The sequence below is a fragment of the Rana temporaria genome, chromosome 12 (genome assembly GCF_905171775.1).
Source record: "Rana temporaria chromosome 12, aRanTem1.1, whole genome shotgun sequence".
NCBI classification, from domain to species: Eukaryota; Metazoa; Chordata; class Amphibia; order Anura; family Ranidae; genus Rana; species Rana temporaria.
Window position 1 is genome coordinate 123,500,095 of NC_053500.1, and position 60,114 is coordinate 123,560,208.

General features: G+C 45.3%; 2 protein-coding genes across 2 annotated transcripts; one reads left to right on the forward strand and one right to left on the reverse strand.

Moving 5' to 3' along the window:
• Positions 1 to 1,475: 1,475 nt before the first annotated feature.
• MYBL2 (MYB proto-oncogene like 2) lies at positions 1,476 to 48,422 on the reverse strand. Its single transcript, XM_040330479.1, has 14 exons — positions 48,283 to 48,422; positions 36,261 to 36,354; positions 34,617 to 34,688; positions 33,699 to 33,791; positions 33,317 to 33,537; positions 31,832 to 31,976; positions 31,430 to 31,666; positions 25,608 to 25,979; positions 22,802 to 22,941; positions 20,493 to 20,589; positions 18,723 to 18,836; positions 16,963 to 17,073; positions 13,344 to 13,739; positions 1,476 to 2,359 (listed from the first exon to the last, which is right to left on the reverse strand). The coding sequence occupies exons 1-14, from the start codon at positions 48,300 to 48,302 to the stop codon at positions 2,231 to 2,233; spliced, it is 2,241 nt and encodes a 746-aa protein (XP_040186413.1). The 5' UTR covers positions 48,303 to 48,422; the 3' UTR covers positions 1,476 to 2,230.
• A 2,096-nt stretch (positions 48,423 to 50,518) lies between these two features.
• On the forward strand, positions 50,519 to 58,679 carry LOC120918743. Its single transcript, XM_040330480.1, has 2 exons — positions 50,519 to 50,605; positions 57,631 to 58,679. Exon 2 carries the CDS (start codon positions 57,644 to 57,646, stop codon positions 58,487 to 58,489), a length of 846 nt encoding a protein of 281 aa, XP_040186414.1. The 5' UTR covers positions 50,519 to 50,605; positions 57,631 to 57,643; the 3' UTR covers positions 58,490 to 58,679.
• The last annotated feature ends 1,435 nt before the right edge of the window (positions 58,680 to 60,114 follow it).

Sequence of the window (60,114 nt, forward strand, 5' to 3'; positions counted from 1 at the left end):
TCCTCTTAAATATGAGATCTGGGGTCAAAAAGACCTCAGATCTCATATTTAGACTTAAATGCAAAAAAATAAAAAAAAATTGAAAATGTCATTTTTTCAAATGACAAAAAAAAAAAATGTTTCTTTAAGAGGCTGGGCGGGACTGACGTTTTGACGTCACTTCCGCCCAGCAGAGCTATGGGGACGGGCGAAGGAGATTTTTCCTTCACTCGCAACCCCGCACAGCTGCCGAACGGTCGCGATCTCCTCCGCCGCTACCAACGGCTCCGGTAAGCGGCGGAGGGCGCGGGAGAGCGGCGGGAAGGGGGGGCCCTCTCCCGCCGCCGATAACGGCGAATCCGCCGTTATCATGTACCGGACCGCTGACACTAAAGATAGATACCTCGGTTGTGGCAGCAGCTGCTGCCATTACCGAGATATCTATCTTTAAAGTTAGGCCGTATAAAGACGTACAGCGGTCTGGAAGTGGTTAAACAAAGTCCATATTCAATCCTGGATGATTGAAGTCAGATGTGTGCTCAGGAAAATCAGTGTTATTCCACCTTCACCAGTTATACTGATTTGCACCCCAAGTGAATATTTTTAGATGATTCCTTACCAGATGGTAATGCTCCTTATTTTGATACCAAAAAAGGAGTCATTTAACGTTTATACAGGTAAACCTGTGTAATCGGATGCGTCCTGGCACTTAGAAGTCTTGCAGTCATATGGATTCCAGTATGTGCATGAAAAAATAGGATAATGCCAACATAGTGTAACTTGTTTATTAAAAAGGGATAATACAAAAAAGAGCCAAATTGCCGCTTACCGTTTGGTGTGCCCCAAACCCGGCACTGAGGCTTGCTCGCGTGGGTTGTTTAGGATCGCAGATCCTGGGTGTGCGCTCCACCTCGTTGATAGTCTAAACCAGCGGGACAGGAAGTGACGAAATAGCGTGCGTGGCTGAGTACCGCCTCATCCACGCACGCTAGTTTGTCACTTCCTGTCCCGCTGGTTTAGACTTTGTTTATAGCGCAAAAAATAAAAACCGCAGAGGTGATCAAATACCACCAAAAGTGGAGGTTTGACAGAGGCGTACTTGGCCCCCCTCCACTGGTGTCAATGCCGGCAGGCCATACCTTAGAGGGACAAATGCACTGTTTTAGGTCTGAGGTCACAATACTATGCTCACCATGCAACACTGCAAGGCTGCTGATTGTACTGTTGTACTATCGATGTTTTCTTTGTTTTGTATTTGTCTTCAAACAAATAAATACAGATTTTGCTAAAAAAAAAAAAAAAAAAGGACGCCAATTTTGTTTGGGAGCCACTTCGCAAGACTGCGTAATTGTCAGTTAAAGCAACGCAGTGCCGAATCGCATAAACTGTCCGGGTCCTTTACCTGCCTAAAGATCCGGGTCTTAAGTGGTTAAACACCCCACGATTAAAAAAATAAAAATAAATCAGGAAACAAAAACTACACCATACAGGTTACCAATAGTTAATTACTTAATTTATCAATTCTTGGCTCAAGGTCAACAAAGTAACAAGGCAAAACATTCTTCTAGAGAAACCATCGAGAAATCCGACGTTCCATGTCTGCATTTCACTTATTAGATCCAATAATAAACAGGTTCTTCTCTACATATTCACTTAATAAAGTCAATGATATTCAGATGTCGTCTTAAGAATTCTCACTTATTAAATTAGATTATTCTTCCTTGCAATACTGTGCAGTTGGAAACCTTGATCTGAAAAGTTGCGTTGGGGTAGAAAGCGCGCTGCTGGCTTGTTCGGAGAGGAGTTTTGCTTGAAGGTATAATAAAAATAGAATTATGTGCATCTGAATGCTATACAAGATAAGCAAATGTCAGGAAGGTATTGCCTCTCACACAAACAGAAAGGGTGTGCAATTATCTTACAACTTGAGGTCAAGTTAAATGTTTATAAAAACTAAACCAGAGGTGCTTGATATGTGTAGGCCATTTTCACACTTTGCTCCAAGGAGCTGAAACCAGTAAACAAAAAACTGAAAGGCCAAATGGTCACAAGACAATACCAAAAAGGTACGCAACCTGGCCGCAATCCACGTTCATTTTCAACTTTTATGCAATGTCATCTCTTGCGAATGTACAAATGCAGTCAAGTCAACTGCGGCAACCGCATGACGGCAATCCTGTGGAATTTCTCAGCCTATCTAGGGTAAGGATGGACACGTCCTCTATAGCACACATAATGTTTAATGGAAATATCAAGACAGGATGAGGGTCCGAGAAGCAGCGCTGGGCCTGTACACGTTCAGGATTGCTCGCGCTTTTTCTTGCATGAGCAGCTGGTCCTTGGAGCCACCAAAAGCAATGATCTTCCAAGCATGACTCATCTGGAAGAAAGAGAACGGGTCATTAGGAAACAGACACAAGGCAGATCTTAAAAGGGGTTGTACAGGTTTGTTTTTTAATATTCTAAATGGGTTCCTTTTACGCAGTGTTTCTCAATTCCAGTCCTCAAGGCGCCCCAACAGGTCATGTTTTCAGGATTTTTCTCAGCTCAAACAGCTGTGGTAATTACTAAGGCAGTGAAACTGATCAAATCACCTGTGCAAAATATCGGAAAGCCTGAAAACCTGACCTGTTGGTGCCCCTTGAGGACTGGAATTGAGAAACGCTGCTTTAACCACTTCAGCCCCGGACCATATTGCTGGTCAAAGACCAGGCCACTTTTTGCAATTCGGCACTGCGTCGTTTTAATTGACAATTGCGCAGTCGTGTGACGTGGCTCCCAAACAAAATTGGCATCCTTTTTTCCCCACAAATAGAGCTTTCTTTTGGTGGTATTTGATCACTTCTGCGGTTTTTAGTTTTTGCGCTATAAACAAAAATAGAGCGACAATTTTGAAAAAAATGAATATTTTTTGCTGTAATAAATATGCCCCAAAAATATATAAAAAAAAATATTTTTTTTCTCAGTTTAGGCCGATACGTATTCTACATATTTTTCATAAATAAAAAAAAAACGCAATAAGCGTTGATTGTTTGCGCAAAAGTTATAGAGTTTACAAAATAGGGGGTAGTGCTATGGCATTTTTATTATTTTTTTTTTTTTACTAGTAATGGCGGTGGTCAGCGATTTTTATCGGTACTGTGACCTTATGGCGGACACTTCGGACACTTTTGACACATTTTTGGGACCATTGGCATTTTTATAGCGATCAGTGCTATAAAAATGCATTGATTACTATGAAAATGCACTGGCAGGGAAGGGGTTAACACTAGGGGGGCGAGGAAGGGGTTAAGTGTGTTCTAACTGAAGGGGGGGTGGGACTGACTGGGGGAAATGACTGATCGCTGTTCATACATTGAATGAACAGACAATCAGGCATTTCTCCCCGGTGATCACGCTCGCCCCCGCGCCCCTATTGGCTGCCCGACGAGATGACGTATAGCTACGTGATCTCGCCCAGCAGAGCCGACCTGCCGCCGTAAAACTGCGGCGGCTGGTCGGCAAGCGGTTAAGCTAGTGCATTGTTGGTTCACTTACCTTTTCCCTTTGACTTCCCTTCTAAATTTATTAATTTTTGTGTCTGAATTTCTCACTTCCTGGTTCTCCTCAGTAAGCTTGCCTCCATCTGGCTGGGGGTTAGTCAGCCAGAACAGCTTACCGAGGAGGAACAGGAAGTGAGAAATTCAGACAAAGAAAACTAGACATGATTGTAGCCGTATTCGTGCAATTGTATATTAGTGCAAATAAAAAATAAAAAAGTATCACTGACAGTACTCAATTTTCTCAGACAAAGAAAAAAAAAAAACATTTAGAAGGGAAATCGAAAGAAAAGGGTAAGCGAACCAACAATGCACTAGCTTAACCCCTCTAAAAGCAAACCTCAAAGCCATCTAATGCCCCATACACGTGATCAGAATTTCCGATGGAATTTTTCGGAATTCCGTTCAAGCCGTCTTGCATACACACTGTCAGATCAAATTCCGACCATCCTAAACGCGGTGACTTAAAACACTAAGACGAGCCGAGAAAAATTAAGTTCAATGCTTCCGAGCATGCACGGATTTTTCTCCGTCGAAGTTGCACACAGACGATAGTAAATTCCTATCAGTTTTTTTCCCCATCGGAAAAAAATAAAACGTGTTCCATTTCTAAACACAGACGAAAAAAGTCAGATGGGGCCAGACATGATCAGCATAAGACTTCTCAAAAGTTAAGGTCCTGCCCAAAGCCAACTATACAATGTACAATCCATTACTTCTACCCAACACTATGTACTTCAAGTACAATTATGGTCAAAACTTGTTTTTCATCCATTTTGGATAGAGCAGAGTAAAGGGAAGACTGGTATTGAAAGGGTTAATATCCCTAACTGGATATTATTAAAAAGGATCCCTTGGGTATGACCTCATACATAGGTTTGGCAAATCTGAAAAACTGTAAAAAACTTGATTGACCTTACAAATATATTACATACACACACACACACACACACACAGTATCTCACAAAAATGAATACACATCTCACATTTGTGTAAACATTTTATTCTATCTTTTCATGTGACAACCCTGAAGAAATAACACTTTGCTACAATGTTGTGTAGTGAGTGTACAGCTTGTATAACAGTGTAAGTTTGCTGTCCCCTCAAAATAACTCAACACACAGCCATTAAAAAGGAGAAGTCCAGGCTGAGCTTTTTAGGCTGGGCTTCTCCTCTGGGTCACAGGAGTGCAATTTGTTTTGCACTTCTGTGACGCGTTTTCAGCGGGGGGAACAGTCTGAAGTCCGCTCTCCGCTGACGTAACTGCCATCAGACAAGGCCAAGTTGGGATCCACCAACTGCCCTGATTGATGGCAGTCGCAGCGAGCTGCCGAGACGGCCACTCACCGCCCCTCCACGGCTCAGTGTGGAGAAGTAGAGCAGAAGCATCGCTCTGCTCAGGGAGGAGTGAGAACCGAGCCATCAGCGATGTTCGGTGGCTCGGTTCTCAGCGAAGGGACGCTGGGGGACAGATGCGGCAAGTACGACTAGCAAAAAAAAAAAAAAAACACACTTCTCTTGTAATGTCTAAACCGCTCGCAACAAAAAGTACACCCCTAAGGCTCCTTTCACACTGGGAGCTGCCGAGCGTTAGCGCTAAAGCATCGCTCGCTTTAGGGGGCGCTTTTCACCCAGCTAGTGGCCAAATGGGTTAAAAAGTTTTGCGGCGCTTCCGATGCGCTGCCCATTCATTTCAAAGGGCAGGGCATTCTGGAAGCGCTAAGTACAGCCCTCCCAACCCGCCCCAGGTGGGTTGGGAACGCTGTAAAATGGCACTCCCAAAATATCCCTACCCATTAAAATGAATAGGCAACGCTTCCAAGCGCTGCAAAACTTGTATTTTTTTCCCCCCTTAGCACCGGAAAAGCGGCAAAAAACAGCCGGCGCTTTTAGAGCCGCTGTAGTGTGAAAGGGGTCCAAGTGATGACGGCAGAAGTCCTAGGGAGCACATGCATGGACCAACTTCTGTAACATTAACCAGTTTCTGCCCGGTCAATAGTGGATTGACAGCTGGTTGGTGCCTTCCCATCCTGACTGGACATCATTTGGCGTCCTGTCATGATGCGCCAAACTGTGGGGCCGCATAGCGGCGCAATCCGTCATCAGCTGTGTCCATGGGACACTGACTGATCAGAGTACCGGTTCGCTGCCAGTACCATGTAACTGCCGTGACTCACAGCAGGTCACATGACAGTTGTACAAAGCCATCCAAATGTGTAAAAACATGTTGCTAGCTGTGATTGGTACCATCGTTTGCTCTCACGGCGAATGTTTGTTTTTGAAAAATGGGTTTGAACGATTTTTTGTATAGTGTATGGCCAGCATTATTCTTTTGTACTCCATCACACTACACTTTCCTCTTATTTTCCCTATTCTTATATTTGAGGCTGAAGCCCGGTCCAAGGGCATTTTTGTTGACCTGCGGTTAGTGCTGCCATATCCATCCATTTGAGTTTGTTTTTCCCTGGGCAGTTTTATTGGATAAGCTCCCTTCTCCGCTTCTAGTTATCTATTCTGACCCTCCGTTGGGGGTGTCCAGTAGACCTATACGTACGTACCTTTCCTCTTTCACCCGACTTACCAGCTCCCCTTGTTGGTCCTCGGGCCCAGGCGTCACAAGTGGACCTGCGGCTTGTACCCCTAGGTTGCCCAGTGGACAATCATTCCCCAAAAGATTAACTCTTCAACTGTTTTTTTGCCCATGTCTTGACGTTATGTACGTATCCTCAGGGGGTCGACAATATCCGGGCGCCAGGTCGAAATTGCGACAAGAAGTTGTGACCTGGCGCCCGCCAGTAATTGTGTATCCGTGCGCCCCCACCTCCCCCACTGCGCGATCGTGGCAGGCCGGTAATTGAGGCCGCTGCTTTGCGGCCTTGTGAAGTCCCAAGCTCTTCCTTCTGTCAGCTGGCGCCATCTGGTGGTGGCCGTTGGCATTACAAGTTAAACAGCAATTCTAATATGTAATTTTTCACTATTTTCACTGCCATCCCCTTACCTCTAATTAGAACCACCAAACATTATATATATATATATATATATATATATATATATATATATATATATATATATATATATATATATATATATATATATATATATATATATATATATATATATTTTTTTTTATTCTAACACCCTAGAGAATAAAATTGCGATCGTTGCAATACTTTGTCACGCCGTATTTGCGCAGCAGTCTTACAAGCGCACTTTTTTGGGGAAAAATTAAAACATTTTTAATTAAAAATTAAGACAACAGTAAAGTTATCCCAATTTTTTTTTTTTAATAATATGAAAGATAATGTTACACCGAGTAAATTGATACCCAACATGTCACGCTTCAAAATTGCGTCCGCTCGTGGAATGCCGACAAAAACTTTTACCCTTTAAAATCTCCATAGGCGACGTTTAAAAAAAAACTACAGGTTGCATGTTTTGAGTTACAGAGGAGATCTAGGGCTAGAATTATTGCTCTTGCTTTAACGATACCTCACATGTGTGGTTTGAATACCGTTTACATATGCGGGCGCTACTCACGTATGTGTTCGCTTCTGTGTGCAAGCTCGTTGGGATGGGGCGTGTTTTCTGGCTCCTAACTTTTTTAGCTTGCTCCTAGATTCCAAGCAAATTTGCCAAATCCTGCGATACCTTATACCCCTGCGTGGGTGAACGGTTGTTTTACTGTTTTTTTTCCTTTACAATGAAAAATGATTCTACCAGAAGAATGCACCCCAATCCTCTCGCCATAACGACAGTAATCACGGCACCCTCTACTGCTGGGACTGAAATAATGATCTGTACACCGAGCAAAGAGCCCCATCTTTCAGAAATACTTTTTTAGAACTAGTAAACAGCGCGCCGAATCACCATTTGCCGTAAAATTTAATGTGGTGCCTTTAACTTGGTTGTACATGTTCGAAATGAGAGGGCATAATTATTTAAATTCCTCTAATTATGAATCTGTGTGGGAGCCATGGGTGGCATAGTAATAGCGAGATGGATGTTGTTTGCTGTGAGAACACCTGCAGTCAATTCTTCTCCAGCTTTATAATCCATGCGAAATCAGCGTGAACAATTTAACCTTTTTGTAGCCTTTCTTCCACTTAAACTTTCAGATGTATCAACTTAAAAAAAAAAAGGCTTCCAAACAGAAAAAAAACAAAAACCTTTAGTTGCTGCGACATTTAATAAAAAAAACTATTGTCAAAGGGATAGAGATTTTTCAGCTTTGCACTAAGTGGGAGAACGCAGCGATATTATCTTTGCAGGATAATGAGAAAGTTAAAGGAAAAGACACGCTGAAGTATACAAATGCCATTGTGTGTCAGACGCCATCTTGTCCCCGTGAAACAAAAGCGATTACTGATTGCATGTCAGGTAGCTCTGTACATCTCCATACATGTTCTCTCCTCATCTCCTATACAAATACTTTCATTCTAAGCGAGTACGCTCATTTGAAATGCATATTTGTCTTTTTTTTTTTTTAAGAACATTTTAACCACTTAAGCCCCGGACCTTTATGCAGCCAAATGCCCAGGCCAGGTTTTGCGATTCGGCACTGCGTCGCTTTAACAGACAATTGCGCGGTCGTGCGACGTGGCTCCCAAACAAAATTGGCGTCCTTTTTCCCCCACAAATAGAGCTTTCTTTTGGTGGTATTTGATCACCTTTATTTTTTGCGCTATAAACAAAAATAGAGCGACAATTTTGAAAAAAAATGCAATATTTTTTACTTTTTGCTGTAATAAATATCCCCCAAAAACATATATAACATTTTTTTTTTCCTCAGTTTAGGCCGATACGTATTCTTCTACCTATTTTTGGTAAAAAAAAAAATCGCAATAATCGTTCATCGGTTGGTTTGCGCAAAATTTATAGCGTTTACAAAAAAGGGGATAGTTTTATTGCATTTTTTTTTTTTTTTACTACTAATGGCGGCGATCAGCGATTTTTTTCGTGACTGCGACATTATTCCGACCGCCGCATTTACCGGGGGGGTCCCGATCGGACCCCCGACCCGCGGAAAGGCGGGGACATACATGTACGCCCATATGCCTGTACGTGCCATTCTGTGGACGTATATGTACATGCGGCGGGCGTTAACCGGTTAACCACCTCAATACTGGGCCTATTCTGGCACTTCTCTCCTACATGTACAAATCATCATTATTTTTCTAGAAAATTACGCAGAACCCCCAAACGTTATATATGTTTTTTTAGCAGACACCCTAGGCAGGGATATGCAATTAGCGGACCTCCAGCTGTTGCCAAACTACAAGTCCCATGAGGCATAGCGAGACTCTGACAGCATCAAGCATGACACCCAGAGGCAGAGGCATGATGGGACTTGTAGTTTTGCAACATCTGGAGGTCCGCTAATTGCATATCCCTGCCCTAGGGAATAAAACTATGGTCTTTGCACCGTTTTATCTTGCACGGTATTTACACAATAATTTTTCAAACGCTTTTTTTGGAAAAAAATTGTTCCATGAATAAAAAAAAAAAAAAAACAGTAAAGTTAGCCCCAATGTTTTTGTAAAATATGAAAGATTATGTTAAACCGAGTAAATAGATAGCCAACATGTCACGCTTTAAAATTGTGCACACTCATGGAATGGCGCCAAACTTCGGTACTTAAAAATCTCCATAGGCAACGCTTTGAAAATGTTTACAGGTTACCAGTTTAGATTTACAGAGATCTAGTGCTAGAATTGTTGCTGGCACTCTAACGCACGCGGCGCATATGTGGTTTAAATTGCGTTTAAATATGTCGGCGGGACTTGTGTGTGCGTTCGCTTCTGCGCGCAAGCTACCGGGGACAGGGGCGTTTTTTTTTTTTACACTTTAAAAAAAAAAAACACATTTATTCCTATTACAAGGAATGTAAACATCCCTTGTAATAAGAATAGTGTGTGACAGGTCCTCTTTATGAAGAGATGTGGGGTCAATAAGACCCCACATCTCTCCTCCAGGCTGGAAAGCATGAGATCGGTGAAAAAAATGTCACAGATCTCATGATTAGTGTTGCTTACTAATTAACTAATGTTTACTTACGGGTACCCGGGCGTGACGTCATCACAACGCGCCCGGGCCTCCAACGGTTATAGAGATGACTGGTGACCATCTGGTCACCAGTCATCTCTATGCTTCCTGCCTGCGCCGGACGATTCTTTCTCCGGGCCCCTGATGGCACGGGAGATCCTGAAGGAGCACCGGATGGCGGGGGGGAGATGTCCCCTCCCGCCACCTATAAGAACGATCAAGCGGCGCTATGATCGTTCTTATGTTGCACAGAATCGCCGGCACCAACGAATGACATCTGAATGATGCCTCTAGCTGCAGGCATCATTCAGATATCCCCCCACAAGCAAAATCGGACACCTGAGACTTTTTTGGGGACCAGTGGCATGAATACAGTGATCAGTGGTAAAAATATGCTGTACCAATGACCACGGCAAGGAACGGGTTAACACCAGGGGCGTTTGAAAGGGTTAAATGAGTCCCTAGGAGGCGCTGTGTGGGGGTGCGCTCTGACTGAGTGAAGACAGATTGGTGTTCCGGCTGAGAAGAAACACAAGATTACCATCTTCTCCCCTGTCAGAACAGCGATCTGCCTTGTTTACATAGGCAGATCGCCATTTTGCCTCTCCCGGGAACGATCGTGGGTGGCAGGCAGACATCGGGTCTGCCGGAGCCACTGATTGGCATCTCCAGTGTCTCGTCAACACACAAAAGCGCCTCCGGTGGTGCGAATTGGCTATTGCAAGAAATGACGTACAGAAATAGAGTTGGGGAAAGGTCAGTTCAGATAGAGGGGGAGTTTAAGGATTAATCATGCAGCTCTAGTATGCCTGTGTATGCGGGGATAGGGAGTCTCAGTTTTATTTACTTCCGATTTTATTGCTATCACATAGGGGACTAACAGTCTTTTGCTGGTGTGCTCGTCCCCAAATAGAATGCATGGAGGTGAAAAACCTTGAGGGTTTACAACCCCTTTAATAGCGCCGAGAAGGAGCCGTCATTCGGGACGCCACTAAATTAACCACTTCCCGCCCCGTCAATAGCAAATTGACGTCCGAGAAGTGGTTCTGTTATCCTGACTGGACGTCTATTGACGTACAGCAGGATAACATGCCGGCGCGAGGATCGGTGATGCGGGGTGTCCGGGGGAGGCGCTTTACCACGTGATCAGTCGTGTCCAATCACAGCTGATCACAATGTAAACAGGAAGAGCCGTTGATCGGCTCTTCCTCACTCCGACAGACGCAAGTAGATGAGAGCCGATCGGCGGCTCTCCTGACAGGGGGTATACTCTGACTTTTTTATCCGCGTAGCCCCCCCGTGGATGCCCACACTGGAGCACCAGGGAAGCGGACAACATGTGGATGGCCAGGTATGTACCCCATGGCCATGCACGTTAAAAAATATTCACTATAGATGCCAATCGGTGCCCACAAATGGGCACAGACTGGCAAAAATATAAAACAAGTGATGCCCAGCAATGCCATCATCAGTGCTACCTCTCAGTTTCCATCCATGTCCAGAGCCCACCAGTGTCCATCTGTGCCACCCATGAGTGCCAGCCATATCAGTGCCCGTCAGTGCAGCCATATCAGTGCAGCCATATCAGTGCCCGTCAGTGCAGCCATATCAGTGCCCATAATTGAAGAAATTTTGGGTACCTGGAGTCGGCAAACAATGCACCGACTCCTACTAAATTTAGATTGGAATAAAAAAAAAAAAAGCAAGTTTAAATGTCCCAATTCACAAAAAGTTATAATTAATGACTTCTCTACTGTAAGAATAAAGACCAATGCATGCAGTGCCTCACGTAACCGCAAAACGAACACGTTAAGTGACCGTGAAGAAGCATGCTTTTCATGTGCTTCACTATATGGCACGCAACGCACAATTAGGAGCTGCAATACTTATACTTTCCATAGTGTTGTGTTCTGCTTTTACAGGGAACGCATGTTAGAGAACCAGTAAGTGTCCAAATAAAAAAATTCCAACAGGAGTTTTATAAAGCACTAAAAGAAGTTGAAAAGTATGATCGCTCATCAAAACTTACTGTTGAAGAAGCCATCCTTGTTTATCCAGAGATCGTTAGTGATGTGGCCAGAATAGTTACTGCAATGCCACCCACCCAAGTCAGTGTCGAAAGATTATTTTCAGCCCTAAAAATAATAAAGTCTGACTTAAGAGCCTCTATGAAAGAGGATCTGGCAGAGGCAATTCTCTTCCTTAGAACTCTACATTGAATTGATTTGCATTTGCTAAGCCTAGAACTACATTTCAAGATTAATATAAACCATTTCTAGGTTTTGCAGATTTTGTTTTATTATAGATAAGCTTTGTTTTTGTTCTAAAACAACCAAATAATGTGGTTTGTATTTTTGAACTGGTAAAGATCCTGTTCCTGATGTTTATGCCTGCTGCTACTATCCAGCCACTTGATTGATTAATAAAAAAAAATTAATAAAACTGTTTTCATTGTGTTTGTCTTTTGCTTAAACTGTGCAATACAGTAGACTGTTGGCTTCAGAGCCAGTAGTCCTGTGGTAGGTTGCGTTTCTTTCCCTCAAGGAATGTATAAAATACATTTGCATATTAATACAGAGGAGTCGGAGTCGGGGAGTCGGAACAGTAAAACTGAGGAGTCGGAACAGTTATCTACCGACTCCACAGCCCTGGTTGCCACCACACACGCTTGACACCATCTGAACCAAATAAGTTTATCTTGGTCTCATCAGACCACAGGACATGCTTCCAGTAATCCATGTCCTTAGTCTGCTTGTCTCAAGCCAACTGTTTGCGAGCTCTATTGTGTATCATCTTTAGAGGAGGCTTCCTTCTGGGACGACAGCCATGCAGGCCAATTTAATGCAGTATGTGGTGTATGGTCTGAGCACTGACAGGCTGACCCTCAACCCTTCAACCTCTGCAGAAAAGCTGGCAGCACTCATACGTCTATTTCCCAAAGACAACCTCTGGAAATGACGCTGAGCACATGCACTCAACTTCATTGGTCGACCATGGCGAGGCCTGTTCTGACTGGAACCTGTCCTATTGAACTGCTGTATGGTCTTGGCCACCGTGCTGCAGCTCTTGGCAATCTTCTTATAGCCTAGGCCAGCTTTATGTAGAGCAAAAAAAAAATTTTTTTGGATCCTCAGTTTTGCCATGAGGTGCTATGTTGAACTTCCCGCGACCAGTAGGATAGTGAGAGCGATAACACCAAATTTAACACACCTGCTCCCTTGTAACACTAATGAATCACATGGCTCCGGGGAGGGAAAATGACCAATTGGGACATTTTCACTTAGGGGTGCACTCACTTTTGCCAGTGGTTTAGACATTAATGGCTGTGTGTTGAGTTATTTTGAGGGGACAGCAAATTTACACTGTTATACAAGCTGTACACTCACTACCCTACATTGTAGCAAAGTGTCATTTCTTCAGTGTTGTCACATAAGATATAAAATATTTACAAAAATGTGAGGGGTGTATGTGAATATATATATATAAATATATATATATATAAATATAAAAAACATACACAGTGGAACCTCGAATTGCGAGTAACACGGTTAACGGCGGTTCCCCCACCAGCATGTGGTATTGCATGCCATTGAAGTCAATGCGGAACAAATTATTTTTGTTTCCAATGACTTCAATGGGGAAACATACTTTGATATACGAGTACTTTGGATTACGAGCATTCTACTGGAATGGATTATGCTCGTAATCCGAGGTTCCACTGTATATATCACATACACACACACACACACAATAACCCTTTTTACGTTCCACTAATGAACTTACCGGTTCTGGAATCCTGAGTTTCTCCATCTTCGCCACCGTCTCCTTTTCGGTCTTTACTGTTACATCTGTATCAGCGTTCAGACTTGCAGCTTTGCTTTTATTAAGTGATGTTCTCACTACTTTGTCCATGTCCACCAACATACAGGAAGAAGCGTCTATGGCTACATGAGCAGCAGGCTCAGTCTTTATTGGCATGGCTGTGCCAGCTCTGTGAAAAGCAGACTCGTGCGTTTTAACCAGCTCTCCAATGTCAGTGTGTGAGGTGTCCCCAAGCATATAAGATCCTTTTCCCGACTTGACCTGGACAAATCCCTGGTTCAGTAGACTGTTTTCCTCCTTGCTGCTGCATGAAGACTCATTCAGAGATATGGACAGGAAGCTCTCGCAGCTCTGCGTCTGAGAATAAAACATATGACAGTTAGCGCAGCCCTAACCAGCAGAGGAATATAGAACTCACAATTGTAGGTGGGAAACTTTTACTTGTCTAATGGATTTAGCAAGTAGTCTGTGGCTTGCTCTTACACTTCCCAGTACATTGAAAATATGCCCATCGTGACACACTTGCCAATGCAGGCCTACTGTTGGTGTGAATGGCCTGGTTTTGGTGTTCGATACACAGACTTAGAACAAGCATGCAGCAAAGTGTGAAATCCATATATTTATTCAGTGGTTGCTTGTCCGCTATATATCTCATCTGGGAGACAATGGGGTGCGGGGGATGCCTGTATAGTACTTCACTCACAGGAGACTGAAAGGCTGGCAGATAAGAGGTCACAACGGAGAGAACATGCAGCTTATATTTGCAATAAAATTAAAAAGTGCACAAGAGGCACCTATTCTATTTACAGGACACCGGTGCATATTATTTAAACCCACTCTCATCCGTTCTAAACTACTGCCATAGTGCTGATCTATAAGGATATAGATGCCTCCTGCATGTATCCTTACCTGTCAAATGTCGCCTCTGTCTGTTATAAGAACTGAAAAACTGCAGATTCTATGGGTGGATCGGTTGTCTGGAGCTCTGTGGGTGGAGTCGTGATGTCAGTAGACTCTCCGCCCACCTCTACACTCCCCTTGTCAACATGCATTTTATCCAGTGTATTCCTTACACTAAATTCTGCTATGATCACTAACATCCAGTCAAAATCCAGAAAAGTAACCACACGACTTCAAAATAGTGGGGTGGGAATTAAAAAATGCTGCCTGTCGCAAGCTAGTGCATGAGATATGTAAATAACCTGTCACTCACAGCAAGGGGGAAGAACGGATTAAAGTTTTCTCCTGTTTGTCCGTTTATCTCACTGAGAAAAAAAAAAAAAAAAAAAAAGATTGCTCAGAGCTGGATTAACTCTTTGTGGCAAGACTGGGCACAGATGATAGGAAATCGTATACTCTGCATCAGGGATATGCAATTAGCGGACCTCCAGCTGTTGCAAAACTACAAGTCCCATCATGCCTCTGGGTGTCATGCTTGTGGCTGTCAGAGTGTTGCTAAGCCTCATGGGACTTGTAGTTCCGCAACAGCTGGAGGTCCGCTAATTGCTTACCCCTGCTCTACATTGTGACAGCAAAAAAAAAAAAAGAAGGTGGGTTTACATCCACTTTAAGGAAGTAAAAAAAAAACTAGCAAATTTGCCAAGTTTCCTGCCTGTGTAAGTTTATGTCCCTTTGGAGAGTCACAAATACACCCTTTCTAAATTAAATTCTGCACCCTTGCCTTTACCTATGATGCCAAGCATAGCCCTTTAATACAGAAGTTCAGCATACTTTTCAGATATTTTATGGCCAAGCCTGCAGATCACAGACTACAGCGGCTCAGCTGAACTGACCTCAATACAAAAAAAAATAAAAAATAAACCAATAAATTGTTACCTAGCAACAAATGGACACCTGCATGCCGGTACAGATAGAGGCCATTACAATACAAGAGAGCAAACAAGAATGTTTGCTATATGGAGAGAACAAAAAAGGTACAGAGGTCTGCATTAGACATGCATGCAATTATAAAGTGCAGTGAAAATTCTACTTTGGTTTAATAAAAAAATAAAAAAAAAAAGTTATTAGTACAGAAAGAAAGTCTGTTTAGAAGTACACAGGGAACTTTCATTACAATATGCAATCCACAAGAGCCGCGGGTACAATTAAAATGAAGACAGTTTCAGAGTAAAGGGAAACACGGGGGCTCATAAAAGCAAACCAAGTAACCAATTGCAATGTTAAGGAGACCTGTAGACTTCATTACCACCCACAGAGCTAAACCCACACTGCAGTAGTTCCGCCTAGGCTATGCAGCATGTGAATACACTCTTCTTCCCTCAAAGCAGTGATTGGTGGGATAAGGGCCAGCTTTGTGTGCCGTCACATCCATGCCTAGCAGACAACACGTACTATACTATAGGGCAGGGGTACTGAATTAAAATTCACGAAGGTCCAGTCAGTAAAATTGTCTTCCAGCAGACGTCCGAATCAAATGTTTGACTCTTAAGACACCTCTGCACAATGGCAAACGTGGTGCATTTTTTGGAGTGCCACGTGCCGGTACCATGCAGCTCGGTACAGTGCAATATATAAAAACAAAAAAAAAACAAAAGGGGGGGGGGGGGGCTTGGCAAGGGACTTCTTTTTCTGCGTTTCCACTTATAAGGCGGCCCACCGAAATAAATGGACCACCTACACCCAGAATAATGATGATTATGTGAACCTAGCCTCAGAACCCTCACATCACAATCCTTTTATTACAGTAGTGTTCTCAGTCCCCCAGCACAAACACCCCCTACCCCCCAGTCCTCGGCCCCCTTTATATCTCTCCCCCCTCTTCAAATTGAAGTTCCCAGCCTCTTTCACATTCCCTGCCCCCTTTATAGTAAGTACCCCTCCTTTACATTGCTGTCCTCACCCCCTTTACATTTCTGTGCTCAGCCCCTTTTTTTAGGAAAACCCCTCCCCTCGCACCGCAGTCACCAGCCCCCTTCACATTTCTGTCCACACCCACTTTGTAGAACCCCCATATCACTCCCTTCACATCATCCCTGGCATCCTCCAACCTTTACACAACAGAGTCCTCTTCCCTGTCATACCTTACACAGGGCGGGAGGCAGAGCAGCTGACATTGGAAGTGTAGCAAAGCAATGGACAGAGAGCAGGAGCTGCCCCATTTAACTGACTGGTTGCCAACATGCAGGGCGGTCCTAGCAACCAATCAATTTACTGGGCCAGCTCCCGCCCTCCGCTGATCTTCTGATGTCATCTCTGCAAAGACAACAGAGCTAGGGAAAGTGGCTGAGGGGAAAAAGCAGATCCTCAATGGCGTGACCGCAGCGGGCCTGGATGGGGACATTAAATCGGTCCGAACCCGGACCGCAGTCCACCATTTAGTGATACCTGCTCAAAGGTAAGGTCAGTGTTTGCATACAGGATGTTTGCGGGGTCCACAGAAGGGTTTATAACAGACAGAGCAGGGAAACTAAGAAAAGGCAATGCGACTGATTTACTAAAAGACAAATATACTGTGCGCTGCAAGTGCAGTTGTGTAGATCTGAAAACGAGGGGAAGCTCTTCAGATTTCCATCTTTCAATCATGTGCAAGCAAAAATGCTTTTTTTTCCCATCAGTTTACCTGTATATGTGAAGCAGATGAGAGAGACAATGTGGGATGCTTAATTTCCTTGTCTACAATATTATCCAAAGCCAGGGACTTGCGCACTTTCTTGATGGGACTATGCGAGTGCTGGATGAAAAGAAACAAGACACATTATACAAAGTAATTCTACAGAGTCTATTTCTATAAATATGTCCAATTCATCAAACGTTTGATGGAAAGGCTACATTTGCCGTACATACAGTCCATTTGTATGATAAACTGCGCCAGTCACTGGTATTACATGGTTCTTCAGACAAGAACGTGACATTGGAAATAATTTTTTCCTTGCAGAGATTTGCTTGAAGGATGATTCAGTGAGTCTATTAATCCTCTTTACCAATAAATCAATCACAGAGCAGCTCAGTGAAAAAAAACGACATGGCAGCTTACAAAACGTGCGCGCTAAGCAGGAGCATTCAGTTGCTTCCTGCCACCTAAGGCAGCGCCCAAAGTGATCCTGTAATGATAGAAATATGGAAGCCGCTACTGCTCATCTGCTATTTTGGGAACGATTTAGACCAAATATTTCTGGACTTTTTCCAGTTAGGTCGCCCTTAAAAAGTATTTACAGTCTCGAGGCACCTAAATGCGCTGCTCTTTAGCAGAAGAACAAGGGTGTAAATTCCTAATGGTACAACCATGTATTGGTAAATGCAGAGTGCAAAAAAAATTTGGGGATCCAAGTAATTAAAAAAAAAAAAAAAAAAAAAACGGATTTTAACTTGTAAACCCCAAGTGTAAAAAATAGACTTGGTTCTTAAGAGGTTTTAAACAGCTATGACGAGAGTGGGGTAAGCGTGTGTAGGCCCCCTGTGACCAAGTCCGAAGCGACGAAACGGACCAGTGCGTGGCTACACAGCAATCCTGAGACGTGACTCCACGTGTACAAAAGGAAGCTATGAGGAGATCACAACACTGACTCACCTGGCATATTTGGAATTTTAACAAGGCAATTTTGAATCTTTTACGACGCAAGTGCATTACGGGGTGGTTGCAGCTGCACCACAAAAGGTTTTTTCACCTTAATCCATAGAATGCATTAAAATGGAGGTCCGCCCACCCCTGCAAAAGTTAAAAGCCAGCAGCTACACATACTGCAATCACTGACTTTTAATAATAGGACACTTACCTGTCCTGGAGTCCAACGATGTCAGCACTGCAGCTGATGTTTCCCATCGGCTGTCAGGTGCTGCCGCCGCCATTAATGTTAAGGGAACCCGAAAGTGAAGCTTTTACGACAAATGAGCGGAAGTAACACTTGAGTTGAACTCTGCTTTGAAAGAGGAAAACCCTGGACTTTATAACTCCTTTAAAAGTAATATGTAAGCCTCCTTGTAATGTCCTCTGCAAGCTCCCAATCCTCTTTCCCGTTGGTTGTGTGTGTTGGGAACAAGCAGCGAACATTAGTTGCAGTCATGTGCACCATTTCCCAGACACTACAAATCCCATAGTCCCCAGTCCTTTTTGGGAGCAAGCAAGAGAGGGTGGCCATGTTCCTACATACAGGAGACACAGAGATTGACCTTAGCCACCCTCTAATAGGACGTTTTTTGTGTTAGGTAAAAAATTCTTAAAATACTTTTTTTTTTTAAAGCAGAGTTTAGCATCACTTCATTTTCAATCCACTCCACATTACCAATACGCCCCAAATGTCAGTTTTGCAGGTAATGGGAGCTATGGCAATACCATGTTCACAAAGTTTACCCTTGTCTGAGCAGAAGCAAGCCAATAATTACCCCAGGTTTCCTTTTATGGCGATCGTAGTTTGGCTCATCTACAATAATCAGCTCAATTCCCGACTCGCTTCGCAGGACTTCCTTCAGATCTTCTTCCAGGTGAGGAGTAGGGGGCTGCAGAACAAGAAATAATCACATTAGGAGGCAAAGTGCCAACAAAGGTTTAAACAACCAAATTAATCAGATTTCTGTAACTAGAAAACTTTGGTAGAATAGAAATTGTCAGATGATTCTATATTCTATTCTACCAATATTCATCTTTCCTAAAAAAAACAGCTCCAAAAAAAACACATTTACATTTTGCATGCCTATTGACATTTTTTATACATATTTTGGAGAATGCCAAGGCGAGACATTCTTGAAGTGGTGTTCTGCCTGGGGAATTTAAAGAAAAAAATTTACTTAACATATGGACACTTGCCTGTCCAGGGAGCCCGCAAAGCCGGCACCCAAGCTGATTTTTGGATCTGCTGTCGAGTGCTGCCACCAATTGTCTTGAGGGAAACCATCAGTGAAGTCTTTTTCAGCTTTACAGCCGGTTCCCTATTGCACAGGCGCGCTGCTCTAACTGGCCCAGCGGCGGAGGAAGGGGGCAAATTTCAGAGGAATGATGCAGTCTCCCGGAAGTGGGGAAGCGTTACTGTCAAAAACAGGTACCCCCCTGAAAGATGCCAAATGTGGCACAGAGGGGGGTAAGAGCAGAAAAGCAGCTGTTCCACTTTTGGATCCCCCAACTCCTCAGCATTACAACAGAACCCCTTAGATGCCTCATTTGAATTCTTGTATTTGTTTGCGCACATGAGACTAAATTACAATTCATGGCTATACAACATCCTCACCCACCACGAAAATTCATACAGTATACAAAGTACCAGGTTCTTCTTTGGTCGGTTTCTATTCTAGTAACATTTCTAGGAGTCATTGGGTAGAAGTGAACAGATGTGTGCAAACTAGGGTTGTCCCGATACCACTTTTTTAGGACCGAGTACAAGTACTGATACTTTTTTTCAAGTACTCGCCAATACCGATACTTTTTTTTTTAAATGTGTCCACATATGCAGCCATGTCCCCCCCACATATGCAGCCATGTCCCCCCCACATATGCAGCCATGTCCCCCCCCACATATGCAGCCATGTCCCCCCCCACATATGCAGCCATGTCCCCCCCCACATATGCAGCCATGTCCCCCCCCACATATGCAGCCATGTCCCCCCCCCCATATGCAGCCATGTCCCCCCCCACATATGCAGCCATGTCCCCCCCCACATATGCAGCCATGTCCCCCCCCCACATATGCAGCCATGTCCCCCCCCACATATGCAGCCATGTCCCCCCCCACATATGCAGCCATGTCCCCCCCCACATATGCAGCCATGTCCCCCCCCACATATGCAGCCATGTCCCCCCCACATATGCAGCCATGTCCCCCCCACATATGCAGCCATGTCCCCCCCACATATGCAGCCATGTCCCCCCATACCTAGATGCCGCCGCCTAGTAGTATCGGATCTGGCATCGGGGGCATTTGCAGGAGTACAAGTACTGCCGCAAATGCTCAGTATCGGTCCCGATACTGGTATCGGGACAACCCTAAGTGCAAACCCCTACAAGCCTAATGTCGTCTGTTTTGCTGGTTTGCTGTTTTGCTGGTTTGCTGGTCGTCTGTTTTGCTGGTAAGTATTTTGCTGGTAGGGCATTGGGGACTCGAGTACATACCAATGATTAATGACTATACCTTTTAGAAGGATAAATTAAATATATTCACTTACCAATGGCCTTGAGCCAAACTTTTCCAATGCATTTTTAAATGGTGTAGGTGTGTGAGGTGCATTGTCTCCCATAAATTTGTGGTTTGGAGTGACAAATCTAAAAAAAAACAACCCAAAAAATAAAAAAATGTTACTCCTTAAAAATAAGATCACACAAAGCATTACAAACATGCTTGTCCAAATTTAGAGAGACATTTACCTTCATGACAGAGGGTAAAAAACAAATCCTAAAACCTGAATACAGTTTTGCAACGTGCAATATAAAAACTGTACATATTAGCACAGCAACTTAGTGTATCCAGGTGAAATATACCTTGTGGTTTGTTTGTTTTTCAAGATTTTGCCTATTCTGTGTTAAATGGTAATGGTTAGTTCCCAATTTATTTTTAATCAAAAGGAAAACTGGAACAAAAAATAGTGATTTTTTTCAATGTTCTACTGCTCCTGACAATTGCAGTGATAACACAATATGTGAATATCTGTTTGTACTCGCAATAACGTCTAGGAACAATAGTGCACATGTGTGCGTGTTATATATATTTTTTTTCCTTCACCACACTTCTCTAATAAGAGATAAAAATGTACCTTTATCTCCATTAAAATAGAGAAAACACAGGGGTGAGCTATAAAGTGATTGATCACCGTAACAGCCAGAGGCTACCACAGTACCAGTCCTAGTTCCCAACTGCCAGTAGCAAGAGCTAATTCTCTGTACTGGGAGCACACTGTCAGTATAAACAGCGCATGGAAGACAACTCCTTTCCGTGAAGCTGCATGTAGGCCTACGCTCTTATTGGAAAGGAGTTAAGTATGGTAACCGTATTCAAAACACAAATGTACCCTTCACCAGCTTGGTATGCTACACCTGGGCTATAGTTTCAGAGTAACTTAAAAATTAGTAAGGATGATCAGAAATGCTTTGACAATGCTCTAAATAGGGATTTACATTAGTAAAGCCAGATCCTACAGCAAACACTTCTGTTATATCAGTGGTTCTCAACCTGGGGGTCGGGACCCCCTCGGGGGTCGAATCCTGGGCCGTTCCAAAAGCCTGCACCGCTTTCCCAGCCTTTTTGCCCACTCAGCCTCTTCGAAGGCGCCCATTCAGTTCATGGCATGGCTGGGGGGGCAGAGACAAGAGGTCAGCTGACTGGTGATTAATGTGAAGTGGGAGGGGCTGGAGAAGACCCTATCTCCTGATTTCGGCAAAGGTGTCACTGCTACGAGACACCACAAAGGGGTTTTAATATTGTACAAGTGGAAGGAACTCAGGGAGCTCTAAATGTTAATGGGTTAGGGGCGCAAATTACTTGTCTTGCTTTGGGTGCTCACAACCCACGCTATGAAAATAATTTTACTGTTAGGTGTCCCCACAACCTGGGAAATTTTATCAAGGGGTCACGGCACTAGGAAGGTTGAGAACCACTGTGTTATATGGACAATCAGCTAATTACATTGCTAGCTTAATAAAATAGCAAACCAATGTTTAGAGTACCTAATCTCCAACCAGGATCACACATGCTTCCTTTTGGGCTGTTAAATAGACCATTAAAAGTCCACCAAAACACTAATGCTGCGTACAGACAATCGTTCGATGGGCGCTTTTGCTTTTAGTTGGAAATTCCGGCCGTGTGTAGGCCCCATGGGACATTTGCTGTCGGAATTTCCAATAAACCAAAATTTGAGAGTTTGTTCTCAAATTTTCCGACAACAAAATCCGTTCTCGTAAACTCAGATCGTGTGTGGAAAATTCCGACGCACAAAATTCCGATCTGAATCAAGACGAAGCGCTCAGTCTAGTAAAACTAGCATTCGTCATGGAGATAGCGCATTTGTCACGCTGTTACGAACTGAAAAGCACGATGCGGAAATACGCAACTCGTCTCTCACCAAACTTCTACTAACAAGACTGGTATTGAACTTCCCTTTAATAGTGCAGTCGTACGTCTTGTACGTCACCGCGTACTCGGCGTTCGGAATTTCCGACATTTGTGCAACCGTGTGTATGCAAGAAAAGTTGGAGCCAACATCTGTCGGAAAAAAATCCACGGTTGTTGTTGGAATTTCCGATCGTCTGTATTAAGGTCCAATTAACTAATGGTGTTGCAAAGTAAGAAATGAGTGGAATTACGTGCAAAATTGTCTCAAACAGGACACAAATCAGGTCACCGTTTAAAGGAGTCCTGCCACACCTACTGCTTGGCACTCTAATGTACTTATACTATACACGGACCAAAAAAAAAAAAAAGATATTCAAAAGTATATATCTATGCAACATCACAAGCAATGCACATTAAAAGATCATTTACGCTGAATTCTTTTGCAGCAGTGGCGTCTTGTCCCGGTGGAGGGGGGTGGTCACCACAGCCTTCTGGCTGCAGACAGGTGTTGACGTCAGAGATGGATTTTCCAGCTCTAAGGCATCGTGTTTTGACCAGAAATTCAAAAACTGTAGAAATAAAAGCAAGCTAATTTTAGCGCTTTGTCATTTACTAGTTTTTAAAGGTGATATTTTAGGTCTATAAAATAAATCTTTATTTTACATATATTTTCATATTACAGGATACACCTATAGTTTTGCAGAGAGCACTGTAAAGAACACAGTAGTAGCTTCCCAAGAAGAGTCTCCTAAAATGAAACTGCACAGAGTAGTACAAAGCCTGAAAACACAATATGCTTTCCTGATTAGAAATCACCATCTTTGTTCAAGGCATTATCCAGGGTCAGTATCTACTTACTAAGGCCAGTCATAGAAGATTCGAACCAGGTATGGGCAGGCTGAATGTACCAAGTTGATTGATACATCTCTATGGAGCGACGGATGTCAGTGGTGACATGTCCACCGACATCCGATCCGCTAAATCCAGGACAGATGGAAACTATTTTCCATCCGTCTGGCGGATCAGATCGGATGAAAACAGACAGGCGGTTCCTTTTCATCCGATCCCCCCCCATAGAGGAGAGCGAAGATCTGCCAGGTCCTTTTCTGTACAGTGTGCAGAGACGGACTTGTCACCCGCCGGCTCAGCGGGGATCAACGGATCGATCCCTACTGAGCAAGTGCATGTCTGAAACGGATCTGCCCGTGTCAAAGGGGCATTAGGGAGAAGATACCATATCCTGCCTGACTAACCTCTAATGGCAATGTCACTGGACCCGAGGGCAAGAAGAGATTTTCTCTTTTTCTTAATAAAGCTACAATGGTGCCGTCTAGCTGGCAGGTGCTGTATACCTTGCTGGACAAGAACTTAGATACTTTAAAAAAAGGTAACAAAGTGTCCCAAATATGAACATTTACAACAAAAAAAACCTACACTTTTTATTCTGGAGAAAAGAGGTTTTCCACCAATTGTGGAAGAGTTCCACATCTCCATTGCCCCGACAGTGAAAACCCCCCTTTCGCAAGTTAAACCGCTTCTCTTCTAATCTCAATGTGTGGCCTCATGTCACTCCTTGTGACTGAATTGTTTTTTTTCCTATGCTGGGTCACCATGGAGGTATTTGTAAATCACCATCAGATCTCCTTGCAAGCGTCTTCTCCTGCAAAATTAAATCTAGTGTTTTGCAATCTTTCCTTGTAATTGAGGTCCTCTAGTCCACTAATTAGTTTTGTTGCCCTGCTTTGGACTCTCTCCAGTTCCAGCACATCCCTTCTGAGGACTGGTGACCAGAACACTCTAGATGTGGTCTAATGTTTTATACAGTGGAAGGATTATTTTATCTCTGGAGAATATCCCTTTTTTATGCATACTCATTCTGCCTGCTTTGGAAGCTGCAGCTTGACATTGCATGCTATTGCTCAAATCGGTCATCTACTAGGACCCCCAGATCTTTCTCCATTCTGGATTTCCCCATCGGTTCCCCCCCTAGTGAGTAGTTTGCATTAGTGTTTTTTGCCCCCATGTGCATTACTTTACATTTCTCCACATTAAACCTCATTTGTCGTGTAGTTGCCCACTTCATGATTTTGTTCTGGTCTTTCTGTAAGATTTTTATATCCTGGTGTGAAGTTATTGCCCTGCTTAATTTTGTGCCATCCACATAAACTGACATTGAGTCATTTAACTCATTCTCTGTATAATTTATGAATAAATTTAACAGAATTGGTCCCAAGAAGAACCCTGGGGCACCCCACTTACCCCTCCAGACCAGTCTGAGTACACAATATCACTACCCTTTGGACACGCCCTTGTAACCATTTTTTAACCCAAGAACAAACCTTATGGTCCACTCCTGCAGACCTCAGTTTGTAGATTAAGCACTTATGGGTGACTATCGAATGACTTTGCAAAATCCAGGCACACTAAATCCATGGGCCTTCCCGTCTAGATGGCCGCTCACTTCCTCGTAGAATGTTAACAGATTGGTCTGGCAAGAACGACCTTTCATAAACTCATACTGATGACTACTTGAGATATTTTGTTTCTCAGAAAATTATTGAATATAGTCCCTTATCGCCTCCAATAATTTACCAACTATTGATGTTAGGCTAACTGGCCTGTATTCAAGAGATTTGTCTTTGTCCTTTTTTGAAAACACAATATGCTGCGTTTTTTTTTTTTTTGTTTTTTAAACTGTTCATTTATAAAAAAATAAAAAATAAAATGGTGTCACTTTTATTCCTATTTCAAGGAATGTAAACATCCCTTGTAATAGAAAAAAGCATGACATGACCTCTTTAATGCGAGATATGGTGTCAAAAGACCTCAGATCTCATTTACACTTAAATGCAATAAAAAAAGTCCCCCCCCCCCCCAATAAAAAATGTCCCCTTTAAGACCATTGGGTGGAAGGGACAATTGACGTTGCTTCTGTCATCCAATGGTATGGAGCCGAGTGGGGGGCCATCTTTCCCTCACTCAACGCCATGCCTCACAGGAGAGAAGGACCCAATCGTCTCCACCACTACGGAACAGCCCCTCTTCCGCCCCCCATAAAAGTGATCTTGCGGCGAACCCGCAGCAGAGACAACTGTTATCTGAAAGAGGACCGCCCGCCTATTAAAAAAAAATACTGGGGTTATGACAGCTGTGTCAAAGTACCAACGTAGAACGATGGGCGGTCCCGGAAGTGGTTAAGCTCCATCTGTGTACGATGGTCTAGCAGAATTCATACCTGAGAAGGAGAGAAGGGCAGAGATTTGACAGGAGTGCTCTTCGGAGTCATACTATTTCCCTCTGTTGTGGAAGTGCTGCTGTTGGCAGTGCTTTCTGTAACAGGTGACAATGTTATTTTCCTCTTTTTGTGTTTAAGCAGGGATGGTGGAGTTCCAAAGATGCCTTGTGGACGTGGAGAGATAGGAATCAGTTCACCCTTGCTGCCCTTACTCAGGTCAGACAGGGTATGCCCATCCAGTCGGTATTCTGTAACATTGCCTGCCATGGCCTTTGTAGAGTTAGAGGAAGCTTGTGTGGGGCTTCCAACATCACTGACAGCAGAGTCATCTACCAAGTCAAATGAAGATAAGTCACACCAGCCATCAGTGTCCTAAAAAAGTAATGGTATAATGAAGGTCAAGATGCAGGACTAACACAGAAGTGAAGGATTTGGAGAGCAACTCATAGCAAACAGAAACTATTACCGATATGATCTTAAAGTGGAGTTCCACCCATTTTTTTATGTTTGTCTGTGCTGCATGCTCTAATCTCATAGTGTTCAGAATGGACAATTTTTATTTAATTTGTTGCTTGTAAATACCTTTATTTTGTAGTCCTTCATTACTTCCTCCTCCTTATTTGCCTAGGCTATTTGCAAGGGTTTCTGGGATAGGCATCATGTTTCCCAGTAGTCCTTGCAAACCTGACTGAAACCTATTACATTGCTTGTGCACTGAGCATGTGCGAGATATGCAAAGCTGAAATCCAGGAAGTCATACAGTCTGGCTTCATGATGCCCACACTTAAGATGGCCATGGTCTATTTCTAGATTATAAACTATTTAAATGCTGTAACAACCTAACAAAACAGACCTTAGTTTACAGACTAACTTTACTAGAATACATTAAGCTTGTGTATTACAGGGGTATTTATATTTAAAAAGTGAAATTGTGGGTGGAACTCCCCTTTAAAATAAAGATCACTAAAAGATCTGAGTGAAAATGGAATTCATAAAGCAGGAATCCAAAATAGTTCATTAATGTATATTTGTCTGTAGACTGCATAGGGCCTAAAGGTTAATAAGTGACTGAATATACAACAGCAATAAGAAGACTTGGCCCATAAAGTGACCCACTTGCCCATGTACAAAGGCAATACTGTAGGTTTACATAAGGCGGTAAAAAAAAAAAAAAATATGTTGCAAAATTACAAAATGGCTGCATTTGTTTGAGGCTTTTTATTTCCACCTGTGGATTCCACCAGCTAGTCTTATTTTTCAACTTAATTTACAAACCGGCCATCAAAAGTGGCAAAGTTTTGAGACAAACCATTTAAAGCAGATATAAACACATCAAATCAACCGTTTCCTAAAACAGTTACATTCAGGACATTCCATGAAGAACAGTTGCTTGTGCTCTCAACGTAACAGTCAGGTAACCAAATTTCTGGTGTCTTAACTAATCACATGTGCAGCATCGAGACAAATGCAGCTCAAACTAATATAGCAGGCTCCCTTCACTGTAAAGCAGTGGTCTCCAAACCGCGTCAATTTTCTTGTTTTCATCCGGCCCTTGGGGGCACTATTTTACCCCCACTGTTGCAGACAACAATGAGGCACCATTCTTTCTCCCATTGACACAAATCATGGGGCACCATCCTCCTATTGACACCAATCATGGGGCACTATTACCCCCTCCAAATCTCAATCATGCAGCAATGTTTACTCCCACTGATGCAAGGACCCCTGCTGTAAAGTATAGGAGGGTTTAACACTTATAGGGGTGCTTGCAATGGTCATCATTTATGTTAACCCAAAAAAGGTTAAAAAAATAAAAAAAATACACCTTTTGCTGTTGGAGTTCAGCTTTATTTGTTAGTCAAGTCCATCCAAATCTGCTACCTCACCAAAGACTGACAATGCTGCTGGTCAAAGGTATCTTTGTTGCTCCTCCAGAGGCGTGGACCACCCTAGAGACAGAAGTGTTTTATTGGCTGGATAACTAAGTGAAATAAAGGTGGAGAAAAAAAATCCCTAAAAAAAAGGGGGGGGGGGGGGGCGAAATGCAGCCACTTTTCATGTATTAAACGTTTGCTTTTGGAATTACTACCATTTTAATGACCATTCTCTTCAGCAGTACATACTCTTTCCATTACTTTGTCCGACAATCAGGAGCAAATAAAATAGGATTTTTCTTACAGCACTGTGCAAAGGTTTTAAGCAAATGAAAAAAAAAATGCTGTAAATTAACCACTTGCCCTCTGGAAGATTTACCCCCTGGAAGATTTACCCCCTGGAAGATTTACCCCCTGGAAGATTTACCCCCTGGAAGATTTACCCCCTTCATAACCAGGCCATTTTTCTGCGATATGGCACTGCATTACTTTAACGGACAGTTGCACAGTCATGCAACGCTGTAAAAGTTATGCCATTTTCCCCACAAATGGAGCACTCTTTTGGTGGTATTTGATCACCACTGCAATGTTTTTTGCTGAACCATAAACAAAAAAACAGCAATTTTGAAAATGAAAACATATCCACAAAAAAATATCAAAAATCCAAATTTCTTTATAAAATTTAGGCCAATATGTATTTTTTTTTTTTATTTTTTTTTTTAAATAAACACATTCCAATAAGGATATTGGTCGGTTTAAGCAAAAGTTATAGCGTCTACAACTATGGGATATATACTGGAATTTTGTGCCTAACCAGTGTTTTGGTGTAAACCGTGTGCTTTTACTCAGGGAAGTGATGGATTTTATTATTGCAGACACACAAAATCAATCACCCCCCCAAACCCGTCAGAACAGAGTTCTACCTTGTTTACATTAGGCAAAGCTCCGTTCTTTGTCTCTGCACAATGATTGGCGGGTGCTGGTGGACATCCAGTGTCCGGCACCCGCAGATCAGCTTCTGCTGTAATTATAGCAGACTTGGCCCGCCAGCCACTGTAGGCACAAGTGCAGAATCATGTATATGTAAACGATTCTGCACAGAACGGCCACCCAGAAGGCACTAATCACCCTGGTGGAGCATGCCACAACAGGGAAGGAAGGAGCCTGACCCATAATGGCATATGCCAGAACAAGCGACTGCCGAACCCAATGGGATATATTAGTAGCGAAGGCCACCAGGCTTTTCTTGGACTGTCTGAGCACAAAAAGAGAAATCAGAGCGCCTGAAGGATGCTATAGGACAAGAGTATCTGAACCGCAGACCAAATCTTCCGGAGCTCGCCTGCCAGGAAAAATGCTGTGGCTGGCTTCGAGTTGAGACTAAGGCCAACATGCTCCAGGCTCCTGGGAGGGGTCAGGGCAAACTTCACGAAAGTTTAGGAGCCATCTAAAATCCTGCAGGGAGCGAATTGTGATGTTCAGGTTGTCCGCAGTGCAGCCTGGGAATCTGCCTGCAGGAGCAGGTTGTTCAGATAACCGGTCACGGCAATCCCCAGTTGTCTCAGCAACCCCAGAACTGGGCCCAGCACCTTGAAGAATACCTGGGGGCCTGAAGCCAACCAGAAGGGAGAGCAACAAAACTATAAAATCTCAATCAACCACTACAAAGCGAAGTAACCGCTATGGTCTCTGGGAGATGGGAAAGTGCAGGTATGCACCCTTTATGTCTACGGATGCCAGAAAATCCCCCCGATAAGGAGAAGCCACCAAACGGATTGATTCCATCCTGAACTTCTACATCCGCACACAGCAATCCAAGGTCACAGAGGTCCAAAATCAGACTAACCATCTTTTTTTTTGGAACTGTTAACCGATACAAAAAACGCAGAGCCCACAACAGTGGTGCCCAACTGGGACTGACCAGCCAAGGGATTACTATGGTTTAAGTCCAAGGAGATGCATGGCATCTCGTTCACTTATCTTTTTAATTTACAGTTCAGATTTTACTGAGTGCTGGTAGTACAGCAGTCTCGATTTCCATTGCACCTACGCCCGACCTTTTGGTCTCGGCTGCATTATCAAATGTTGCTGCTGGGCCCGCCTCCTTTCTCCCTTGTCCAATCAAAGACCACTTTGTATTATGGGAACCTATTTCACAGAATACAAAGCCCTCTGTGAACAAACAGAGGGGAGGGACAGGGATAGATGCTGTCTGTGCGAAGACAGTGTTTTACCTTTCAGAGTGCTGGGAGTGTAGAGGTGGTTTTATGGAGCACTTGGAGTGCAGCCGAGTTGTAAACAATAGAGATAACATCAAAGATGTGGCATGCACTTATAGTAGGCCAGCACATTTTACAAAGTTTGTGAATTCCAGGTGTTCAAGAGGAAGTAAACCACCCCGTTTGTACCTGTAGGTAAGCCTATAATAAGGCTTACCTAGAGATACTGTAACTATCTCCTAAACTTGCACCGTTTAGGAGATGCTTACTGTATACTGTGCCGATGACGTCATTGGTGCATGCGCTCTGAAAAAGCAGCCGCCCGTGCCATTTCTGAGCCATAGGCTGTGACCGGCACCTCCAGCACGCATGCGCGAGAGTGACATCACGTGGCTCCGGCCAGTCACACAGCCAGAGTCCGCAGACCCGGATGGAACACAGGCGAAGATGGATGTGGCCTCCAGTGGGGACGATGAGGGCCTAGTTTGCAGGCAAGTTTTACATAATGTGCTAGTATGTGATGTATACTAGCACATTATGCCTTTACTTTGCAGGCGACAAAAAAAAAAAAAAAAGGAGGCAGATGTGTTCTTTCAGCTTTAAAGTGGTACTAAAGGTTCAGTTAAAAAAATTCAAAACAACCACTATGTCATAATTACCTCCACTGTGCAGTTCATTTTGCACAGAGTTGCCCCTGATCCTCCTCTTCTGGGGTCACACGGCGGCTCTCGCGGCTCCTCCCCGCAAAAGAAAACTCCCTCCCTCTGGGAAGCTCTCTCCCAAGGGGGTTACCTTGGAGGCATGATCCCGTGTCATACGCTTGACGTACATAGCTGCCGAGTGTATGACTCGGCCCTGCCCCCACGTCATTGGATTTGATTGACAGCAGCGGAAGCCAATGGCTGCACGGCCATCAATCCTTTAGGATGCATTAAGGTGAAAAAACAAAAGGGTTTACAACCCCTTTTAACCTTCCTACATGCACACTGTTGTCACAACAGGCTTGTTACCATGTAGCCACAGCAAGCACAATCTGATTGGTTGGTTGCAGTTGGATGGAGATATAGATATATATATATATATATATATATATATATATATATATATATATATATATACACATACATACATACACACATTATATATACACATACATACACACACATTATATATATATATATATATATATATATATATATATACATACACACACACACATTATATATATACATACACACACACATACACACTTATATATATACACACACACACACATTATATATATATACATACATATATATATATATATATACACATATATATATACATATATATATATATATATATATATATATATATATACACACACACACACACACACACACACACACACACACACACACACGTTTCTTACTTGTATGCTGCATTTGAAGGTATGGTGCAGCTTGCTTTATCGCTCTAGACACCTTATTTAAAAAATTAAATTAAGGATTTCTTCTGTTCAAAAACCCTCAAGTCCTCTTCTGACCCTTCATTGAGACCCTATAGTCCCCCCACCCCTATCATATTTTAACTCCTATACAGAAAATGACAATAACTTCTATTTCTTGTTTGCACACATTGTAGAAGCCACATTTTACCGAATAATTACTTATAAACAGGAATGGTAAAGTGCTGTCATTCTACATTTAATATAGAAGAAACCCAAAACTTGTACAAGGATACTTACAGATTCAATCATGTCATTGTTGGGCACTAGGTAGTTGACATACTCCACCATCCACTTCTCTGGCCCCGAGCTCACAGAAGCGACAGCAGATGAGGGGCTGGATCCAGCACTATCTTCCTCTTCACCTTCGCTATGCACCTCTGACTTAACTTCAGTTATATTTACTTCTATTATTTCAGAGGAAGCGACAGGCTCTTTTACATCTGCCTCATCCTGAGGTACCAAACATAGATCGCTCTGTAATTAGCAAAAATAAATAAAACATTAACTAACATGTAAAATATAAATTAAATACATATTTTCTCACATCTATATACCCACACACTCACATTAAATAAATGTACATAAAAACTCTCAGTAGTGAACATCTACTAAGAACTGTATTGTTGATCGAGTTTGTACCTTCTCCACAACAGTCTGAGAGGTAGAGTCATCCCGCTCCTCCTGATCACCAGCGACACTGCTCTTCTGTCCGTTCATGTACCCGGCTGTCTCCACTTTCCTCTTGATGGTGGAGTTCCAATGATTCTTCACTGCATTGTCCGTTCTGTGCATAGAGAGAACAACTAAGTGCGATCCTTACAAGTGTACAAAAATACTTTGACAGCTGCCAGAAGCAAAAAAAGGTTACATGTCCCACCCTGATCCCCTTTTCCAATTGTGACAAGGGGTCGGAATCTTCTCCCCACACCCGCTGTCACAATAAAAAAAAATAATAAATAAAAAACACACAACAATGCAGCCATGCAGGGCTTAGCCCACCGAGCCATGTCATTCACAGAGTACTGTGAATGGGGGAACTATAATTACCATCAGCGCCGATAAGCGCTGTAGGTAGTTCATTGATGCTCCCTGTCATTCAGTAACTGCCTGAGGTATACAGGAGCCTGAAACTGCACCCGTGATCTGCTGATAGTGGGTGCAATGCTCTACATGCATCTAATAAAAATAAAAAATGCAGATTGATTCTTTTTTTTTATTTTTTTTAAGAAAGGTGAACTTAATACTTTATACCGAGCATAAATATTGTGATCCATGCCAAACCCCCACAAAGGCAGCAAAAAGAATATATAAAAGATTTTACTGCTGCACCATAAACAGGTGGTGTACAGGTAGAATATATACTATAAAAGAAATGGTAAAAGCTCAAATTGCTCCATACTGTAAATGTTATAAAACAGAGAGCATTGGGCTACCCATTCAAAAACTGGTACAGAGAAGTCAGCAGATTGCTTTAGTTATCTGACAGATAGAAACTGCCAGCTGGTTTTTAAAATGGCCAAAAAAATAAATAAAAATCAACCAAAAACTGATCATATCACCGCAATATCCTTTTACAAAAATGAGATTATATATATATTTTTTTATTATTATTATATTTAATTTTTTTCCCCAGCTGCCGACACTGTTCACAGTCCCATGTAATTGTGCTACATAAATATTATAAATTATACTGCCGTGCTAAATACTGATGAACATATAAATTAATCATAACTTGGTGTGCAAAAATATGTTTACAAAGATGAGTGTAGTATACATGCAGAAAAAAAGTGGAAGGATTTACCATTATTGATTTAATCACAATAGACATAGATTGTTTTATTATCATTTTTTCTGCATGCATGCTACATGCATCTTTGCACACCAAGTTATGATTCATTAATATATTCGTCAGTATTTAGCACGGCACCTTATCTTTATAAATCAAACATTTCATATTTGGTCATACCATCTGTGACCTATAAAACGTTAATCTCATCGTTCCAAACTCAAGTCTGGACATTACATACAATTGGAAGAGTTCGATTTTTGGATGCATGATTATTTTTTCTTTTAAAGTGCCATTTAAGTTATAATCCGTCCATTCGCTGGAAACACAACACTAACCTTCCAGGGAGTAACTTTGCTATTTCAGCCCAACGGTTTCCCAGCAATTTGTGTGCCTGACAAATAATGCGATCTTCCTCTTCCGTCCAGGACGACTTCTTCACTTCCGGGTTAAGATGGTTGTGCCAGCGCTCACGGCACTGCTTACCCATCCTGCCCTTCAACTGCTTGGCAATCAGAGTCCAGTGTTTAGTTCCATATTTCTTCACCAACTCTATTACCTAGAGTAGGAACATAGCTTTTTACAATCACAGACACAAAGAAACATTGTCAAGTTTGCTATTAATATATTATAGGTTGACAGTGAATGCACAGCAGCTGGTGTGTGCTGTGAGGACACCATGCTTCTATTTAGATCCTTTAAAATCATATACTTGCGCACCTTTTCATCCTCCTCCTTAGTCCATGGGCCTTTGACTAGATCAGGGTGAAGTACACGTTGCCACCTGTGCTGACATTGCTGTTCAGTTCGGTTCTGGATAATAAAAAGGGAAGGAGAAAACATACTTTTAGATATCATATGCTTGTGCTCTCAATCTGTCAAATCCCATAAAACCTACATTAAAGTCCATTCCAAATTCTCCCAGGTTTAGCTCTTGGTAGAATGGGGAATGTTAGAAACTATCCCTTTTTTTTCTACTGTTGTGTACCGCCCGCCCCACCCCCCAGCAAGGATCTCACAAAAACATGAGAAAGGAGGCCACCTTAGACATTAAAGAATTTAAAACCTGATGCCCCAACTATTTTGCCACTCTGTCAAGTGCTTATAGTTTTAGGAGTTCAAAGATTCTGCTCCCTCCCTGTCCCAGTTAGTATGCAGGAAGTACAGCAAAATGTCTGCAATGGGGATTTAATTTGGCTCATTCTAACCCTTTTACACTCTACAGAAAACGGAATGGAATTGAGCTTGATGGGCAGTAGCCAAATCCTGTGCACACAGCTAGTGTATGGCAAAGAGCCTACTATTGACAGCAGCCCCACTACCACTCCATGCATTCAGCATGATTGACTATGTGCCCAGTCTGGAGAAAAAGTCCTGACCGCATGTGCCAAGTCTGGAGAAAAAGTCCTGACCGCATGTGCCAAGTCTGGAGAAAGCGTCCTGTGCAAATATTGAACAAAATCTTTGTCAGGTATTTTGTTCTGGCTTCATTTGAGACACAGCAGAGAGGCTACACTGGATGAAATAGGCGAAGGCCCAGAGGATGTTCATATACAGGCAATTCCGGGTGGTAATCCTAAACAGCTTTCTGTAATGTTATTTTATGCCAAGCAGAAAAAAAAAAGGCATCCTACTTACAACCATATGCGTGGCTATTGTCTTCCATTCTCCCTGTCCATACGTTCTCACCAAGGTTTTTAGTGTCTCATCCTAAAAAAATAACACAGGAAGAAAATTTCAATTTTTCAAAAAGTTTTTCTGCAATGGCTTTAAATTGTAAAGAATTCCAGGTATGACATTGTTACATAAATTAAAATGGTCCATCTAGGATCAACGTAACTATGCAGAGATCCTACATGTGAATTAGAAGCTGGAAGTCACTATAGTAGACGCTGCTACTCCAGTGATCCCCACTTGCGTCTGGGTCTCGTGCCAAGCGGCTGTCTTGCAGCATTGTGAACACAGGTCGGCTGCTCTGTATAGGTGCCAGTTAGCAATTGCTTTACATTTTCTCAATGGATGCAAAGCGTTCTCTGGCTGGTTGAACGAGGTGGAACGTTGACGTCAGTCTCTCCATCTCAACCAGAGAATGCACTGTGGACAAATACATCCTCAATGTACAGAGCAGAAGTGGACTAAAATACAGCAAAACTAGACTGGCGTTTTAGTCAAAAGGACTGACAAACTAATTTTAAATTGACAACAACACTGCACTACCACATAAGAATAAGTAGGGGGCATCTACTAAGCTGCTGAAAGAAAAAAAAATTAGGAACATTTTTTTTCTTTTTTTTCCCCTAATATTTAAAGTGGAGCACCTTTTGGCCCCCTTCACACAATCAGTCCGATCGAGTCCGTCTATCTGTTTTTTTGGTGGACCCAAATCAGGCCCTCGATTCACATCTATAGAGCGGCAGATGTAAACTGACTTCTGGTCGTTTCCCATCTCCACTCCAAGCCACTTAAAAAAACAGAAGGGGATCCGTCCCCTTCTGTCTGGGCAGATCAGAGCAGAGGGCCCATAGAGTAGAGCAGGCGGTGTCCGTGTCTGCTCTGCATATGCAGAGTGGACACGGACCTGTCACCTGCCTTCTCCGCTCATTGTGGCCTGCGACCAGTTACCAAGTCGCCCTCGCTCCTCAATGGGTTGGGCACCCCTGTTCCAAAGGTAAACTGGCAGTGGAGCCTTTTGGCTTCACAGTCAGTTCTTTACTGCACAAATAACAGGTTATTAGATTTTTACTCCAGGAGTGTATAATGAGTGGCCATTGTAGAGAAATGCCTAAATAATGCATTACCATTTACCTAAACTCATTCGATATAGGTAACTTAATGTACTGGAGATTATTAAAAAAATTAAGCAAATCAAAATTTGATGTCAAAATGAACACTGAAGACTAGAAGGCCAACTGGCTGCCAAGTAAGTGCTGGGAAGGAAGAAGGGGAAGGTCTTCTTGGCAAGGGGGCTTCTGTCTTTTTGGGTGAATATTTTTGGCTTTTCACTACTGTTGCCACTTTGCCCTTGTTCTTGGGAAACGTATTGTTCTCCTTGCTCATCAAGGCATAGTTCTTGTGGCCAGGAAGACCTTTTTTATTCTCATTCCGAGCATTGCCTTGGAATGAGAACTCAAAATCCGGCACTGGAAGAACAGGGGTCATTAGGTGGGTCTGTAAAGAAGACTTCCAAGATAACTGCAATGGAGACTAGAATGGGAAATGGGAAGGGAGGCATCTGTTGGATCATACCTGTGAATTACACATAAAGAGTGGTGTGTCACCTACCTCCTCCAGGGTCCATTTCACCTTGACGCGGTTCTCTCTGTGCTCCGGAACATCAGAGTCAGTGTCCTGATACTGCACATCCTCCCAGTCATCACTGCAAAGACAAAAGAAATCTTGTGCTCGTTATCCCACATTTGAAATTCAGTAATTATATATAAATGTGAACAGGACCTGCAACAATAATCTAACACCACCGGGTATGGAAAAAGAAAATCTGAATATTTACACTGCAATACAAAAGACATGGGATAATTCCTCACACAAACCAGCTGTACTTCATGGCACACATTTCAACAACAGCAGCCGATACAAATTACAAAACTAACTTTATCAGAAGAGCAATTAAAAAAAAAAAAATCAACCGTTGCATTAAAGCGGAGGTTCCGCCGTTTTTTTTTTTTAAGTAAGCAGCTACAAATACGGCAGCTGCTGACTTAAAAAAAATGGACACTTACCTGTCCAGCGCGCCCGCGATGTCAGCAGCTGAGGAATCGCTCGGTCCTCAGCTGCTTCTGCCGCCATTCTCGGTGAGGGAATCAGGAAGTTAAGCCTGACAGCTTCACTGCCAGATTCCCTACTGCGCATGCGCAAGGATCGTGGCGCGCCATCACTGGTCCCCGCTCTCCTGTGAACAGTGTTTCCCAGAAGACAGGGGGGGGGGGGGGGGGGACATCACAGGCTGTATTCCCCACAGGCATCAGACCTGGAAGTGGTGCAAATAGGTATCTGCACCCCACTAAAAAATGCGGAGGTTCACTTTGTGTGTGAACCTCCGCTTTAACTTTTCTGAATTTTCCCTGATGCCTAGAGATGGGAAGGCTTGGGGGGGGATGGGGAATAAAAAAACGGAAACATTGGTAAAAAAAGGCAAGCCGGAAAGCATTACAATTCACAGCAGCATTACTAGGATTATTCACTGCACTTAAAACCAGCATGGAAAAGGATAAATATCCTGCTCACAGCGCCATTATGCAACAAGGGGGTTCAATTCTGTGTTACATTTAGACCCCTTTCACACTGAGGGCAGATTGCAGGTGCTATAGCATTAAAAATAGCACCTGCAATCCGCCCTAAAAGTGCTGCTCTATTGTCTCCTGTGTGAAAGCCCAGAGGCGATTTAGTTCGCATGTGCGGCGCTATATAAGTTTTTCATTCATTCATTACGCTAGCAGGATGGTAAAAAAAAAGTCCTGCTAGCCGCATCGTTGGAGCGGTGTGTATACTGCTCCTCCACTGCTGCTGCCCATTGAAATCAATGAGACAGCGCGGCTATTCGCCCCGCAATGCGGTGCTTGAGCACCGCATTGCGGGCGGTTTTAACTCTGTCTCGGTCGCTAGCGGGGGGTTAAATGCACCTCGCTAGTGGCCGATACACCGCAAATCCGCCCATGGCGTCGGCGGTAAAAATAGCAGCATATTACCGCCGATGCTCTGGGCGGCTTAGTGTGAAAGGGGTCTAAATCATTTATTGACAGGTTTATTCATATAATTTACCCATCAGATTTGTGGAAGTACAATGATTAAAACACATAAGTAGTATAGTAATAAAAGATTTACTTTGACTAAAGACGTATTACAGATGATAAAACACAGATAAATACTGCATATTCAAACCAGGGGAGTCACAATCTCAGACAGTCAACTTGATTCAGACGCTCTTCTTCAGTCCTGAATCAAACTCAAACTGGCCTCCCAGTCATATTTATATGGCAGGGAAAACAATGGCTACAACTTGCTAAAAGAAAAAAAGGTCAAAGGTTCCCAACTTCCCATAGCAAAATGAAGCAGATGTCTCATGCATTAAGCATGTTGTATATAGATAGAAGGGATTACTAATAAAACTATTACCAAGTTTCTTTTAAATCAATAACCAAAATGTATATATGAATATAGACCCATACATCATGAAAGGACCGTGTGAAGTTTATTTTATGTGGACCCAGCTGATATATTCAGTTTACGTTCTTTTGTTTTTCAAAGATATTTTGTTTATGCACTTCAGTTACTAAACATTGATGTTTAAGAAAATACAAGAATATGTAATATAATGTTATTGTTTTAATTAAATAAAATAATTTGAGTAGTTCAACTATGTGTGATTAACCTAAAATCGTTTCTGACATCGCTGCTTTACTAACCCGACAGCTTATTATTCTAAATAGGAAACCTTCATTTTGTTTGCAAATTAAAGATTCGAACTACCAGTAAGAGTCGGTTTACACACAGGGGCGGCACGACTTTGGGGGCGACTCGGCAAGGCGATCCCAAGACAACTTGAGAGGTAACTTGCAAAATGACTTCTGTATTGAAGTCAATGCAAGTCGCCCCCAAAGTCGTACAGGAACCTTTTTCTAAGTCGGAGCGACTTGCGTCACTCCTATTAGAACGGTTCCACTGAATAGAGCGGACCGCGACTTGTCAGGCGGCTGAGTCGCCTGACAGGTTGCCCGTGTGAACCGGCTCTAAGAATGAGTCCTTATATTTAAAGCGGAGTTCCGGCCACAATTTCACTTTTTAAATATAAATACCCCTGTAATACACAAGCTTAATGTATTCTAGTAAAGTTAGTCTGTAGACTAAGGTCCGTTTTGTTAGGTTGTTACAGCATTTAGACACTTTATAAAATAGAAATTGACTGGGGCCATCTTAAGTGTGGGCATCATGAAGCCAGACTGTATGACTTCCTGGATTTCAGCCTTGCAGATCTCACACATGCTCAGTGCTGCACAAGCAGTGTAATAGGTTTCAGCACCTGTGCTGTCCAAGTCACATGATTCTTCGAGACTAGGGAGTGCACAGACTCCTGGAAAGTTACACCCACTACATTCCCAGGAGTCTGTGCGGTGTAGGTTAGGAAGCTTAAGCACCTAGGTGCAGGAAGAGGGAAGATTAACTATTCTGCCTAGCAACAACACTTTGAAGGCATCTAAAAAAAATGTTTTTTTTTTCTTAAAGGACTAATGACATGTTTTTAAAACTACTGATGTAATGTTATATTTATGGGTGGAACTCCAGTTTAAAGAGCACCTGTCATTTCAGATCCTTCATGATGGTGCATCCGCTTACCTGCTACCGCCACGTCCCTCACCTTGTTGTGTCACTGCCGCATCCCCAGCCGTCCCAATAAAGTGAATGGGACTGTCTGTGAGTCAACAGCAGGTCAGAGGAGGAGCCTCTGCGGGACAGAAATAACAGTTGCTCTTTAAAAATTATGATTTAAATCAAGCCTTTTTTACTAAATGATTTAAATCAAATCCACCCTGACCCCGATGTCGGGGCTCAGCTGCCATGATAAACCGTGGTCAGTTTACAAAAAGGAAGGGCAGAACCAGGTAGGATCAGCCAGGTATTTTAGGTGTTACAGGGGGCCAAATTACACAGTACAAGCACTGTATAACATACTTTAAAAAGGAACAGGATCCATTTTCTTTCTTTTTTAGAGTAACAAACGCCCCTTCTCACTTGGGCAGCCTGGAATATCTACCGTCCTATCTGCCCTGTGCAAAACCAACTGCACAGAGGAAGTAACGCATTTATTGGCGTATAAGATGCACAGGTGTATAACACGCACCTTAACTTTAAGAGGGAAGTTTCAGTAAAAAAACTTTCCACAGCCCCCTACATAGTACACATGGCCCCCCTCGCATAACACCAAGACCCCCGCATTGTACACAGACCCCTTTAATTATAAAGCCCCCCCCTTCCTCCTCACTCACGGCATTGCCAGCATGATCTGGAGCATAGAGGGCATCGCTACTGGCCCCTTCTCGCGCATCGCTCCTCCTGTTTCACTCGTCATGGATCGAAGCTTCTGAATACCTTCATTGTCGCCGTGTACCGGTCATGTGACTGCTCCCCTCTCTCATCGACAGTCACATGACCACTCTCCTCCTCCAATCAAAATCTACACTCGAGGAGGGGGTGGAGCGGGAGGAGGAGAGCGGCCAGAACAAGCGGTGTTGGTGGAGGGATTTGCACCGATAGAAGCACAGGGGGTGCGGTGTGTGGGAGGGGGCTGGCAGCGGTGTCTTACGGCCAGGAGAGGCGGGGCAGATGACCCGATACCCTCCCAATTGGTGGTACCCGGGGAAGACTGCACGATCCCCCATTGGTAAAAAAATATATACACGTAGGCACGTTTTACCCTCGGTTTTTAGGGTAAAAAATTGCGTGTTATACACCGATAAATACGGCAAGTACAACATGTTTGTTTTTTGTTTTTTTAAATGAGACTTTACAATTAGGGCCGAAACAACTAATCGATTAATTTCATAATCGATTACAATTTTCATAATCGAATAATCGGCCAGTAACATAATGGGGTTAAAAAAACTAAAATTAGCCCTTTATAGTACAAAAAAGCAAATCGCTACTGTAAATATTACTTTCACTGTCCCACAGTAAAACAAATTAACCCCTTACAGTAGCAATTATTTGCTTTTTTTTTTTACTTCTTTTTGTTTTAGTACTAAACATCTCAGGCCGGGGTCACACACACACCTCTGTTTTTTGGTACTTTTTGCAGAAACACGCTACAGTTCATTTACACGTTCACATCCATGTTTTTTTTTTTCAGCTGCTGCGTATTTGGAAAGGGCAAGGACTTTTTAAAACGCAAAACGGTGCTATTGTTTTTTTGGTTCAATATACTTCAATGGAGAAGCTGCAGAAAAGTATGTAATACGTTTTTGTGGCAATGTGTGTTTTTTAATCTGCCCAACAACAAATTGAGCCAAAAAAAAAATGCTAATTTTTTTTTTTTTTTTTAAGGCTATTATCCGATTAATCGAAAAAATAATAATCGGCCAACTAATCGATTATGAAAATAATCGTTAGTTGCAGCCCTATTTACAATCACTTTAAATTTAAATTTGTTCACATGCTGGGAAAATTTGGTAAAAAAATGAAAATTCACTTTCCATGGAATACAAAACCATGTGCAAGGAAAACGAAATGCTAAGCTCCCCTTGTGCAGAAGACGGGGCTGCATTAAGTAAAATATATCTTACATGTCAGGCCTTAAAACTGCATGCACCAAGGAAATTGCAAAAAAACTATGGGCCAGATTCAGAAAAGAGATACGATGAGATACGATTGTCGTATATATGCGCCTGATTCATAGAATCAGATTACACATAGATAGCCCTAAGATCCGACAGGTGTAACTGTGTTACACCGGCGGCTCTTAGGCTGCAATTCTAGGCCGGCCGCTAGGTGGCGATTCCATTGCGGTCGGCGTAGAACATGCATATGCAATTAGCGGACCTCCAGCTGTTGCAAAACTACAAGTCCCATCATGCCTCTGACTCTGGGTGTCAAGCTTGTGGCTGTCAGTCTTGCTATGCCTCATGGGACTTGTAGTTCTGCAACAGCTGGAGGTCCGCTAATTGCATATCCTTGGCGTAGAATATGCAAATGACTAGTTACGGCGATTCACGAACATCCGCTTTGCATAGAGATGCATCGCGTAAAACTAAGCATGCCCTCTAGGTGGTCTAACCAATGTTAAGTATGGCCGTCGTTCCCGCGTCTAATTTTTAAATTTCACGTCGTTTGCGCAAGTCGTCCGTGAATGGCGCTGGACGCCATTTACGTCAACGTCGAAACCAATGACGTCCTTGCGACGTCATTTAGCGCAAAGCACGTCGGGAAATTTTAGGGACAGAACATGCGCAGTACGTTCGGCGCGGGAACGCGCCCAATTTAAATGGTCCCCGCCCCATTTCAATTAGGCGGGCTTGCGCCGGGCGGATTTACGATACGCCGCCGCAAGTTTACAGGTAAGTGCTTTGTGAATCAAGCACTTACGCTGAAACTTGCGGCGGTGTAACGTAAATGAGATAAGTTACGCCGCCGCAGCGTAACGCAATTGTATGTGAATCTGGCCCACTGTACCCAAAACGATCCGTGGGCAGCGCTTTACGGGGCATCAGTTTAGAGCCTCCCAGATTATTTTTACTTGAAAGTTCGATGGCTTTATAAACATATCTTGGTAGAAAAGATGCCAATGTAATGGTCATACCTGTGCGCCCATTCTGGCCCCTCCTGACGCCTGGCCAAAATACTGCCATTATGTTTCCACCCCAAAGTCCTTGCTAGATTCCTAGACATGACAGATATTGGGGGCTCGCTTCCAGCATTACAGGAGCTGGTGGGCTTCCTTGCTGAAAAGTCACACGTGCCCAGTGCACCCTCTCTTTCCCATATTCCAGCTGCCGCATCAATAGGGTAAGTGCACTGTACATGCACGATTTTCAACAAGCACGCTCGCTCCTGTAACGCAACACGCCAAGGGTTACATTTTACTCATTAGGCAGTTGTGATGTGAACAGTGCGGACAAACAACGGTCACCCAGGCTTTGAATGAAGTGATTGTCTCAAGTTATGCCGGCCTAGTCCACACTGACACCATCATGACATACCAAACAGATACCACAGAGGTACAGCAAATAGCATTGAACAAATGCTCCTTACAAGCGTACAGAGCTCACTGGCTTGAACTGAAACCATAAACAGGCTTTTCAAGGTGCAAAAAGAAATTAACCACTGCAGCCCCGGAAGATTTTACCCCCTTAATGACCAGAGCACTTTTTGCGATACGGCACTGCGTCGCTATAACTGACAATCGCGTAACGTTGTACCCAAACAAAACTGACGTCCTTTCTTTCCCTACAAATAGAGCTTTCTTTTTGCGCTATAAACAAAAAACTGACTATTTCGGAAAAAATATATATATATTTTTTTTTTTTTACTTTTTGTTATAATAAATATCCCCCCCAAAAAAATATTTTTCCTCAGTTTACGCCGATCTGTATTCTTTACATATTTTTGGTATTAAAAAATAAATAAAAACAACAATAAGCATATATAGATTGGTTTGCACAAAAGTTAGAGCGTCTACAAAATAGGGGATTTATGGCATTTTTATTATTAATTTTTTATTAACAATGGCGGCAATCTGCAAGTTATATCTGGACTGCGACATTGGACAGATTGGACCCTATTTTGGGACCAGTGACATTTATACAGTGATCAGAGCTAAAAAAAAAAAAAAAAAAAAAGCGCCACGGATTACTATATAAATGTCACTGGCAGGGAAGGGCACTAGGGGGCGATCAAGGGGTTAACTGTTCATCTCAGCACGTTCTAACTGTGGGGGGGGGGGGGGCTACCACTGACATGACAGATCACCGTTCCCGATGACCGGGAACAGAAGATCCCCATCACTACAGAACAGGGATATGTCTTGTTTACATTTCCTCCTTCTGCCTCTCCTCGCCAACAGACATCGAGTCCGTGGGACCCGAGAGCACTATCCTGCTTTTGCGGATTGACGTACATGTGCACCAGATGGTTGCAGGGATCTGGTTGGGGAGGAGAATAGGGACACAGATGTGAGGTCGCAGGGATCTGGTTGGGGGGGGGGGAGAACAGGGACACAGATGTGGGGTCGCGGGGATCTGGTTGAGGGGGGGGGGGGGGGTAGGACACAGACGTGAGGTCGCGAGGATCTGGTTGGGGGGGTAGGACAGGACACAGACGTGAGGTCGCGGGGATCTGGTGTGGAGGGGGTAGGACACAGACGTGAGGTCGCGGGGAGGGGGGGGGGTAGGACAGGACACAGACGTGAGGTCGCGGGGATCTGGTTGGGGGGGGGGGTAGGACACAGACGTGAGGTCGCGGGGATCTGGTTGGGGGGGTAGGACACAGACGTGAGGTCGCGGGGAGGGGGGGGGGAGGACACAGACGTGAGGTCGCGGGGATCTGGTTGGGGGGGGTAGGACACAGACGTGAGGTCGCGGGGGGGGGGGGGGTAGGACACAGACGTGAGGTCGCGGGGATCTGGTTGGGGGGGGTAGGACACAGACGTGAGGTCGCGGGGATCTGGTTGGGGGGGGGTAGGACACAGACGTGAGGTCGCGGGGATCTGGTTGGGGGGGGGTAGGACACAGACGTGAGGTCGTGGGGATCTGGATGGGGGGGGGTGGGGACAGGACACAGACGTGAGGTCGCGGGGATCTGGTTGGGGGGGTGGGGACAGGACACAGACGTGAGGTCGCGGGGATCTGGATGGGGGGGGGTGGGGGTAGGACACAGACGTGAGGTCGCGGGGATCTGGTTGGGGGGGACAGGACACAGACGCGAGGTCGCGGGGATCTGGTTGGGGGGGACAGGACACAGACGCGAGGTCGCGGGGATCTGGTTGGGGGGGACAGGACACAGACGCGAGGTCGCGGGGATCTGGTTGGGGGGGACAGGACACAGACGTGAGGTCGCGGGGATCTGGTTGGGGGGGTAGGACACAGACGCGAGGTCGCGGGGATCTGGTTGGGGGGGACAGGACACAGACGCGAGGTCGCGGGGATCTGGTTGGGGGGGTCAGGACACAGACGCGAGGTCGCGGGGATCTGGTTGGGGGGGACAGGACACAGACGTGGGGATCTGGTTGGGGGGGACAGGACACAGACGCGAGGTCGCGGGGATCTGGTTGGGGGGGACAGGACACAGACGCGAGGTCGCGGGGATCTGGTTAGGGGGGACAGGACACAGACGCGAGGTCGCGGGGATCTGGTTGGGGGGGACAGGACACAGACGCGAGGTCGCGGGGATCTGGTTGGGGGGGACAGGACACAGACGCGAGGTCGCGGGGATCTGGTTGGGGGGGACAGGACACAGACGCAAGGTCGCGGGGATCTGGTTGGGGGGGACAGGACACAGACGCAAGGTCGCGGGGATCTGGTTGGGGGGGACAGGACACAGACGCAAGGTCGCGGGGATCTGGTTGGGGGGGGACAGGACACAGACGCGGGGATCTGGTTGGGGGGGACAAGACACAGACGCGAGGTCGCGGGGATCTGGTTGGGGGGGTAGGACAGGACACAGATGTGAGGTCGCGGGGATCTGGTTGGGGGGTAGGACAGGACACAGATGTGAGGTCGCGGGGATCTGGTTGGGGGGGGTAGGACAGGACACATGTGAGGTCGCGGGGATCTGGTTGGGGGGGGTAGGACAGGACACACGTGAGGTCGTGGGGATCTGGTTGGGGGGGGGGGGTAGGACAGGACACAGACGTGAGGTCGCGGGGATCTGGTTGGGGGGGTAGGACAGGACACAGACGTGAGGTCGCGGGGATCTGGTTGGGGGGGGGTAGGACAGGACACAGATGTGGGGGCCACGGGGGATCTGGTTGGGGGGGGTAGGACAGGACACAGACGTGAGGTCGCGGGGATCTGGTTGGGGGGGGGGGGAGGACAGGACACAGATGTGGGGGTCATGGGGGATCTGGTTGGGGGGATAGGACACAGACGTGAGGTCGCAGGGATCAGGTTGGGGGGTAGGACAGGACACAGACGTGAGGTCGCCGGGATCTGGTTGGGGGGGTAGGACAGGACACAGACGTGAGGTCGCGGGGATCTGGTTGGGGGGGGTAGGACAGGACACAGACGTGAGGTCGCGGGGATCTGGTTGGGGGGGGGGACAGGACACAGATGTGAGGTCGCCGGGATCTGGTTGGGGGGGGACAGGACACAGATGTGAGGTCGCCGGGATCTGGTTGGGGGGTAGGACAGGACACAGACGTGAGGTCGCCGGGATCTGGTTGGGGGGTAGGACAGGACACAGACGTGAGGTCGCGGGGATCTGGTTGGGGGGGTAAGACAGGACACAGACGTGAGGTCTCGGGGATCTGGTTGGGGGGGGGTAGGACAGGACAGATGTGGGGGTCGCAGGGATCTGGTTGGGGGGGACAGGACACAGATGTGAGGTCGCGGGGATCTGGTTGGGGGGGAGGACAGGACACAGATGTGGGGGTCATGGGGGATCTGTTTGGGGGGATAGGACAGGACACAGACGCGAGGTCGCGGGGATCTGGTTGGGGGGGTAGGACAGGACACAGACGTGAGGTCGCAGGGATCTGGTTGGGGGGGTAGGACAGGACACAGACGTGAGGTCGCGGGGATCTGGTTGGGGGGGGTAGGACAGGACACAGACGTGAGGTCGCGGGGATCTGGTTGGGGGGGGGTAGGACAGGACAGATGTGGGGGTCGCAGGGATCTGGTTGGGGGGGACAGGACACAGATGTGAGGTCGCGGGGATCTGGTTGGGGGGGTAGGACAGGACACAGACGTGAGGTCGCAGGGATCTGGTTGGGGGGGAGGACAGGACACAGATGTGGGGGTCATGGGGGATCTGGTTGGGGGGATAGGACAGGACACAGACGCGAGGTCGCGGGGATCTGGTTGGGGGGGTAGGACAGGACACAGACGTGAGGTCGCAGGGATCTGGTTGGGGGGGTAGGACAGGACACAGACGTGAGGTCGCGGGGATCTGGTTGGGGGGGGGTAGGACAGGACACAGACGTGAGGTCGCGGGGATCTGGTTGGGGGGGGGTAGGACAGGACACAGACGTGAGGTCGCGGGGATCTGGTTGGGGGGGGGTAGGACAGGACAGATGTGGGGGTCGCAGGGATCTGGTTGGGGGGGACAGGACACAGATGTGAGGTCGCGGGGATCTGGTTGGGGGGGTAGGACAGGACACAGACGTGAGGTCGCAGGGATCTGGTTGGGGGGGACAGGACACAGACGTGAGGTCGCAGGGATCTGGTTGGGGGGGTAGGACAGGACACAGACGTGAGGTCGCAGGGATCTGGTTGGGGGGGACAGGACACAGACGTGAGGTCACGAGATCTGGTTGGGGGGGGGGGGGGGGGTAGGACAGGACACAGACGTGAGGTCGCGGGGATCTGGTTGGGGGGTAGGACAGGACCCAGACGTGAGGTCGCGGGGATCTGGTTGGGGGGTAGGACAGGACCCAGACGTGAGGTCACAGGGATCTGGTTGGGGGGGGTAGGACAGGACACAGACGTGAGGTCACAGGGGATCTGGTTGGGGGGGGTAGGACAGGACACAGACGTGAGGTCACAGGGGATCTGGTTGGGGGGGGTAGGACAGGACACAGACGTGAGGTCACAGGGGATCTGGTTGGGGGGTAGGACAGGACACAGACGTGAGGTCACAGGGGATCTGGTTGGGGGGTAGGACAGGACACAGACGTGAGGTCGCGGGGATCTGGTTGGGGGGGTAGGACAGGACACAGACATGAGGTCGCGGGGATCTGGTTGGGGGGGTAGGACAGGACACAGACGTGAGGTCGCGGGGATCTGGTTGGGGGGGTAGGACAGGACACAGACGTGAGGTCGCGGGGATCTGGTTGGGGGGGTAGGACAGGACACAGACGTGAGGTCGCGGGGGATCTGGTTGGGGGGGGTAGGACAGGACACAGACGTGAGGTCGCGGGGGATCTGGTTGGGGGGGGTAGGACAGGACACAGACGTGAGGTCACAGGGATCTGGTTGGGGGGACAGGACACAGACGTGAGGTCGCGGGGATCTGGTTGGGGGGGGAAGGACAGGACACAGACGTGAGGTCACAGGGATCTGGTTGGGGGGACAGGACACAGACGTGAGGTCGCGGGGATCTGGTTGGGGGGGGAAGGACAGGACACAGATGTGAGGTCACAGGGATCTGGTTGGGGGGACAGGACACAGACGTGAGGTCGCGGGGATCTGGTTGGGGGGGGAAGGACAGGACACAGATGTGGGGTCGCGGGGATCTGGTTGGGGGGGTCAGTTAGTGGGGATCTTACCAGAGGTCAGGCCCAGTAATAAGGAGGGGGTGGATCAGGAATAGAGGGGTGAGTGCTGTTGGGGGAGGGGTGAGGACACAGCTGTTGGGGGGGACACAGCTGTTGGGGTGTCAGGTTTGTGGGGGAAGGGATAATAAGAGGGGGGTGGGTCTCCTCAGGCGGGTGTGTGGTCCATTAGAGGCCCGCACAATACACACGGGGTGTACTGGGGTGAGATTCGGGTGCAGGCCCGGTGTTCAGCCCCCTTGACGGGCAACATACGGGTCACTCAGGGCTCCCCGAGCAATGCCAGCCCCTCCCCCTCAGAATAAGTGATCCCCACATCACCCGCGCGCTATAAATGACCTCTCGGGCATGCGCCTGAGGCCGCCATCTTACCTGCGTCCTCTCCGAGACATTTCTACCGCCGGAGCGGCAGGTTCGGGCGTTATTGTTATTTCCTATCTCCCGCCCGCTGCGCGCGCAGCCTCAGCCAGCCCTTTCCGGGGTAGGGGGGACACGCCATGACGTCATGGTTACAACAACCTCCGCCAACAAGCTGGCGGGAGCGGGGGGGGGGGTTGGGCTGAAGGAGGGCTTGAGCCAAACGCACGTGCTAACAGCCAATCAGTGACCGAGGCGGGGTATGTAGCGCGCCTTTCAAAGGGGCGGGGCGTTCTCAGCCTCCGGCTGGTAGGGGGAGCCCGAGAATCCATGTGGATATTTTGTGGACAATTGTGGTGACTTTTTATGGCGTCTCTTGTCATTGCCTCACCACCGGAAATAAACACGAGTCTAGCAGGTGTCAGGGCTCCTGATAGGTGTGTGCTTGTGTACCATGACCGTGTTTCATTCATAAATTCACAAGTGAAAGGGTTTCAAATATATATATAAAATAAAAGGGGGGAAACAATTTGCTTGGTGGTATGGGTGTTAGGGTTGGCACCTTTTCATCAAGTCAAACCCGGGGGAACACTTTAGCAGCGCACAGCAATTATTTTTTTATAGTATAAACTATGGGGCAGATCCACGTAGCGCGGCGCATATATCTGCCGGGCGTAGCGTATCCAAGATACACTACTCCGCCGTAACTTTTTTTTAGAATCCTCAAAGAATTTGCGCCGTAAGTTACGGCGGCGTAGTGTATCTTTGGCGGTGTAAGGGCGCAGATTTTAAATGGATGTAATGGGGGCGTGTTTTATGTAAATACGTCGTGACCCGACGTAAACAACGTTTTTTTTTAACGGCGCATGCGCCGTCCGTGGGGGTATCCCAGTGTGCATGCTCGAAATGAAACCGGAACAAGCCAATGTTTAAGACGGTGACGTCATTCTACGCAAATCCCTATTCGCGAACGACTTACGCAAACAACGTAAAAAATTCGACGCGGGAACGACGGCCATACTTAACATTGAGTACGCCTCATAATAGCAGGTTTAACTATACGCTGGAAAAAGCCGAACGCAAACGACGTAAAAAAATGCGCCGGCTGGACGTACGTTCGTGGATCGCCGTGACTAGCTAATTTGCATAAAAATGCATCTACGATCCGACGGCGTACTAAGACGTACGCCTGTCGGATCGATCCGAGATGCAGTCGCATGCCTGAAGCCGTGTAAATTAAAAAATATTGTGTTTTTTTTTTTTTTTTTAATTGTCGCTCTTCTTTTGTTTATAGCGCAAAAAATAAAACTCGCAGAGATGATCAAATACCACCAAACGAAAGCTCTATTTGTGGGGGGAAAAACATAAAGATTTCATTTGGGTACAGGGTTGCATGACCGCGCAATTGTCATTCAAACTGCAACAGCGCTGAAAACTAAAAATTGGTCTGGGCAGGAAGGGGGTGAAAATGCCCTGTATGGAAGGGGTTAAAGCTATTGCAAAAAAACGCTAACAAATTTTGAAAGGCCACAAAAAAATGGATGCAAATCAGTGCCGCAATGGATGCCAATCAGTGCCCACAATGGGCATCACTGATTGGCAGGCATTGTTTGGCACTGATTGGCATCCATTAGTAAAACACATACAATAGTGCCCATCTATGCCCATCCGTGCCACCCATCATTCCCCACCCGTGCCGCCTATCTGTGCCCATCTGTGCCACCTATCCGTGCCGCCTATCCAAGCCCATCCATGCCACCTATCCGTGCCGCCTATCAGTGCCCATCCGTGCCGCCCATCAGTGCCGCATATTAGTGCCCATCAATGCCACCACATCAGTGCCACCTCATCGGTGCCCATCAGTGCCGCCTTATCAGTGCCCGTCAGTGCAGTACCATCAGTGCCCATCAGTGAAGGAGAAAACGTACTTATTTACAATGTTTTATAATAGAAAAAAAAAAAATTCAAAATTTTCGGTCATTTTTTTTTGCAGAAAATAAATATCCCAGAGGTGATCAAATACCTCCAAAAGAAAGCTCTATTTGTGGGTACAAAATGATAAAAATTGAGTTTGGGTACAGCGTAGCATGACCACGCAATTGTCATTCAAAGTGCGACAGCGTTGAAAGCTAAAAATTGGTCTGGGCAGGAAGGTGTATAAGTGCCCTGTATGGAAGTGGTTAATAAGGCCTTAGGCCTGAAACAGTCCTATGACATGCCTACTGAGTACAAATGAGCAGCTGTATCTGATTGAGTAATTACAAACGTTCCTATAAATTGAGGGTAGGTGTGTGTTTCTGGTAGAGGCCTTGCTTTTCTCCCAGAGAGCAGCACTGAGGTAGGTAGTGTTAGGGGCTGAGGTACAAAGTCACCTCATGATCTGCCTGTATGTAGCCAATGGCTTGTAGTACTCAATGGATTCCAAGTGCCCCTATCAGAATACTTGTAGTCCATTGAGGCTTCCACCATCTTTCTAACATTACTGAGGCGCAGGTAGAAAGATGGAGGACATGTTTGCAGGCGCCTGATGCTTTGCAGGCTCCTGTGAGAAGAAATGCACATCTTAATTTTTAATCCTGCAAAAATATGTAGTTTTGTTTATTTTTTTTTCTTAAGTTCCACCCAAAAGTGGAAGTTCTGCTTTAACCACTTCAGCCCTGGAGGAATTTACCCCCTTCCTTACCAGAGCACTTTTTTGCGATTCGCCACTGCGTCGCTTTAACTAACAATTGCACGATTGTGCAATGTGGTTCCCAAACAAAATTGACGTGTGGGGTGTTGTGTGGGTGTTTTTATTTTTTTTTCACACAAATGGAGCTTTCTTTTGGTGGCATTTGATCACCACCTGTGGTTTTTATTTTTTTTATGTTTGTTAAAAAAATATATATATATATATATATATATATATATATATATATATATATATATATATATATATATATATATATATATATATATATATATATATATATATTTTTTTTTTTCCCTCAGTTTAGGCCGTTGTTATGTATTCTTCTACATATATTTGATAAAAAAAAAACTCAAAAGGCGTATATTGATTGGCTTGCGCAAATGTTATAGCGTCTACAAAGTAGGGGGGGGGGGGTAGTATTATGGCATTTTTATTATTTAATTATCATTATTATTATTTTTACTAGTGATGGTGGCGATCAGCTATTTTTATTGTGACTGCGACACTATGACACATCGGACACTTTTGACACCATTTTGGGACTATTGCCATTTTTACAGCAATCGGTGCTATATAAATGCACTAATTACTGGAAAAATTACACTGGCAGTGAAGGGGTTAACCTGTAGGGGGCATTGAAGGTGTTACGTGTGTCCTAGGGAGTGATTCTAACTGTGGGGGGCGTAGCTACGATTGACACGTCACTGATCGCTGTTCCTGATAAGAGGGAGTATTTGATCAGTGACAAGTCAGGGGAGGGACGGGGTGGTGTTGTGTTTACACTGGCATCTCCCCGTTCTTCAGCTCCGTGACACGATCACGGGGCACAGGCGGACATCAAGTCTGTGGGTCCCACGGGCACGGAGCTCTCAACAGTGTGCGGCAAATTAAAGGGGACGTACCTGTGCCTGCCATTCTGTTGATGTATAAGTGCTAGTGGCGGTTAAAAAAAAATTGACATAATAAATGCACTTTTTTTTTTGTATGAGCCTGGAAAGCATTGCACCCACAATCAGCAGATCGGGGGTGCCATGTAGGACTCCTACAGACTGTTAGTGTAACCTGTCTGGCCTTAACCACTTAAGACCCAAACCAAAATGCAGGTAAAAGACCAGGCCCATTTTTGCGATTCGGCACTGCGTCGCTTTAACTGACAATTGCGAGGTCGTGCGACGTGGCTCCCAAACAAAATTGGCGTCCTTTTTTCCCCACAAATAGAGCTTTCTTTTGGTGGTATTTGATCACCTCTGCGGTTTTTATTTTTTGCGCTATAAACAAAAATAGAGCGACAATTTTGAGAAAAATGCAAAAAAATTTTTACTTTTTGCTATAATAAATATCCCCCAAAAATATATGATAAAAAAAAAATTTCCTCAGTTTATGCCGATACGTATTCTTCTACCTATTTTTGGTAAAAAAAATCGCAATAAGCGTTTATCGGTTGGTTTGCGCCAAGTTTATAGTGTTTACAAAATAGGGGATAGTTTTATACAATTTTTTTTTTTTTTTTTTTCGTGACTGCGACATTATGGCGGGCAATTTTGACAAATTTTTGGGACCATTGTCATTTTCACAGCAAAAAATAAATTTAAAATGCATGGTTTATTGTGAAAATGACAATTGCAGTTTGGGAGTTAACCACAGGAGGCGCTGATGGGGTTATGTGTGACCTGAAGTGTGTTTACAACTGTAGGGGGGTGTGGCTGTAGGTGTGATGTCATCGATTGTGTCCCCCTATAAAAGGGATGACACGATCGATGCTGCCGCCACAGTGAAGCCGTGTTTTACACACGGCTCTCCCCGTTCTTCAGCTCCGAGGACCGATCGCGGGACTCCAGCGGTGATCGGGTCCCGGAAGCGCGCCCACGGCTGGGTACTGGCACAGGACGTAGATGTGCCATTCTGCCGACGTATATGTGCAGGAGGCGGTCCTTAAGTGGTTAAGCAGTTTCTCACTGACAGAATCAATAGACTACCACAGCGCTCAACAGCACCCTGGTAGTTCATTGAGAATGACGAGCCAACAGCTGCAAAGGGTGTCGGTACTTTTAGTTTTCACATTCACAGAACGCTGTAAATAAATGATGTGGCTGTGCAGAGGCTTTATTTTTTTTTATTGTCGGGGGGAGACCCCCTTTCACACATGTGGACCCTCTGTCAGTTTTTCAGGTGGACCTGAACGGACGCTCAATGTACCTCCTATGGAGCGATAAATGTCAGCGGCGACATGTCCACTGACATCTGCTCCACTAAATCCAGACGGATGGAGGCCCTATTTTCCAGCCATCTTGCGGATCGGATGAAAATGGACAGGTGATCTGTTTTCATCCGATCGCCCCATAGAGGAGATCTGACGGGTCCATCTCTGCACAGTGAGTGGAGACAGACCTGTCATCTGCCGGCTCAGTGGATTGATCTCTCGTGAGCAAAAGCGGAGTCTGTGAAAATAGATCCGTATGTGTGAAAGGGGCCTTGGTTAGGGCTAACCCCTGGGGGGGGGGGAGTTGAATATGCTCTGGAGTTGGTAAGAGCAAACACCCCAGGATTTGTGTGTAAAATGATCTAGGGCAGTGATGGGGAACCTTGGCACCCCAGATGCTTTGGATCTATGTCATCCATGATGCTCAACTACACTGCAGAGTGCATGAGCATCATGGGAAATGTAGTTCCAAAACATCTGGAGTGCCAAGGTTCTCCATCGCTGATCTAGGGCCTGCTGGTTAGCAGGGCCATCTTAATAGCCTCATGGGCCCCTGGGCAAAGTAATGCTATGGGCCCCTACAAGGTTGCCCCAATTTACGCACCAACTCTCAAGAATGGAAGTACAATATTTCTACTTTACGGTGTGTCACCTGCCACCAGATTCGGTGTGTCACCTGCCACCAGATTCGGTGTGTCACCTGCCATTGTCACCTGCCACCAGATTCGGCGTGTCACTTGCCGCTCGCGGAACATCCGCAGCACACACAGGAATGGCCATGAAGAAATGCACCATACCAAGCTCCCTCCCTCACTTCTTTACTCCTATAGAGCGCCGCCGCCGACTACTCATTCAGCGCACCTCGAGCGCACACACCAACTGACACTCCTCCGGGGACCCGGCTAGTTGTCCAGCTCTGATGGGGAGCTTTTTGTCCAGCTCTGATGGGGCCCCAGGTCACGTGGGGCCCCCAGGCTGTGCCCAGGGGTGCCCTCTCAGTAAGACGGCCCTGCTGATTAGGCCCCATTAGAGTCAATGGGAGGAACAGGGCACCAAATGTCTGGAAAGGGCTGCATCTGACCAGTGAGCCACAGTTTGAAGACTGCTGACTTGTAACAAAAAATCCAGGCACATTGGCCTGTGTTTGGAGCTTATTTTGAAAATGCTAGTTGCTTGGCTGTAATTTATACCCTTTTGATTCAATAATTTGAGCCACTGACTTGGAACAATTATAGAGATATGGATTTTTTTTTTTCTTCTGACTTTTCTAATACACATGTAGCGCCCCCTTGCTTTCAGCATGGGCACTACACCAAAGTTAATGGGGAATGGGAGAGTTATGTTGCTCCCATTCATGACTTGTCCAAATTCCGGAACCTCTGTCGTTCCAGAATAATCCACTGGGTCAGTCTGTGGTCCAGGGATGCAGTGCCAGCAGTTGGCGCTAGTGGGGTTCTGGCAGAGCAAGCTTTCCCAGCAGCCAATAGTTCCAGAATTATCCACTGGGTCAGTCTGTGGTTCAGGGATGCAGTGCCAGCAGTTGGCGCTAGTGGGGTTCTGGCACAGCAAGCTTTCCCAGCAGCCAATTAAGAGGAGTTTTCCCTTGCAAGGCCTGCTGGGGGAGAGTATATCTGGGACAGGTGTCATGTGCCCACCTTCAGGGTACGCGCATCCATGGACCCCGCCAGCGCGGCCCGCCTGGCCAAAGCTTGAGACTGCATTTGACCCTCATCCTGAGGAGAAAGGGGACCCCAGTGCTTCGCTGGGTTCCAGAATCTATTGAGAAAATCCCAGTCTGGGATTGGGTGTCCGGACCACTGACAGGTATGATTGCTGTCATCCGGGGACCTGTTTAGGAAGAAGTTTGCTGGGAGGAGATGCTCTTTATTCACCTAAGTCCTTCATTGAAATTGGCCTGTGGCAGAGGGCCTAGAGCCGGGTCTGTGAGACAGACTCGTTCCTCCCAGACAATTCAGAGTGACGCTTCGGCTGCCAGGCCTATCATAGGGGTCTGTCCGGGGGCACTTTACCCACTGTAAGTAGAGTGGCGACGTGTTATAGAAGTTGGTGTTATGCAGAGCAGTACTGACTGCTCCATCCAATATCCAGGCCGGATACCGCAAGTTTCTCTCCTATCCTTTCCATCAACCTTGTCCTTCCAAACTGATGTTGATGTTGGCTGTGTTTGGCCTGGAAATAAAGCATTAAACTTTTCAGTCGCTGTCTGGACATTCGCTCACTATCTGTTCTACCACCGCACCCCTTGGAGCCATGTCAGGGAAACTTAATTTGCCGATCCCAAAATCAATCAGCGGCTCCTTCGGGGGTGAGCGCTACACACATACTGGTAATTATTTCAGATCATTGATTGTGAAATACAGGTTTGGTGCAATAGCCAAGCAACTAGCGCAGGGCTCGACAAATCCCGGGGGGCAGGTCGCCATGGCGACTAGAAATAGGGTCCTGGCGACTTGGCTTGTGAACTGGCGCCATCTGGTGGTGAGCCGTTGGTATTACAAGTTAAGCATTACAAGTTAAACAGCAATTCTAATGTTGTTTTTCACTATTTTCACTGCCATCTTCTTCCCTCTAATTAGAACCCCCCAAACTATTTATTTATTATATATATATATATATATATTTTTATCCTAACACCCTAGAGAATAAAATGGCGATCGTTGCAATACTTTCTGTCACGCCGTATTTGCGCAGCGGTCTTACAAGCGCACTTTTTTGGGGAAAAAATTACACTTTTTTTTAATTAAAAGAATAAGACAACAGTAAAGTTATCCCCATTTTCTTTTTTTATATTATGAAAGATAATGTTACGCCGAGTAAATTGATACCCAACATGTCACACTTCAAAATTGCTTCCGCTCGTGGAATGCCGACAAACTTTTACCCTTTAAAATCTTCATAGGCGACGTTTAAAAAAAATCTACAGGTTGCATGTTTTGAGTTAGAGGGGGACTAGGGCTGAAATTATTGCTCTCGCTCTACCAATCGCGGCGATAACTCACATGTGTGGTTTGAACACCGTTTACATATGCGGGCGCTGCTCGCGTATGTGTTCGCTTCTGCGCGCAAGCTCGTCGGGACGGGGTGTGTTTTCTGGCTCCTAACTTTTCTTTAGCTGGCTCCTAGATTCCAAGCAAATTTGTCAACCCCTGAACTAGCGTATATAGAATGTGGTTAGCAATGGCAGCTATTGTAATGTCAGAACAGGTACACAACGTGGATCTGCCTCCTTAGAACTAGTGGGGAGTCAGGATTCTATCGCCACCAAAGGCCTTTGAGATTATTTTCCTCTTGACTTATTTTTTTCGTTGTGAATAGGTACGTCAAGACATGGGCTATTAACTACTTACCCCCCGGACCATATTGCTGGTCAAAGACCAGAGAACTTTTTGCGATTCGGGACTGCGTCGCTTTAACTGACAATTGCGCGGTCGTGCGACGTGGCTCCCAAACAAAATTGGCGTCCTTTTTTTCCCACAAATAGAGCTTTCTTTTGGTGGTATTTGATCACCTCTGCGGTTTTTATTTTTTGCGCTATAAACAAAAATAGAGCGACAATTTTGAAAAAATTAATATTTTTTACTTTTTGCTGTAATAAATATCCCCCAAAAATATATAAAAAAAGTTTTTTTTTCCTCCGTTTAGGCCGATACGTATTCTTCTACGTATTTTTCGTAAAAAAAAATCGCAATAAGCGTTTATTGATTGGTTTGCGCAAAAGTTATAGCGTTTACAAAATAGGGGGTATTTTTATGTCATTTTTATTAATATATTTTTTTTACTAGTAATGGCGGCGATCAGCGAATTTTTTTTTTTTTTCGGTACTGCGACATTATGGCGGACACTTTTGACACATTTTTGGGACCAGTGGCATTTTTATAGCGATCAGTGCTATAAAAATGCATTGGATTACTATAAAAATGCCACTGGCAGTGAAGGGGTTAACACTAGGGGGCGGGGAAGGGGTTAAGTATGTCCCTGGGTGTGTTCTTACTGTGGGGGGGGTGGCCTCACTAGGGGAAACACTGATCCTCTGTTCATACATTGTATGAACAGAAGATCAGCATTTCCCCGCTGACAGGATCGGGAGCTGTGTGTTTACACACACACAGCTCCCGTTCCCCGCTCTGTAACGAGTGATCGCGTGTGCCCGGCGGCGATCGCGCCCGCCAGGCACACGCACGGGAGTCGGGGGGCGAGCGAGCCTCCGGCGGCGCGCACGCGCCCCTAGTGGCCGCTCTATTAGCCAACGTTATACTACGGGCTCTCGCCCAGGAGAGCCGACCTGCCGCCGTAGAATGACGGCGGCTGGTCGGCAAGTAGTTAATTATAATCTAAACCTGTATTGACTTTATATTGTCTTGTTTGGACATTGTGTCCATATATTTTGCTTTTCTGAAGGGGCTTTATGTAATGGAGTTCTAATTTGTCTACCTTTGCCATTCTCTCCTAGTGATCGACACACAATGTCTTCTGGTTGGGATACTAGTGGGGCAAGCTCCTTCATGTCCAACTCTAACCTCACACTGACCGATATTATGGACATAGGATTTGTAGCTGCAATGCAAGGAAACTCTTCTCCCTATCCATCGCAGCCAGGTCAGTGGGACAGAAGAGTGCCTCCCAAGTTTACGGAGTCCCCACTTTTTGTGACCACGTCGGAAGGTACACCCATGGTGGGTGGAGGACGAAAACTGTGGTTGGGTGTAGAAGATGCTGGCTCCTCTGCCTGCCGTTCCCCACTGAATCCTGATGGTCCATTTCTTGAACAGTCCTCCTTTGCTTCAGAACAACTTGGCCAATTTAATAACTCCATTGTGGGGATCTTCTATGGTAGCAAAGTGTCCACACCTTATAAGAAGGAAGGCATGGAGACATCTGATCCATTGGCAGTCGATCTTACCACATCCAAACTTCAAGATTCAGAAGTAGTGCTCAATGCATCTGCACTGCAGAAACCTGCCCCGCCGCTATGGGAGATCTCAGAAATAAATTCTGCATTGGAAGAAAATACTCCTTCACTGGAGGTTTCCATCTCTGATTTGAGGTTTCCAAATACCTCCAGTGACGGTGAACCAGCTGTGCCTGCTGTCCAGTCATCTACTGCGCCTATTGCCCAGTGGGTAGGTGTCAAGCACAAGGACATAGGGCGCGCTTACCTTCAGCCTTTCCGTTATCGGCGCCAGTTGAGTGCCTCAGAAATCCCAGTTACAGGCCTACCCCCCTCTGTATGTTTTCAGCTGGCTGCAGGGTCTCCAGACAAGCCTATAGAGAGGCAGCTTGAGGGAACGGCTGGATCCCAGGCTACTTAAATAACCCATAAAGGGCACAAATTCCTCAAAGCGGGTTTTGGCTCAGGGATTCTCTTTAGAAAATATCATGCCGGAAGATTTGGTCTCCCTTGCTAAATAATGGTGATTGTATATCGCTACCTATAGATGTATTGTATAGGCTTTTCAATGTAAAGTTTGTATATTAATAAAGTGTAAATGAATCAAGCTATTACGTGGTCAGGTTTTTTTGTTTTTTTTTGCCCCCCACTTGCCAAGACTACAAAACACTATACCCATGACTGCCAGCAATAACTGCCTCTTCTGCCAATACTAAATGGAGCAGTTTGACCTAGCACACAGGACTGTGAGCCAGTTTGGTGTGTTGCATGCCAATGTGTCACAATAAACATGCTGATAGTAGTGAGGACAGAGATGCAATCAGCCTGCTGCTCTTCTTCTTTTTTTTTTTTTTTCTTTTTTTTTTTAAGGGGGGGTGGGGTGTTGGATTGTCAGTGTGTGTGTTTTTTTTTTTTATTATTATTATTTTTTATATGTATTATTATTTATATTATTATTATTTAAATTATTATTGCAATTTTTTTCTTTTTTTTTAATTAGCCCTGTTGGGGGGCTTTGGTGAGATATCAGGGGTCTTAACAGACCTCTGACATCTCCCCTTTAAGACAGAGAAAGGGACTAGGGAAACATTCCCCAGTCCCTTTCTCAGCTGCACTGGAAATGAATGGACAGGAGACAGAGGCTCCTATCCATTCATAAACTGAAGCATCGTAAACCGTTTACAATGCTCAGTCATATGAATGGACAGAGTCAGTGTTCACTGACTCTGTTCATTCAGAAAAGGTTGGAGCTGGGTTTAGCGACTCCTACCGCCGCTCTCCATTCTGACAGAGAAGGACATGGAGGGGGGAAGCAGCGGCACGAAGGGGGGGAGCATAACAGGACGGCAGTGGCACGGAGGGGGGGGGGAGGGGAAGAGGCCGTCAGTGGCACGGAGGGGGGGGGGAGGGGAAGAGGCCGTCAGTGGCACGGAGGGGGGGGAGGGGAAGAGGCCGTCAGTGGCACGGAGGGGGGGGAGGGGAAGAGGCCGTCAGTGGCACGGAGGCAGGGAAAGAGGCCGTCAGCGGCACGGAGGGGGGGAGCAGAACAGCAGCGGCACGGAGGGGGGGACACAGGAGCATGGAAGTAGAGTCAGGTATCGGTAAAGTATCGGAGCATTTTCCCCGAGTACAAGTACTCTGGTAAAAGCTTGGTATCGGTCCCGATACTGGTATCGGGATAACCCTAAAAGCAATGTCATAATGTGCCAGTATGCAATCGGATCACATAAGTGTAAACACCCATGCGATTTGATTCCAGTGTGGGCTAAAGGGTCCTGCACCATTTTGGTGCAAATGAGATGCAATTTCAGCCATACAGTTTGCATGGCGGAAATCGTATTGCATAATGTGAACAGCAATGCGGTGCAAAATAGCATGCAATGTCTGGCATCGCACTAGTGTGAATCGGGCCTCACAGATAATTGTGTAATGATCACAGGGTTGCACCTCCATTGAACGTCTCGCTTAAATGGTCAATTGTCAAGACCACTCTCCCAATCCATGGGTGTCCCCTTTTTGTAACGCCAAAGATTGTACAATTGGATC

Excerpts from the sequence above, each read along its gene's own strand:
- MYBL2 (XM_040330479.1), bottom strand. The coding sequence starts at position 48,302 with ATGTCTCGGAGAGGACGCAG. Across the intron at positions 31,977-33,316 it reads GCAAAGTTACTCCCTGGAAG|AACGGACAATGCAGTGAAGA; the intron begins GTTAGTGTTGTG and ends CTCTATGCACAG. Across the intron at positions 2,360-13,343 it reads AACTCAGGATTCCAGAACCG|ATGAGTCATGCTTGGAAGAT; the intron begins GTAAGTTCATTA and ends TCTTTCTTCCAG.
- LOC120918743 (XM_040330480.1), top strand. The coding sequence starts at position 57,644 with ATGTCTTCTGGTTGGGATACTAGTGGGGCAAGCTCCTTCATGTCCAAC.